The 71,351-nt window shown below is 36.5% G+C and overlaps 5 protein-coding genes across 11 annotated transcripts in view; 4 read left to right on the top strand and 1 right to left on the bottom strand.

Moving 5' to 3' along the window:
- The window catches only part of LOC127810064 (phragmoplastin DRP1C), a 6,473-nt gene extending 998 nt beyond the window's left edge, over window positions 1–5,475 (top strand). The window contains exons 3-16 of one of the 3 annotated variants that reach the window (XM_052349291.1): window positions 1–18; window positions 397–498; window positions 585–635; window positions 748–809; window positions 972–1,062; window positions 1,168–1,232; window positions 1,414–1,608; window positions 1,713–1,832; window positions 1,909–1,979; window positions 2,162–2,387; window positions 3,305–3,355; window positions 3,790–4,024; window positions 4,230–4,369; window positions 4,979–5,475. The exon at window positions 1–18 is cut by the window's left edge and continues 87 nt beyond it. In XM_052349291.1, coding sequence (XP_052205251.1) covers window positions 1–18; window positions 397–498; window positions 585–635; window positions 748–809; window positions 972–1,062; window positions 1,168–1,232; window positions 1,414–1,608; window positions 1,713–1,832; window positions 1,909–1,979; window positions 2,162–2,387; window positions 3,305–3,355; window positions 3,790–4,024; window positions 4,230–4,369; window positions 4,979–5,104 — 1,553 coding nt within the window. In that variant the 3' untranslated portion in view covers window positions 5,105–5,475. Of the gene's footprint in view, window positions 19–396; window positions 499–584; window positions 636–747; window positions 810–971; window positions 1,063–1,167; window positions 1,233–1,413; window positions 1,609–1,712; window positions 1,833–1,908; window positions 1,980–2,161; window positions 2,430–3,304; window positions 3,356–3,789; window positions 4,025–4,229; window positions 4,370–4,978 lie in introns of all 3 variants that reach the window. The other 2 variants (XM_052349293.1, XM_052349292.1) reach the window with 2 other exon arrangements.
- Window positions 5,476–5,650: 175 nt separating this feature from the next.
- LOC127810063 (adagio protein 3) lies at window positions 5,651–9,119 on the bottom strand. The gene is made up of 2 exons (XM_052349289.1): window positions 8,729–9,119; window positions 5,651–7,510 (listed from the first exon to the last, which is right to left on the bottom strand). The coding sequence occupies exons 1-2, from the start codon at window positions 9,025–9,027 to the stop codon at window positions 5,902–5,904; spliced, it is 1,908 nt and encodes a 635-aa protein (XP_052205249.1). The 5' UTR covers window positions 9,028–9,119; the 3' UTR covers window positions 5,651–5,901.
- Window positions 9,120–21,708: 12,589 nt separating this feature from the next.
- On the top strand, window positions 21,709–43,953 carry LOC127809566 (two-component response regulator ORR21). Of its 4 annotated transcripts, none has more exons than XM_052348442.1 (6): window positions 21,711–22,172; window positions 38,076–38,228; window positions 38,333–38,731; window positions 38,979–39,055; window positions 40,231–41,403; window positions 43,576–43,953. In XM_052348442.1, exons 1-5 carry the CDS (start codon window positions 21,995–21,997, stop codon window positions 41,401–41,403), a joined length of 1,980 nt encoding a protein of 659 aa, XP_052204402.1. In that variant the 5' UTR covers window positions 21,711–21,994; the 3' UTR covers window positions 43,576–43,953. The 4 variants fall into 4 exon arrangements, with proteins under 4 accessions (XP_052204403.1, XP_052204402.1, XP_052204400.1 ...); XM_052348440.1 differs by lacking the exon at window positions 21,711–22,172 and adding an exon at window positions 31,218–31,765; XM_052348441.1 differs by lacking the exon at window positions 21,711–22,172 and adding an exon at window positions 31,218–31,765 and having other exon boundaries at window positions 43,573–43,953.
- Window positions 43,954–45,213: 1,260 nt separating this feature from the next.
- On the top strand, window positions 45,214–46,078 carry LOC127810217 (uncharacterized). Its single transcript, XM_052349557.1, has 2 exons — window positions 45,214–45,753; window positions 45,843–46,078. The coding sequence occupies exons 1-2, from the start codon at window positions 45,409–45,411 to the stop codon at window positions 46,020–46,022; spliced, it is 525 nt and encodes a 174-aa protein (XP_052205517.1). The 5' UTR covers window positions 45,214–45,408; the 3' UTR covers window positions 46,023–46,078.
- Window positions 46,079–46,712: 634 nt separating this feature from the next.
- LOC127810492 (uncharacterized) lies at window positions 46,713–66,970 on the top strand. Of its 2 annotated transcripts, XM_052350007.1 has the most exons (7): window positions 46,715–47,402; window positions 54,142–54,228; window positions 54,338–54,382; window positions 54,500–54,595; window positions 54,732–54,833; window positions 66,590–66,744; window positions 66,829–66,970. In XM_052350007.1, the coding sequence occupies exons 1-7, from the start codon at window positions 46,839–46,841 to the stop codon at window positions 66,908–66,910; spliced, it is 1,131 nt and encodes a 376-aa protein (XP_052205967.1). In that variant the 5' UTR covers window positions 46,715–46,838; the 3' UTR covers window positions 66,911–66,970. The 2 variants fall into 2 exon arrangements, with proteins under 2 accessions (XP_052205968.1, XP_052205967.1); XM_052350008.1 differs by lacking the exon at window positions 66,829–66,970 and having other exon boundaries at window positions 46,713–47,402; window positions 66,550–66,690.
- Window positions 66,971–71,351: the final 4,381 nt, after the last annotated feature.

The following is a 71,351-nucleotide window of genomic DNA, read 5'->3' as shown; positions in this document are numbered from 1 at the left end:
AGAGGTTCACTGATTTTGGTAAGTTGAACCTAAGAAAATTTATTTATTTATTTCAAACATTTATTTGTCACCGGCTTTTGAAGTGTCAACGACACTGAATTGTTGGAAATTACTTTGTGTTTCTTTGCATTAATCTTTGCTTTCTTAGTGGGTTTTCTTGGTTGAATTAATTAAGTTGAAGGTTCCGTGTTTCATGTTGGTTGCCAAGATGCATCCAACAGTAGTATTCTTCTCGTCTAATCAAACTCTTTCTATCCTTCTCATCCATCATTCAAAGCTCTTCACACTTGAATCATTTATTCTCCCTGATTGATTGAAATGTGTGAAAAAGCAGAATTGTATTGAATCATTAGAATCTTCCACTAGCAATGAACATTTTGTTTTTGGGCTATGCAGCTGCTGTGAGGAAGGAGATTGCAGATGAAACAGACCGTATTACAGGGAAGACTAAGCAAATCTCCAACGTTCCAATTCAACTGAGCATTTATTCTCCAAATGGTTTGATATCTTACACTTTTTCCCTAACTGTCTGAAGATCTCTTTTGGATTCTTATGGCTATTAAGTACATGAGCTTGTTCTGCAGTTGTAAACTTAACCCTCATAGATCTTCCTGGACTGACAAAGGTTGCTGTGGGTAAGTATCTTAAGAGAAATTCCCAGACTACAGCGCGTAAACAAGCTAATTACATTTACATGTTATGCTCTGCTAAATATATTGAGGAGTAATGGAGGTTTTCACTCTGCAGAGGGACAACCAGACAGTATTGTTCAAGATATTGAAAATATGGTCCGCTCTTATGTTGAGAAGGTCTGCATTCTAATTAATGACAATAATCTTCCAATTTTCTTTATGATAATTAATGAGATCAACTGTTTGATCACAGCCTGCACAATTAATTTAGTATATTTTATGATCATATTTTTATTCCACTTACGCTATGATCAATTAATAGATTACTGTGATTTGCAGCCTAATTGCATTATACTGGCAATCTCTCCTGCTAATCAAGATATTGCCACTTCTGATGCTATAAAGCTTGCAAGAGAAGTTGATCCTACAGGTGCACCTTTAGGCTGGCTACTTATTCTTGCAATGTTGTCTCTTAAGCAGGAACATTGTTGTTGATTTAACCGTGATGACAACGACGATGACTTCTTGTGTTTAGGTGAAAGAACTTTTGGGGTGCTAACGAAACTTGATCTGATGGACAAGGGAACAAATGCTCTGGATGTATGGACTCAATGAATTTCTCAAATCATGGAATGCATTTTTTTTCAGTACTTTATATACATCACAGAATGTTTGTTTCTTCCTCTCATTTGCCGGGCACTCTCTCTGTTGCTTCCTAGTTAGCTCTGTAAGTTAGCAAACCAAAAGGGTGTGATTTATTGCTTGTTCTCAATGTTTAAAGGTTCTTGAAGGAAGACAATACAGGCTTCAACATCCCTGGGTTGGGATTGTGAACAGATCACAAGCAGATATCAACAAAAATGTCGACATGATTAATGCTCGTCGAAAGGAGCAGGAGTATTTCGAGTCTAGCCCAGAATATGGACACTTGGCACATAAGATGGGTTCAGAGTATCTGGCAAAACTTCTATCCAAGGTACCCCTCCTGTCTTACCCATTTACTTTATCTCACTTGTCTTTACCATTCCTGTAATCACCTCCAAGCTGATGTTCTTATTTCTATTTATGCATGTGAACCAGCATTTGGAGACTGTTATCAGGCAGCGTATACCGAGTATAATTGCATTGATAAATAAGACAATTGATGAGCTTAACGCGGAGTTGGACCGAATCGGCAGGCCTATTTCTGTAGATGGAGGGGTAATGAGCTTAATTGTTCAAGAGATTGTTTTAACCCGTTTCTAACTCCCCGGAATCTTCCCTCTATGTAATACAGGCCCAGCTCTTAACGATTTTGGAAATGTGTCGTGCATTTGACCGCGTGTTTAAGGAACACATTGATGGAGGGTAAAAGAAAACTCTTGCCGTCCTTCTATCCTGAAACATTTCTACAACTAAAAGTTTAGATTTAGGCTATGTGATTAACTTCGTTGATAAAGTTTCAACAGCTAAAAGTTTTCCTGTTTTTCAGTTTCTTGCAAGGAACTTTCTTCCTGGATCATTTTATAAATAAATGAGTTGTTTTTTAGGCGACCAGGTGGTGATCGGATATATGGTGTTTTTGACAATCAACTACCAGCTGCCATGAAAAAGCTTCCATTGGATCGGCATCTCTCTCTAAATAATGTCAGGAAAGTTATTTCAGAAGCAGATGGGTACCAGCCCCATTTGGTTGCTCCAGAACAAGGGTACAGAAGACTGATTGATGGATCTCTCGGTTACTTCAAAGGCCCAGCTGAAGCCTCTGTTGATGCTGTAAGGTTCCAAGCTATTCATCCACATTCCATGGAACCTACAGTACCATCACATTCTCTAGTGATTATTCAGAGAACATTTCTATCTGTCACCCAATTCCTTAGAAGACTTGAGCTAATTAACAAGTAGAGGTCTAGTCTAAAATCAGAGTTGCAAAAAAGGAAGCAAGGACATAAATGAGAATATGCAATAAAAAAATATAGGGAAACAGGGGAAAAAATAGGAGTACAAGTCATTCATAATTCATTAAACTTTACTTTAGGTGTAGGAATAAGGATTGTAGGATGTGAACTGATCCAGGAAAGTTAAAAGCATTTTTCCTTGGCTACAAAACCTTCCCTGTGATGTTTAACATTAAAGCATTTTAGGCACTTCAGTCTCCTCACCCAAGGTACGCATTTCTTGTAGTTCTTGGGAGAATGGTATCCCATTTCAACAGTTAAGAAAGGTAAAGAGCACTACTGCTACAATTTGAACTCATTTCATCTGCTAGTTTTTCCAGCAAACCGCGAATTGATTTTCTCCAGGGATTAGTGCTGTCAAATGTGATTTTGCTAGCTAGATAATGTTGTTGATTATCTATTCTAAGATCCCTGGACCAAGGCTGAACACTAAATGCCCCATCTTTCTGTAAGCTTCTTTTTGTGCTTTTCTGGTCCTAAACTGTCTATCATGAATCAAGGTGTCTACCAAATCCCCTGCCTTGTTGGACATGGCACTTCTACCCTAAGGAAAACATGTAAAACCAAATAAGTCTGACAACACAGTTACTTTTAATGTCTCTCAACTTACACCTTCAAACTAGAAATGAATAGTTCTATCTTCTATGCTTTTGAAATTTTTTTCCTGAAATATGATCCTAGTATATTCCAGCTCTCGTGGTTGATTAGTTTCTGTCTGTCCTGTTTCTTCCTCAGGTACACCTCGTTCTGAAAGAACTTGTGAGGAAGTCCCTAGCACAAACACAGGTAAACAATCTCCTCAAACATGAACCAATCTCTCCCACATTCCCTTCATCTAGGCATCTGCCATAACCAAACATATATAGTCTTAACCTTGTTTGTTCTATGCCCTTCAATTCTAGCTATTTTCTGACCTACTATTTATCGGTAGTCTTACAATATGGCCCTCGTTTTCTGGTACAACTTTCTTTTACATCTCATGGACTAAAGAAAAGGAAGACAAACTAGGTCGAGTGTATATGTTTAACCATGAGATCGTTTCTTATAACCCTTTTTCTTCCTTTGTCTATTTATTTCTTTAATATGAATTGGATCTGACGTCTACACACCTCCTCACTTGATATCAAGAAATTTCTGTCCAAAAAACAAATTTTACACCCCAAAAGCAAGTGAAAACAGCATGCTCCTGCATCCTAATAATTTCTTGTGGTGATAAATAGGAATTGAAGCGATTCCCATCGCTTCAATCTGATATAGCAGCTGCTGCAAATGATGCACTGGAGAGATTTCGTGATGAAAGCCGAAAGGCAGTTTTAAGGCTGGTTGAGATGGAATCTACTTATTTGACTGTAGAATTTTTCCGCAAGCTTCATTTTGAATCAGAGAAGAATCCTCCTGCAAATGCCCCAGGTCCAAATGTGGACCGATACTCAGAAAATCACCTCAGGAGGATCGGTAAGCAGCTTGCTGCTAGTTTGACATTGATTCGCTATTTAAGAACCCATGGCATTTGCCAGAGGTTTCCGAGATTGGATCAAACTATCTTCTTGGTACTTTCATGACTGTAACAAATTAAGACAGCCATATACGTAAAAAATTCCAATGCTTATTTAGATCATATCCTTTAGAGGTTGGCTGAAATCCTCTCTATGCTTTTCAGGAACAAATGTCACAGGTTACGTTAATATGGTTTGTGATACACTCAAGAATTCAATCCCCAAGGCAATTGTTTTTTGCCAAGTCCTGCAGGCCAAGAAAAATCTGCTCAGCCAATTTTATGCTCAAGTTGGGAGGAGGGAGGTAAAGTTACTTGCACATTTACTTAGATTAGAAACTATTGAGTTTCTTCTCATATTCTTAGCTATTGTCAATTTCCAACACTTATCACCACCTTTTAATCATCTGTCACTGTCTGACCTCCTCTTAAAGCCAGGCAACATCGATAAGATGTTCAACCTACATTCATCTCCGAATACAGTCCCATCATCTTAGTGATGGAAAGTACAATAATTGAAGCTCAATAGTTGATTCTTGAATGAAACTCTGTTAACCACAGTATGAGTTGTGCTAGGAATCGTTTGTTAACCAAAGTATGAGCTGTGTTAGGAATCGTTTGTAATTAGGAAGTTTCTTATTCAACTTGTGGAATGCTCTCTTTACAATTAAGGGTAAAACTTTGCACAAAAGTAATCTTTGTTAAGCAAAGAGCCTTGCATATTCCGATTCCCTTTTTGCTGTTTTCCGAAGTAAAAGTAAATTAACAAGGTAGAAAACTGGCAATAACTCTTGTACTTTTGACACGTTGTCAGGGCCAAAAATAAATTATTAATAATACAAGGGGGGAAAAAAACATATTTTTTTTCTGCTCGATAAAAAAAAGTACAATGATCTTCCTCCTCAAATGTGCAGAAGGAGCAGCTTGGGAAAATGTTGGATGAGGATCCATCTTTGATGGAAAAGAGAAACCAACTAGCCAAGAGGCTTGAACTGTACAAGTCCGCCAGAGATGAAATCGACTCGGTTGCATGGAAGTGATTGATGCCAGATTGCAGATTACCAGATCACTAGATTAAGAAGCTAATTCATATTCTTTCCCTGCTCAAAATAATGAAAGCCCAGATGCAGCTTGAGGAGCTGGTCTGCCATGTGCTTCACAATTTTGTTCTTTTCTTAAACAGTAATTTTTCTCTCTTCACCATCAAGTTTCAGGTATATATACATTAATTCTTATTCTGCTTCATTCGTTCTCGTTAATGGTAATGGTATTTTTCTAATAGAAATGAGAATGTCTTGCGAACTCTTTCCAGTGTTTCTTGTAGACTTTGGTCAAATTGGTACCATGATGTTTAAAAAGCAGCTCGTAGTTTATGTGTGTAATTAACTCTATAAACCTTGCCACATTTGAAATGCCATGAAACAACCACTTAAGCAAGCAAAATACACTGGCTAGTTATATATACATCAGTATCTTGCCATTTGGTAAAGTTTGATAAGCCAGATGCAAGCATGGATCTTAGAAAGTATGTTTGAATGTTTCCTATGTGTTCCATAGAGAAAAAACCGGGCCAAATGCTAGGAACATAGAGCAACAAGAAGCTCAATCAGCAGCCTACACTTTATTTACAGGATATTACTGTCTTGCACAATGCAACTACATATAGCAGACATGCATCTAAAGCACAAATCATTGTGTCTTCATACAACAGTATAATTATACTCAGTGCATAGCCAACACATATCAGGAAATTGAATGAAATAAACAGCAAAACAAGATGGAACCTCTAGCAGCCTACATTGTTAATAGATCCATTGAGGTTGCAACTTGTGATGGATCATGGATCTGAATCCTGTCTACTCGCCAAACACAACTCGTGCAACTCATTGAGAATCCACTCCTCTCCAGTGTGGCCCCCAAGAACCAAAACCCTTGTTCCTCCAACCACGCAGGTGCTATGACCCCAAGCAAACTTCGGTGATTGCCCAGGGGCATTAAGAACCCTCCACGACAGTTTCTCCTCAGAAGGATCCAACAAGAAAAGCTGAGAAGGAGAGTGTAGCCCAGCAATAGAACCGCCAAATATAATAATTCTCCCACAAGGCATGCTTACAGCAACATGATCAAGCCTAGGAGGAGGAACCACAGCATTCTGACCACCTATGCCAGTGTATGCACCACCACATTCCAGTTGTCTCCATTGTGGCCTTTCATCCTCTAGATCAATCGTGTATGCCTCACCTGATCGTAATCTCAAGTTCCCACTCTTGGCAAGCCCTCCAAACATGAGAATCTTTGTCCTACCATAAACTGAGAGTGAATGGCCCAACCTAGAGGGTGGAGCCCAAGAAGTAGGGATTTCTCTCCATGTTGGGTTGTCTGTTGTGAGATCTAAAAGATACGTGTCACTTAGAAGTACCCCTGCATCAGTGCATCCACCGGAGACGACTAACTTAGAGCCTTCTATGGTGCAAGAGCTATGCCAAGATCTAGGGAGAGGGGGAGTTCCACCAGAAACTTGCTTCCAAGTAGGCTGTTCAGCATCCAAGTCAAGAATAAACACGTCATTGAGCAATCCCTGTCTCCCACATCCACCAAACACCACCAACCAGGAACCATTCAGGCATGAGAGTGTATGGCCCCAACGCCCTGGTGGAGATGATTCTACACTCACCCGACGCCACTCTGGATTTGCAGCATCAAGATTCAGAACAAATGTATCATCCATTGGTTGCATATTAACTCCTTCCCCTCCAAACAATACAAGTCGATTCCCTGCAGCACATGCACTGAAGTTGCAGCGCGAGGGCTCCACCGCGCCTCCAACTTTCAGCTTCCTCCAACAAACAGCCTCAAGAGTGGTTAACTCCCTAGCCAGACGACCCCACCCTAGTTTCTTAGTCATCAGTTCCAATGTACCTGTGACTTCTCTACCCCATGCATTTTGACATACCATCTTCCTGACATGCTCATTCTTGGTTAACAGGCGAATCCTTCTACAAACAGAACCAATGGAAGCAACATCCCTTGGTGTCAAGCGTGACAAGATGTTGTGAGCCAGGACCTCATCAGAGAGCTGAAGAATCCCACATATTTCCTGGTGTTGATTGTATGGAAGTTGTCCACTCTTTTGAGGGTATTTACCAGATTGATCAAATTGCTCCTGGCAAGTTTCTTTAAAAACTGGATAAGATACACTATTCATATCTATTTTTGCTTCAGAAAACACTTGAATTCCTATCACATGTGTCACTGTTCCATCATCACCATGTATGGGGGCAAGTCTTAGCCTGTTCACCAGGGGAGTACCATCTTTTCTGAAGTTCAGAAGCTCACCCTGGAATTCAATGCCTTCCTCGAGACATCTTCTGATCTCTGAAACAACAACAGGATCGACTAAAGGGTGCCTTCTTTGGGCACGAGGGTCTCTGTATTGTAGGAACCGACTGATGCAAAAGAATAACAAGGTGAGACTTATCATAAAAGAAAGGGGAAAAAAAAGACGACAAATAGTGTTTGTGTTCTAGAAGGATAATTAGTGACACAATGGCCCTTACAAAGAACAATATGCAGATTTACTCATCAAGAATTAGTATTTCAGACTGTGCAAGCTATTAAACAAATTACGTTTCTAGGCAAAATTATTTTCATAGGGATTGAACCCCAATCAAATCAAACCACATTGTTGGAGCATATCAACAGAGCATGCTTCAAATAAAACAATTCCACTATTTTAAATATATCCAAAGCAATTAAACATTAATGGTAAATTTGACCGATAATCAATTAAAGAAGTTCAAAAGGATACTAAGATACAAGTTTCAATTTTTTCCTTTCGTAAATCAGCCGGAGTTCCTATCACTCCATTCTCTCTGGTCGCCAAAACAAGAAACACTTTGTTCCATTCTAGTAATTTTCATATTTCTGCCAAAAATGACTAATTGACCTCGACTGAACAAATCGCATAGTTGAAGCCCACAACAGTAGCAGAAACTACCAACAAACTTGAGCTTTTCCATGTTTCAAATCCTGCCCTTTTCCGACATTTTCTGATTAACCAAACAACAAAAAATATAAACCAAAAACAGACCTTCATAACCAAAACAATCGAACATCAAACTCGAATCTAGGGAGTCCCATCATATAGAGAAGTGCTATTTTCATATTCTTCCCTTTTCCCAGTATTTTCCCGGGAACCAAACAGACCACAAGAAAACCAAAAAAAATTCAAAAATCAAATGACTATAGTGTATCCAAAATACTAAAATTTAACAGTTTCCGTGCAGAAATTCATTCAAGTGAGAACGGGGAAAATCTAGAGCACAGTATTGACGCAAATGATCGGAAAATCGGTTCAACAAGAATCAGTTACAAAAGAGAGAGAAAGCTGGAAGAGAAAAGGAAAAGAACAAGGAAATAATGTTGCTGCTAAGTCTAGCAATTCTCCTTTTTTCCCCAAAAAAATTACTAATCGAACTCAACCCAATCCAACTAATAGATGAGAATCGGCAGGTGCAACAAATTTAGACTTCTCACAATTTAAAATCCAACCCTTTCCCCAATACATTCGAGGAAATAAAACAGAGCATGACCCAACCGAATAAAAGAAACTCCAGAACCTACTCAATCAAAAAATTGCAACGAATTCAAGCAAGAAAATTTACCAGTTCCGGCCGAGAACTTCGTCGGCATGATAGCCGGTGAAGATTTCGAACACCTTGTTGACGTAAATGATCGGAAAATCGGGCTCAAGAGCATCGGAAACGACGAAAGCCGACGGCATCATCGGGTAGAAGAAGCCGCTCGGCTTCAGCGGCAGCTCGCTCTTTCCTCCAGCCTCCTCCTCCTCTTCCTCCTCCTCCTCCTGCTGCTGCTGCTCCTCCTCCTCCTCATCTCTGGCGCATTTTAGCCTCTTGCCGGAGCTCCGATAGCCGGCGTCGTCGTCCTTTTCGTCCATCCCCATCCTCTCTATCTCTCTCTCGGTGGAGTGGAAGCGTTCTCTCTCTGGGTGGAAGCGTTTAGAGAGAGAGGAAGAGAGAGAGAGAATGTGTGCTCGCTCGATAATGTATATGGATGGTGCCGATGAAAATGGACCAATTGGAGCCCTAAATTACATAAATATCTTCAACATATGATTTAACCAATTGGCCTTTTCCCTTATTTTAATCATTCTTTGCCGACCAATATGAACCTCCTCAGTCCTCCTCCTCCTCCTCCTCCTTCTAGAGGTTGGAATAATAATAATTTATTAATAATAGCATAATATCTACTTTTATTAAATTTATGGTAATTTTTCAATTATCCCAATACTAAAGATAATAATTTGTGACCTCAAATTGGACAATTTTGTAATTTCCCGTTTGACCTTGTAATCAGGATTTCAACTTGCTTTATGAAATTTAATTTGGCATCAAAGCAGATAATTGATAATATATTTTTGCACAAGTGATGGCTTATAATTATTATTTTACATATGGGCAAAATAGACATTTGCAGGAGTCCACGTAGGCTGCGTGACGGCGACGTGTCGGAATAATATCTTCTGCCAAAAATATCTACGGCCGAACCCTGCACTGTATAGCGTCCACGTCATCCACTCAAGATATTTTCGTCGTCTCAATCCGGCGGGAAGGAATTAATAAACAGCCTGCCCAGTGCAGTGAAGCAACCACCCACCCACCCACCATGCCCTTAAGTAGTCCGCTTGTCACGTGACCCTCCACGTGCGACACCCAAGCATTTTACACAAATTTTAACACCTTTTCTCGAAGATATTTACTTATTAAAAAGCGATTTCTTAAATTGAAAGCAAACAAACGAACCTTAAGGGCAAGAGCATGTTATTAGGTAGGGGCGTACGTAGAAAACAACCCCATTGATGGGACATATTAAGTTGACGGGTTTGGAGCCTTGTTTTGTGCCTTGTTTGGTGGGCCCCAGAGGCATCTCTTTTGGCACCTGTTTGATTCATCTTAACACCATGTCTCAATTTTCTTTTTTATTTTAATTTTGTGGGCGGCAATCATCTATTTTAATAAGTACACTCGATTTTTGGTGGCATCTTAATGAAATTTTATCATTAATTCTAGTTATATAAGAGTTTAAAAGAAATAATTAACAAGTTAAAAGTTGGGACTAATAGAATAGAATTATTTATTCTAAGCCAATAACTGTTATAATTATCCTATATATATGCTCTTGGTTTCTTCCTTCTCAACATATTTCAGTCTGTTTACATAATTTTCTCAATTAAATATGTCAAATTTATTAGCAAATTAATATTTGTTTCAACAAATCTCTAAACATTCAACTTGATGTTGCACTCTAAAACTATCAAAATGTCTTTTTATGGAAGTTAATCAAAACTTATCACGTGTTTAAATCTCAAGTTCTCAAATGAATAATACATATTATCTTTTTTTATTAAAATCGAGAGATAGAGTGAGATACGTGTTAGTATCAAGATAAAAAGCTAGATTCAAATTCTAAAAGATTCAAGACAAATGGAGAAGATCCAATTCTATCCTCATCAAGTATGAAAAATCTTTCCAAAACCCATAAATAAGAGCTTCAAGTGAAGCCAATTCATAGTATCATGCCTTTAGTTACTCTATAAAAGATAGAAACTCCTTTTCAAATATGCGACTCGAACCTTTTCAAATATGCGACTCGAACCGAGTTCAATTTCAATTTTTGCATTTACAAAGCAATATTCATAGTTCATTTAGTAATTGAAGCATCAGAAGTCAAATTAAGAGACCTAATCTTACCTCATTATCTTGCAAGTACAACTCTCAACATTGAAATCTCGATATGATATATATTTCTTTTATAAGTATAGTTTTTAATATACAAATTTCAAAATTAAAATCTAAAAACAACGTACAATAACCAATCCCATAACTATCATCACGACCATTAACAAAAATTCACAAAAACCTTTCTTTAACTTAATTCGTGATAACCATTGTAATCATAAAAAACTAACCATCACATGTACTAATTAGAGCATCAAGTTCACGTTCATCGACTCCAATGAGTGTGCCCCAATGTTGGGACATAGAATTTAGATCCATGCCAGCCAATTCCCACGTCTAGTATCGTTGTGGGTTAAGTTGATTTGGCAACAAGGCAAGCCCGGCCCATATATAAATTGGTCCACGTCTGCTAATTTTGTTCAATATCGGGCCTTAGCTTGTGCCTCTTGGCATGTGGCTCAATATGTTAGCATGCTTTTGCCTAGAAATTCATTCATTTGTTTTTGGATATAAGCCATTTTTAAATAGTCTATTAATATTAGATGACTTTTAAATTAATCTTGATATTTCAATATAAGCATAAAAACGTGAACATAAAATTTTGTAGAATTATGCTATAAGCGCATACATTATCTCTCTTCAAGGTATTTCTTGAAGATTTTACTAAAAAAACGATTTATAGCTTTGGTTTACAAGCCAACAACCTTAATTGCGATCATAGCCTTTGCAAAGAAGATATAAAATCTTGAAATAAAACCCTTACAAGTAAGACAATATCTTGATTTAAATAATATAAATCTTATAGAAAAATCTCAATACTAAAATTTATAGAGTATATAACATAAAGACAATGAGTGATTTCAATCACAATTCTAGTTTCAACACACCTATTTGCTTCAATACTATTGTTGTTTAGATACAATAATAAATTTGTAATCTTGGGAGAGTATATGTCTTGCGCTAAAAGTCTTCAAGAGACCTACTAAACAAAAAATAGTCAAGGGCATAAGATATCTCTTACACGAACCATCTGATACTTAAATAAGTCCCTAATAAAATTTGTAGAAGTAATATAAATATAGTTTGAGTGGAATTTTGGTCGTATCTTTATTGGAGGAATTAGTTCTTATTTATAAAGATTGAGACTATTTAGGCAGAGAGACATCCGAATATTTTAAAATTATATATTATGGATCTTAAGGTGAATATTTTAAAGACTAGTTGACGTATTTTTGCACCTAAGAAAGGTCTTTATTGGTACTTGATAAGGGTCAATATTTCATATATCCTAATGAATTATATCCCTATTTTGGTTTTATATTTATGCTTAAAGTAAATAATTATTTGTATTACGTATTATTTCAGGATGAAGCAAGGAAGTTGGCTTCTACAATTAATTAGGGGCATAATCGAAAACATTGGATTACCCATTTTTTATTACTCAAATTCAAAGGCCAATTATGGAGTCTAGAGGATATTTCAAGTGCACTTAGCCCAACTATCAAATGGAATCCAACCAAAGGCCCAAGACCAATCAAAGGCCCAACAAAGCCCAATTTGTAGAAGACTTTTATTTGTTTTGTATTTTTTTTATAAGTGATTTACCACTTAAAGTCTTTTGTATTCTTATGAGTAGTCCACCACCTAAAGTCTTTGGTATTTTTTGTCTTTTACCTAATTTTCTTTCATTAGTTAGGTGAATATTTTGTGAGTGTCCATTAGATATAATTATGTTTAGTTGAATAATTGTGTAGTTTGTATTACATCTTGTGGGCTATAAATAGCTCACTTGGGTGCATTTGTGAGGAGGGGTTATTACTTGAATCAAAGTTTAGTTTAGTTCTTAAAGTTTCTCTTAGAGAATTGCTCTTATTTTCTCTCGTAATCTTACTTCCTTCATTTCTTCTTTTAAATTCTTATGTCATTTATTGTTATTTTATTATCCAACGTCTAAATGGCCGGTTAATTTATGCCTTTAAATTTCTACAATTTTAATTCTTGTCTTTTAATTATCCACCGCCTAAATGGCCGGTTAGTTTATGCTATCTTAATTCTTGTTAATTAACTTTTAAATGGAAAGGAGTAGCTAAATCTAATCTTGGGTTAAGGCAAGGACAGTGTCCAACGCCAATGATTCCCAAAAGAAAACTGCGCTTTAAATGAGTAACATTAATTTAAATTTCGGTATGAGTGTGTTTTAATTATTGGAAAATCACTAGATTTGGATTGGAGCGTAAGCCTAACTTAGAGCTTTCATGTCACGCATGGAAGTTATTAGAACTGGAAACGCTATCATACCCAAATCCGGATGATTAATTTAATTGTTTTGTATATTAATTGTAATTAGATTTATGGTAGTTGCTTAAATTAGAATATCACATATCACGTATGGGGATTGTTTAAACTAGAACTATCATCATCTCTAATTGCATTTAGTAACAAACCCTCATATCTGAAATTAAATTAATGTTACTAATCTTGTCTACTAAAATTTGGGAATCAACGGGTTAGTATTGAAATTGTCTTAACTCAAGTGCTATCCAATTTTATTCTCACGTCCAGTATTTATTTCTACCTCTGTCTTGCTTTATTTCCTAATATCTGTTGTTTAAAAAAAACCATAAAAAATTCTTGTTACCAATCCATCTAAATGCGTGTGCGTGTGTGTGACATTCTTTTTCTTTTGTCATAAATAAATCTCTCAGTGGACGACCTGAACTCATCCAGAAAATATAAATTTAAATTCGTACTACAACTGCACTCGTACACTGACGAGTATAAACCTCTCACCAAAATAAAGAAAAAAATATAAAAGTTTTAATGTGTTTTAATTGCAGGGTGAGAGTGCAGTCAGTACTTGAGAAAGGCTCCCCGAGAGGGTATACCCGAGGAAAGGGTACCCGAGAATGGTATCCAAGAGAGTCTATCGGGAACTGTTAGTTTCTCAAGCTTGCCTCTTTGGACTTCTTTCTCTTGGACCTATTTTGGAATTGGACCTACTTTATTGGATCCAACAAACACAATAAGTCACTTGTGTAACATTCCTGATTTTGGAAATAATTAATAAATTATTGAATCAACAGCATAAAATGTCTTGGGACTTTGATGTCTAGAGAAGAGGGCATGAGATTGATGAGTATCTCAAGGTGGGGCTAATGATGCTGGAAACAGTCAAACCGAAAATAAATTATGGAATAATTTGTGTATAAGTCCGAATGGATGTTGGTATCGAATGGTCGTAGGGGACATTTGGGAAGCTGACAAGACCCTAGGGGTGATTCGATTTTGCCAGTGAGGCAACCCTGAAATATTTTCGGGTGGAATAAAGATCTTGTGTAGGCGCACAAACGAAATCGACTTTTATTGAGTAAACCTTGAATTATTAATCTTGGAGTTTTAATATTTTAATCTAAATAAAATTGATATTGAGGATGTAATTGTAATGTGAAAGGTTGAAGTGAGAGTAGGAATATAATTTATGAATTTATATGTAATTTTTATTATATAATAAATTATATAAATTATATGTGCACGTGTGCAATGAAGCATATGTTATATGGGCGTGCAAATAAGATTTATAATATGTATATGTACGCATAGCCAAGTCTGTGAGTGAAATCAGTGGGTTCACTTGAGAAGTATTATATAATATACTATATAATACAAATACTCTTGGAATTTGAGAAGAATATGAATGATGTTGTACTCAAAAGTGGACTATCAAATGATGCCCTAGGAAATTGAAGAAATAAAATGATGATGTTTTGTAGAGAATAATTTGAGTGGAATCTGCAATGTAATGAGTGTAAAATTTGGGTATAAATAAGGGAATTTTGACGTGAAGACTGTTATGTCATATTTTTTGGTTTATGAGAAAAGGAATTTTGATGCAAATTCCCTCTTGAAAAAATCATGTTTCGAAATGGGCTTTCATATTTCAAAACAATGCATAAGTAGTTGTTATGGGCATTAGCTTAAATGTTTGAAAGATTCCAAATGCATAAATGATGTTTCGAAACCAAATGTTTATGTTTCGAAACATTGTTCTTATATGTTTTTATATATGTTTCGAAATGGTCTTGGTCTAGATCTCATTGTTTGCAAAATCTGCATATCATATTTCGAAACCTATATTGAATTTAATAAGTATGTTTCGAAACCTACCTTATCATGTTTCGAAACTTATGTTTCTGTATGCAAAGCATTCAAACGTTTGTTTTGAGTTGCATATCTTTTGAAAGAAGTTTTCGAAGTATGTTTCGAAACCTCATATCTATATTTCGAAATCTCTGACTCTGTGTCAGCAGAATATCTTTAAAACCAAGTAGCATGGGAGCTGAATGTTTGTTTAATAAAAAACATTTAAATATTTTTTTTAGGAATCTACCCATACCCTGATGTTCAAATTTCAGATATGTTTTAGTGGAGAATAAAATAAAATTATTTTGTTTTTAAAGTAAAGTCTTCCACTCATTTTGTCTCTTGGTGCATATCTAGCTGTAAAGGTTGTATGTTTCGAAATATACTATGTGTGTTTCGAAACCTCTGTGTAAAAATGAGTTGTTTCGAAACCTGATAAGTATATTTCGAAACATACTTTCTTATCTTGTCTCTGACGGTTATAATTAGCCAAAAGTGTATCCTTTTGATATATATATCAGTCATTTGAAGACAAGAAGACTCTCTCTCTCAAGCATATACAATTCTTACACAACTATAAGAAATTTTTGTCACAAGCACAAGTGAACAAAGCCCTTCTAGTGAACTCTCAAAGAAGTTCCTTTCAATCATTCCTTGACGTGCATTGTGGTAATAATAGGAGAAGCAAGTTAAATCCAAAGCTCTTATTCTTTCAAGCTCTCCTCATTCCATACCAATAGGTTTGCTATAACTATTTGGTAAGATGTTTTAAATTGCATTCAAATTGATGGATTGTATAAGATAAGTGTTATTTATCTTGTTGTAAGGTTTGAGTTGAACCTGTAAAAACTCCGTGTGTAAGGTTTTAGGGTGAACCGTGGTAAAACCCTTAGTGTCATTGCTCGCTAGTAAAAGTGATTGTGGTTTGCAAATCCTTCAAGTGGGTAAGGTTGAAGGTAGTGGAGTAGGCAAGTGTCGAACCACTATAAATCTTGTGTGTACTTGATTTCTCGTTCTTACTTATTGTAATTCCCGTTTATGTTCTTAAAAGAATCATTTTTGAAAATCTAAAGGAGTTTTGTTATTTGCAAATCAGAGAGTAATATTTCGAAACTTACCTGACAGTAAGGTTGATTTTGAAACATACCTTAGTAGGTTTTGAAACATCTCTGTCAGTAAGTTTGATTTCGAAACATACTCATCTATATTTCGAAACATACTTAACAGAAAGGTTAATTTAGAAATATATCTCCTCAAGTTTCAAAACATAATATCCTGCAAGCCAAAGTTTTCAAGTTATCAAAAAAATTTACCCAAATCCCAATTCACCCCCCTCTTGGGATATACTTGCCATTATATAGAACTAACAAAGACTTGAAGCAAATTGAAGGTAAGAAGAAGCAAGGCAGAGAAGAGGTGTAAGGGATTCATCAGCTTGAGGTAAATAATCTGCATAAATTAGTTAATTAGCGATTAGTTAATCTGTAAACTAATTAATTTAGTGGTTGATGTTTAAATTAGCTAATTTAAGAAATTACTCGATGAAAGAATTGACTAATTCAGTAGACTTGCTAGCCAAATGAATTTAATTATGGGTTGCTAAATTAATTATTGACCTTGCTCTGTCAATATTTTATTAAGGATTTAGGTGTGTCAACGGTACAATTTATCAAGCGACACGTATTTCAAGGTAAGGGTTTAATATGCTCTGTGCTTAAATTTCTTTTATCATGGCTTGCATAAGATGTCGAGGGAGTGCCTAGGTATGAGATAGTGGATTTCTGACCTTGAGAGTCTCGAGATAGGGTCTTGGAGGAAACCACTAAGGGCCACCTAGAGCCTGAGATAGGTGCGATGGACAGGCTTGCATGCATGTTACATTTCATATTTATCTATGATGTCGTGCTTAATAATTTACTGCATTGCATATTACCTATAATGAGTCTCAGGACTCACCCCTTTCATTCTCACTAACCATACAGATAGTTCGAGGTCCGGTAAAAGGAATGCGGTGTATGCTAAAGATCAGCTTAATGATGAGAGTGACAACCCATGATGGGAATGCGGCCTAGTAACTTGTGTCTGTCATGTAATTATTTTGTAGTTGTGTTGAATGATGTTTGTATTTCCCAGTTGGACTTGTTACTTCTAATGAGTGCTTTGTGTGAGTAAAATGTGATATACCATAATTGATGCTTATTAATCTGCTCATAAGGCACAAGTCAGATTCAAAACTCGAGTGTCCTTCCACTGCTTATGAATCTTAAACCTCGAGTTTTCGATGGCCGGAGGCGGTGAAGTTTGGACCCTTACCGAGGGTGCCCACCTTATTTTCCTTTCCCATGTTGTTAGGGCATAGTCGGCCTCCGAAGTGAGACCTTTTGATGTAATCTTGGGTTATGGTGACACTCGGTAGTAGGAACGGGGCGTCACAACTTGCATTCTCATATTTTCTATGTTTTTCATTTGAAAATGAGAAGACTTCTTGTACATAACTTCCTTAACTAAATAATAGAGACAATGGAGATAAGGGTTAAATGTTGTCAATATGTACCTTTCTTTTTATAAGAAAACTATCAAATGTAAATAAGAAAACTATCAGATGTAAATCATAAAGAGAAGAAAAAACATGTAAAACTAATATCTAAGTATGATAATATATTTAGAGAATATAAACTATCAAGTCAATACAAATTAAAATAAGAATTGATACACGAAACAATAAGAAACGACACAAAAGTTTATTTAACCAAAATAAGAAATTTCTTTAGCTTTTTGAATTTTTCTAAAATGAAATAGATAATAATGGCAAAATCACAAGTATAAGTGAGTGTTTTAAACATATGAAAATCAAATGAAAATTTTGGGTTCAAGTTCCTAAGAAATATGTGTCCTTAGATTAAGTGTGTTTCTTATGATAGTATTCAGATGCCTAAAAGAAACCAGTCAGAAGTTTGAACGAGAAACATTCAAATGTTTGTACAGACTTCTAGTAACTAGAACACTCCTTGAACATCATTCAGATGTTTGTAGACTGAGGTTCAAACATCTGTATATACATATGATAATTAAGTTGCATTCTAACAATGATTTAGATATATGTGTTGACAATACGACAATGTCAATATTTGGGTTGTGTCTACCTTGACCCAATCCATAAGAAGGGTGCTGGGTTGATCCAACGTTTAGGCCTTTTTGGGCCCTAAGGGCTTGGCCCAAATGGAAGAAAGTCTATTATCTTATCCAAGATAGTCATACTCATAATTGAATCCCGAAATCTCAATTGTTTAATATCGAAAATCTTAAAATAGTCTTTATCTCCTACATATGGTTTAGTATTTTATTAAATATGGTTTTTCTTAGTTTTGCTATTTGAAAAAAAAAAATGATTTTTTGTTCAACTATTTCTTTTACAAATATATCCTTAAAAAAAACTTACAGGTCATAATTTATGTAATATATACTTTTTCTTTATATAATATTTAGCATCCTTAAAAAAATCATCAATCAACACTAAATAAAAATATTATTAAAATGCTTGTTGTGATAATATTCTTATATGAAAAATATTATACTCTTAAATTTAAGGAGTAACAGGATATGTATGTAAGTTTATAGAGAATTGAGTTGAGGAGACAGAGGCAAGGCTTAGGCTAACTTCAACAATGTTTCTTATCTCGTTTCCTATTATATTATAAATAATTTACTCTCTATTTTAATTTTACCTCGAAACCTATATTTGCTCCAATAACATTATGTATTTTTGTTATCTATTTTACTCTCTATTTCATTTATTTATTAATAAATTTTAATTCTATTTATTTTAACATACATATAATCATTAATTAAATACACAAATAAAAAAAAACTCAAAAAAAGCTCACAAACACAATAGAGAGTTCCGTGTAGTCGTTCTGCAAGTTGCTAGTAGTCACCGCAACCGTCAAATTTGGCTAATCCTTCTCTTATCTTATCTGTTGATGGCTATTTGGGGAGGGGGGGGAGTAGCGATGGTTCACCTTGAAGAAGTTGTTTGCCAAGGTTGGTGACCTATTTCAACTTTACCAAAATTTGGCGATTGGAGATGGCAATGGCGAGCATTGTTGGAGGAGAAAAATCGGCATTTCATTTGCCAAATTTGAATATGGTGATTGGGATAGAGAATTGTTGGAGTCAGTCTTAGATTTTAGGGATGAAGTGAGAAATATTGATATTGTGCACGAGAGAATCCTATTGATTTAACTATTTTACTTTTTTTTTAAATTTAAAGATTTTAATAAATGTGTGGATTATTAAATATGTGCATTATTCCTCTTTACCTCATGTTATCCTTCCATTTTCTTACTCATTTCGCTTTTCTTATTCCACTTCCAAACCCCCTCTTACCCCGAGTGTCCTCAATCATCAAAACTACTAAGAATCTAATATGATTCTTAGTGTATATTTTTTTACTTATTGTTTTTACTCTATTACTTAGGTTGGGCTACTAAACAGGTAGATTATATATGTATACTTTTTTATCTTTTCTTCTATGTATAAATCTTGCTAATGTACATTAAAATGAAATATACAAAATTACTCTTGAGAGTAAGATTTTTACATGATATCAAAGCAATTTGTAATGTCCTAAAGCCCTCATCTCTTTCGCACATTAGCCACCGCCTCTTACATCTTCCAATTGCTGGCCAAATCCGACCACTTTGTCTTCTGGTCGAACCAACGTCACCATCGTTGTGTAACTTCTTTGCTGATGTCCAGACTGCCCCACTCCAATCTATCATCAAACACATCATCGGCTAGATCTAGCGCCCACATCCCACACAGTCTCTTCATCTTTCCAAATCCATCATCCGCTACTCATCGTCAACGACCAAGGCCAAGGCTGACCACTACCGCAACCATCAACGCTTTAGCCACTACTACTACTATCGTCCAAGGCCAACCACCATCTGTCGCCAAATCTATCGACCTAGACTCACCTGTGACCATCGCCAAATCTCGCCACCGGACATACCAGGTCTTGTTGTTGCCCACCGTCGCATGCCAAATCTCACCACATTGTAGAGTCCTTACCCTTCCAGATCTAACAAATCTACTTGCGACCTCTTCCCAATCTCATTTGTAACCATCTCATTATTGGATCTGCAGCTTCCGTTGTTGTTGCCTGCACCAATGGCTCCCTTAGCCTCGCTATTGCCCAATGCCTCAATCGCCCCAAATCTGACTACCATTGTTTGGATTTGTCACTTCGTTCATTGAATTCGACTGCCGACCAACAGATCTTATGGTGGTCGCCACCATCCTTAGATCGGATTCGTTCACAGTCATTTCAAATCTCGCTGTTTCAAATCTCGCCGCTTTTATATCTAATGCATCAATTATTTTCCACTTTAGAGCTGTGAAATCTCCCTAGCTCACTCAACTCCAAGCACCCAATCATTTCAACTTCCATGGCAAAGAATGATGAAATTTCACAAGCAACTACGTCCTTTTCCAACATGTATGATGATCCAAGCTACCCCTTTTTTCTACATCACTTTGACCAGCTAGGCTTGGTTCTTGTGCCTCACCAATTGACACAGAACAATTATCCATTCTAAAGCCATGTCATTCTCATGGCTCTCACCACCAAGAGCAAAGATGGTTTTGTAGACAGATCCATCACGGAGCCTTTAATGACACCAAAGAATGTAAACAATGGATTTGCTCCAATCTCCTCATCAAAGATTAGATCCTTAACATTCTTTCACCCAATATTGCCAAGCTGACATACATGAAGATAGAGGTGTAAATCACAAAGAAAATATGCATTTGAAATATTATGAGACATAGGATACTTGGTAGCGAAGCCTGCCAATTCTCCAATGGAGCAGAATTTATCTTTTAGTAAGGAAGAAGATGATTGTATTGAAGATCCCTACTCTTTTTGAAGACTTATTGGGCGATTGATTTACTTAACCATCACAAGGCTAGACTTAGTCTATTCCATTCACATTCTCAGTTAGTTTATGGACAAGCTATGAGTTCCATACAACACAACGAGTTCTATGTTACATCAAGAAAACACTTGGACAAGGTATTTTTCTCTCATCCACAAGTTCATTACAGTTGAATGTTTTTTGTGATGTGGATTGGGCTTGATGTCGAGACATATGAAAATTAACCACATGTTACAATATTTTTATTAAGAGTTCACTTATTTCTTAAAAAACCAAAAAGCAAGCTATTGTATCCCGTTCAAGTGTAGAAACAAAATGTCGTTCCATGACATATGTTTGTTGTGAAGTCACTTGGCTTTAAAATATTTTATATGATCTTAGAATAAAGTATTCACAACTGGTTAAGCTATTATGCGATAATCAAGTTGCTTTATATACAGTTTCCAATCTGATATTTCATGAACAAATAAAACATATAAAAATTAATTTTCATTTTGTTCGAGAAAAATGTTCAAGCTAAGATAGTCAGAACTTACCATATATCGACATCAGATCAGCCAGTCGATATTTTCACTAAATTATTGAATGTGTCATAATTTTCAAATCTTATCAGTAAATTATGAATAATTAACATCTATTTTAATTTGAGGAAGAGTGTTGAGAATTATCTGATTCTCGATATATATTTTTTGACTTATTATTTTTACTCTTAGATTGGGCTCAAGATAAGTAGATTGTATTTTGTTTTTTATCTTTTTTTGTATATATAAATCTTCCAATTGTACACTAGAATGACATATAGAAATTTACTCTTGAGAGATAGATTTTTACAAAAACCCCCCATCACTATCTGTAAACCCTAAAATACACTCTCCAATTCGTCCATTCACTGAACGATTCCTCGATCTTCCCGCAGATCTGGCCCCAGACGGTGGACAAAAGCTCCTCCTCCGGTGTGAACTACTCGTTCGTTGTTGAATTCCGGAACCAGTGGTTCTCGGAGGGTTGATTCGCCGTGGAATTAAGGTGGTTCGGAGTTTTGGGAAAGAGGAACCTTTCTGTTGAACGGTTTGGCGGGGGAGTTGTGTTGGATATGGCTGTTCTGCAGAAGCTGCCGCATTCGAGCGCGGCGGCTAACGGGCCGTCGGTTTGCAAAGCAGAGGTGGTGGTACCGGATCAGTTTCCGGCGGGTTTGAGAGTTCTTGTTGTGGATGACGATATTACCTGCTTGAGGATTTTGGAGCAAATGCTTCGCAGGTGCATGTATAACGGTGAGTTCTTCGTTTCTTGTCCGTTTCCTTGCTTTATTTGGTACCCAATCCTGGGGTTTCCATTGATATTGAAGCTCAGTAAAGAAGGTTGAGGTGAAGACAAGGGGCGGACAAATTTGTTTTGTTGGGGTGGGGACTTTTGCTAACAAAATTTGAATAACAAAATGATTATTTAAAAATATTAGTTTTATTTTATTTAAATTACTCTATGCTCTTTCTGAGAAACAAAATCACCTATTATTGAATCTATACTAAAGTTTTGCAATTTCTTTCTCTATATATACCACCGAATAATTCCTAAATCCTCAGGAAAGTATAAAACTTTTATTTTAGATTCAATCATAGGTGATTTTATTTCTAAATAATTATTTATACTTTATTAATTATTTTGTTATCCAAGTTTTGTTAGTACAAGTCCCCCACCTCTCACGAACAACTTTTTCTGGTTTTGCCCCTAAGTTGCAAGGCTATTTAGCCCAGAACCCCATTCAAATGTTACCAAACTTCTGCAAAACTTAATTGTAATGTTAGGACACAATTTGAACTCTATTTTGGGATGGTTTTGAAACTCCGAACAACCCCAAAACATTGAGCATTTAATCTCACATGAAGATAGAGGTGTAAATGGGGTTGTGCCAGGCTGACACAGGGCCAGACTGGTTGACCCGTTTTGTCCCCTCTTTTTAAGGTTAAAAAACAACTTTTTTGAAATACAATGGGAGAAACATGAAATGTTTTCACTTAAAAGTTACACAAATATAACAATGAGTAATACCTCAATTTATGTTACATTCTCCAAATGGACCAAATGTATAATGTTGAATCGTTCTTGGGATGCTTCCTTGCTAGCACGTGGTCTGAATTTTTATATTTCTAGTCTTGTCAATTGCCTAACGGTTATCAGTTTGAACTTCATCTAATTGGGAAACAATTGTTATGACTAGAAAAATAAAAATGCTGCAGCTGTAAGAGAGAATTTTTTTTTTTTAAAAAAAAAAGAGTTTGAGAGAGAGAGAGGGGGGGGGGGGGGGGGCAGGGGAATCAGATTTCCTCTAATTTCCCCTAATTTCCCTATGATTTAGAAAACCTCTAGTTTTCTTTTTTTATAGAAAATTTGAAAAAGGCGATCAAATGTTAGAAGTTCAAACTAATTTTCAATCTACAAAACTAGCACATATGTTCAAAAAAGAGAAAGAGGTCTTTCTTTTGTATAACTTGTGCTAGAGAAGGAGATGGAGATCGTTTGGGGGAAATTTTGTAGAGCTTTCCAAATCTCCAAATTAGTAAGGAAATTTGAGGCCAGAAAATTTTTCCACAGAAAATGAAAAACTAGAAAACATGTTGAAATACAAAATTTTTTAAATAGAAAATAGAGATTCGGAAAACACAATTTTCCAAAATTGAAGTGAACTTGGAAAACTCGCAAAGTGAGTTTTTCAAAATTTCCTTACTAATTTGGAGACGTGATTCTCCATAAAATTTTCCCTCTATCATCTCTATCTCCTTCTCTAAAACATGTTACACAAAGACAAACCTCTCTCTCTCTCTCTCTCTCTCTGGAACATATGCCCCATTTTTTTATATTGAACATTAGTTTTCTGTACTTATAACAATTGAGTGTGTTTTCCAAATTTTCTATGAAAAATGAAATCTATATATTTTTAGGAAATTGTTGTAGAAAACTAGACAATATTTTCCACAACAAAACAGCCCCTGGAAAACTCCTAAAGTTCAGTTCAATTTTGGAGAATTAGAAAATTTGTTTTTCCGTTTCCTATTTCTAAAATTTTTGTATTTGATCGAATTTCCTAATTTTCCATTTTTGTATCAATTAATATTTTGGAAAATTGGGGTTATTTTCCACAACTAAACAATCCCTTACAGATTTAACACTACATCGAAGCTCCAATCCTGTGGCCCTAGCTCATTTTTCTTTGCATTCAGGCAATACAACATGTGCTAAGAGGGCTATGCCTCAACAATTTTCACATATGTTTAGAATTAATGATTCTTGATTTGACGATTTTTACATTCTCATTTAGGTTATTATATCTCTCTTTTTGGCAGGTGTAAGTTATAGGTTCTACAGTAGCTGTCATGAAACTTGGAATGCTTACTTTTTGTTGTTTACTTTATGTGATGTGCAAAGGCACAGTGTAAGGATAAGATTTCCTTGGTATTGTGATTGTTCATATGCAAAGTTTATGATTCTTCCCATATTTTGATTCACATCTTCTTGTAGGTTTAGGATTTACTTTGATTGATCGAAGCTCCTTTGCTCCCCTTTGCTCCTATGCCAACTCAGTTTCATTTCTAGATTATTGCTTTGGTGCTAAATGGGCCTTTTTAACTGTTGGGTACTGGATCAAATGCCAAAAATCATACAATAATGACCTATCAAAAATAAAATAAAACCATAGAAGCATGATATTTGTTGAACATTTCAAAGCAGTTGATTTGGTGTAAAAATTGTTAAACCAAGGCTATTTTTTATGGAATTTTTTTCTAATCTTTAGTTGTTTGCAGTCACTACTTGCTCACAGGCTACTGTCGCTTTGAGCATGTTACGTGAGAGGAAAGGTTTCTTTGATCTGGTTCTTAGTGATGTTCATATGCCTGATATCGATGGCTTTAAACTCCTTGAGCTTGTTGGGTTGGAGATGGACCTTCCTGTCATTTGTAAGTACTAAGTAGTGCTTGTGAAGGCCTAAGATGTTCTTTAGAGTTATCTTTTTTCCTTTCTTTTAATTAACATTTTTTTTTTGGTTTTGCAGTGATGTCAGCTGATGGAAGAACCAGTGCAGTTATGAGGGGAGTCAGACACGGGGCATGTGATTATTTAATTAAGCCTATACGTGAAGAATTGTTGAAGAATATATGGCAGCATGTTGTAAGGAAAAAGTGGAACGAAAATAAAGAACATGAGCATTCTGGTAGTTTTGATGATAATGACCTGCATAAACGAGGAGCTGATGATGGCGAATACGCTTCTTCTGTTAATGAAGGAGCAGAAGGAATATTAAAAACACAACAAAAGAGGAAAGATACAAAAGATGAAGATGATGGTGAAATGGAAAATGATGACCCAGCTACAGCTAAGAAGCCACGTGTTGTGTGGTCTGTTGAGCTCCATCAGCAATTTGTTAGTGCTGTAAATCATCTCGGGATTGATAGTATGAGCTTTGGCACTCTTTATCTTTTTACATTTTCTTTGTTCCATGACTTCAGGTTCTTCATTTTCTTTATTTATGGAATATGATCTTGGGATAAGACTTGCAATCTCGATTCATATTAAAAAAGGGAGAATAGTCTGTTAAGAAAAACAGATCTGCAAGATTTTTCTTCTCTTCCAATTTCTGAACGTCGAGATGGGATAAGGAGCTGCAAAATTTTGTTGTTTGTAACAAATTGATAGTTTTATGCCCGTTCCTTTCATTTCCTAACGGTGAATTTTTCTTTTCCACTTCAGAGGCTGTACCGAAGAGAATTCTTGAATTGATGAGTGTTCCTGGTTTAACAAGAGAAGATGTTGCAAGCCATTTACAGGTTTTGTTCAATCCTCCATATGAGTTGATTGCATGTCTTCAATGAACTGTATTTCTCTCTCTATTTTTTTTTAATCTTCTTTTGAGTTGTCTACATGCCTTTAATGAACTGAAATTTCTTTTAAGTTCCTGTTCTTCTTCTTTTATTTTCCCTCTATAAGTACCAAAAATAAAAAGACAAGAAAAAAATCATCTGGAAGCAAACAGGAATCAAGATATGGATCATTCTCATTGATCACATAAATAAAAGGAACGTGGAAGAGTAGAAAAATCCAAATTCTTTTTGGGGCTGTTGTGCCTAGGTGAAGCCCTTTTTTCCTATGCATGTCCACATTTATGGAGCCTTAAGATGTGATTGCTTCTCTTAGCTGTGTTGTTTGATGGTCAGATGATATTGGAGGCAGTAAAACTTTAGTTCTTACATGATTCTAGACTCTTTACTGTTAAGAAGTTTTGTGTCCTGGATAATTTTCTAGTGTATGCTTCAATTGATTTACCATGAGTGCTGTTCACACAATCTGGGTGATATAGCTGATAGGTCAGAAGTTTCCGGGATAGGGTCAGAGGTTTTTCTGATATGTGCATTGGTTTTGTGTCTGAAGATCTCTGTCCTTTCAAGTTTCAAGAGGAGTGTTGGCCATTTTAGTAACCATGGTAAGCATCTAAACTGTTGTATGTTTCTAATAGATTGATTTTGGTTGTTTATTGGTTGGCCTCCATAATTATTTTGTTCATGAAGCTTATATGAAGGCACTGTGATATTTTCTTTGGGAGAACTCGTGACCAGAGTCATTAGACATCTAGTGAAGCAACTAATGATAAACTAAAAGCACGTGCTGGTTCCCTACTAAACAATTTGCAGTGCCAAAGCTTTTTGATATAATTTGTTAAAAGCTTAAAGCATTATGTCCAAAAAATGTGTCATATATATTTAAGTGGAGATCTTATATGGTTCAGTGTGAAAAAGTGATTATTTGCAGTCAGCCACCTGAGATATGCCTGACAGTTACGTTGTATGTGCCTTGATATTACCAATGAAATGCGGGTTGTATTGTCTGCAGTAAAGACTATTTTTCTAACTATTACCTTGTATAATGGGGACGCCTCCTTTTTTTTTCATTTGTCAGTTCTAAATTTCTGTAATTTCAATATGCAGAAATTCAGACTGTATCTTAAGAGGGTAAGTGGAGTAACTCAACAAACTGGAATTCCTACTTCATATTGTGGGCATGTTGACCAGAATGCAAAACTGGGTACACTAGGAAGATTTGATATTCAAGCTTTGGCTGCTTCTAGCCAAATTCCAACGCAAACCTTAGCTGCTTTGCATGCTGAGCTTTTGGGTCGACCCACTGGTAACTTATTGCTGCCTGGAATGGACCAGTCACTACCGCAAGCATCTCTACGGGGACCCAAAGGCATCCCTGTTGATCCTGGTGTGGCATATGGCCAGCCTTTGATGAGATGTCCATCCAACATTTCCAAACAGTCTCCACAAACAATCTTTACTGCTGATGATGTCCATTCAGGACTTGGAGTGTGGCCAACTAATGGCCTTGGTACTGCGGTGCCCAACCGCAATCTTGGTGGCTTGGGTGCCCAAAGTGGTAATTTCTTAATGGGTATGTTGCAACATCAGCAACAACAGACACGCCAGCAGCAGCAGCAACAGCAGTCTATATTACCAGAACCCAGCCGTTCAATTAATGTGCAGCCTTCTTGCCTGGTGGTTCCCTCTTATTCATCAGCCAGCTTTCAAGCAGGAAAGAGTCCCACTTCGGTCAATCATAACTGTAGCTTTAACAGGAATTTTGCTACGGATTACAGCTATGTAGCTCAGGCAAATAGCTCCTCATTTGGTGTTGGACAATTCTCGGATGGAGATCTGAAGACAGATGTGCTTAATGGGTACTCAGGCCCTGGTGCCATTTCTCCGTCTGTGTTATCTTGCTCGACAAATGCTGATAATGGTGCTAGTAGGCAACTTCAGAGCACAATACTGGCATCCAATGCTGCCAGACAGTTCCCAGGGCTTGCTTCTAATGTATGTGATATCGAAGGTTCTTATTGCACTGAGGCAGGTCAAGTACTTGATCAGGACACACTAAGAAATAGTGGATTTGTTGGTAAAGGTACTTCCATCCCTAGCAGGTTTGCAGTGGATGAACCTGAGTCACCAATGTGCAGTTGTGGAAAGATGTATGGAGAGAACCATGGGGACAAAGTGAAGCAAGAACCTACTGTGGAATCCAGCTTCCTCTTCCCCCTCCTCCTCGTCCTGCTGCTGGTCCTCCTCATCTCTGGCGCATTTTAGCCGCTTGCTGGAGCTCCGAAAACTGGCGTCGTCATCTCTTTGTCGATTGTAAATAATAGACAATATCACCCAGCTGCTGCTGGAGGTGATCCTCTCTCGTTTGCCGCCGCCTGCACCATCTTCATCCCAGTCGCCGTCCGAGCCCTAGTTGCTTTTCTCTCATGTTCACACGTCTATATTTTTGATGTTATGCGTTTTATGTTTTGAAAATTTTCTCTTGTGTTTTGGTTCTTTGTATTATCGTTTGTATGGCTATTTGTATGAATGCCAATGTCTACTTTTGGATCTTATGTTTTGATCCCTTGTATGGAAAATGACTCTTATGCTTGGTTCTTGTGCTTCATGGATCAATTATCTTGTCTTTTTTATGTTTTTATAAACCCCTTGTTTGCTTGGATATTTTATGTTTTCATGGATCAATATATTGCCTTTTGATGGATTAATCTCCCTTGTATTCTTTGATTAGAACCAAGTTCACTTTCAGTTTTCGGATTTATAAAGTAATATCTTTATTTTATTTACTAATTGGAGCTTTAGAAGTAAAATTGGGTGACTTAATCTCACTTCATTATTTTGCTAGTACAACTTTTGACGTTAATATTTTGAGATGATATATTTTTCTCTGCAAGTATAATTCTTGATATATAAATTTCAAAATTAAAATTTAAAAACGACATATAATAATCGGCCCCCACAACTATTATCACAACCTTTAACTAGAACCTACAAAAACCTTTCTTTAAAATAATTCGTGATAATTATAATTATAAAAAACTAACCATCACATGTAGGGGTGGTAATTGGTGATAATTATAATTATAAAAAACTAACCAACACATGGAGGGGTGGCAATTCGTGTTAGCGGGTCATAATCGTGTCGTTCGAGATACACGTATAACACGTATCAGGCTAAGCTGAACACGACCCGTTTAATAATTGTGTCAAATTCTTTAAATCCGAACACAACACGTTTATTAAACGTGTAACACGACACGACCCTTTTAACTAAACGTGTCGTGTCGTGTCACATGTTAACCTATTTAACCCGTTTAATTTAAACGGGTCGTGTTGTGTCACCTGTTAAACGTGTTATTTAGTTTTAAACGTGTTATTTCGTGTATAATCATGTTAACGTGTTCAGATTAACTCATTAACCCTTTTAATTAAACATATCATTTCGTATATAATCGTATTAACGTGTTCGGGTCAATCCGTTAACACGTTTAATTAAACTTGTTATTTCGTGTCTAAACAGGTTGACCCGTCTAAGACACGAAAATAATCGTGTCATAAACGGGTTGACCCGTTTATGACCCGAACCCGATTAACTCTAACCCTAACCCGCTTAACTCTGTATCGTGTCGTATAATCGGGTTGTGTCTAAAATTGCCAACCCTAATCACATGTACTGATTAGAGCGTCAAAGTTCACGTTCATCTGTCCCGGTGAGTGTGCTCCAATGTTGGGAGATAGAATTTGGATTCATGCCAGCCAATTCCCACGTCTAGCATTGGTGTGGGTTAAGTTGATTCGGGGCAGCCTGGACTTGACCTAAATGGACTGGACAAGCCCAGCTCACATATAAATTGGTCCACCACATGTTTGTTCAATGCTGGGCCTTAGCTTGGGCCTCTTGGCATGGGGCTCAATATGTTAGCATGCTTTTGCCTAGAAACTCATTCATTTTTTGTTGTTGTTGATATAAGTCATTTTTAAATAGCCCATTATAATTGACTTTCAGTATTAGATGACTTTGTTCTTGACTTGCTATTTTTTTTTTCAAATTATATTTATAATACTAATAAAATAATATTGATAAATATATATAATTTTGTCTATGTTGGCCAGAAAATGTTTCAAAACTGGGGGTGAATGACTTGTAAAAAATTGATTTTTCCTTATAAAACTTTTGGTGTCAATTGGCTTGAGATATTTAAATTAATCTTGATATTTCAATATAAGTATAAAACAAGCATAATCACAAAAACATAAAATTTTATGGAGATTTTGCTATAAGCGCAAATATTTTTTTCTCTTCAAGGTATTTCTTGAAGGTTTTACTAAGAAACGAAGGTTGGTTTAAATGTCTATTAGAACTCTTTTGGAAGTCTCAAATGTTTTAAAATTTGTAATTCAATCTTAAGTATATATCTTTTATTCTAATGTTAGAAAATGTTTTTATTATCATCAAGATTAAAATATTCAACACGAACAATCTATTGTAAAACAAAAATGGATAGTTATGATAATTGTATATGGTAATTCATCTTTTACGTCTAAGATAATATATAACTTATATCGCTTTTATATTATTAACAATATTTTTTTTTTTTTTGGGGGGGGGGGGCGGGGTTGTAGGATAAGGGTGAATATTATTTTTAGTTCAAACCTAATTTTTAAACAAAAATGATCAATTTATATTAATTCAACTTATTTTTGTTTTAATAAAAATCTACTCTAGTTTGAAATAAAAAATTTGGTTTTCATTTTTCAAATGGGTTTTTATATACCAAACAACCCCTTTATAGAAAAATAAAAATATTTCTTTATTGTTGAGTAAGCAACATTACTCAGTTAAAATGAATTTTCTAATTAAGTTTTCAAATCAAAGAGGGTTCTTTAGCTTTTTGTTAATTTGGTTTAGTATTTTATTAAATATGATTTTTCTTAATTTTGCTATTTGAAAAAATAATTGATTTTCTATTTAATTATTTATTTTATGAATATATCCTTAAAAAAAATTAGAGGTCATAATTTATGTAATATATACTTTTTGTTGCAATCATAAATACATACAGTGACGTAGATTTAAATTGTTTTATATTAAGATATATAATATAATGTATTGAGTCTTCAATTCTGGAAAAAAATAAATAATTAAAAGATTCAAGGGCTGGTTGGTAATTTTATAGTATAAAATAAAAAAAAATATATTTTAAAAATATTGATATTTTCTTCTTATTATTATACTCTTAAATTTAAAGAATAACCGGAGGAGATGTAAGTTTATGGAGGGTTGAGTTGGGAGAACAGAGTCGAGGTTTACGCTGTAGGGATGAAGTGAGAGATAGTTACATTGGGGGGTGGGTCCCACTGATTTAACTATTTTTCTTTTTTAATAATTTAAAGATATTAATAAATGTGTGGATTATTAAATACGCGTTATCCTTCCATTTTCTTACTCATTTAGCTTTACTCATTCCACTGCCAAACCCCCTCTACCCCGCCTTTCCTCAATCATCAAACCCCCCCTTCTCAATCCGTAAACCCTAAAATACACTCTCCAATTCGTCGATTCACTGAACGATTCCTCGATCTTCCCGCAGATCTGGTCCCAAACGGTGGACAAAAGCTCCTCCTCCGGCGTGAACGACTCGTTCGTTCTTGAATTCCGGAACCGATTGTGGTAGATCTGGTCTGTAGAGGCAGCGATGTGGATTTGGTACGGTAGCGGTGGTTCTCGGAGGGTTGATCCGCCGTGGAATTGAGGTGGTTCGGAGTTTTGGGAAAGAGCAACCTTTCTGTTGAATTGTTTGGCGGGGGAGTCGTGTTGGTTATGGCTGCTCTGCAGAAGCTGCCGCATTCGAGCGCGGCGGCTAACGGGCCGCCGGTTTGCAAAGCAGAAGTGGTGGTACCGGATCAGTTTCCGGCGGGTCTGAGAGTTCTTGTTGTGGATGACGATATTATCTGCTTGAGGATTTTGGAGCAAATGCTTCGCAGGTGCATGTATAACGGTGAGTTCTTCGTTTTCTTATCAGTTTCCTTACTTTATTTGGTACCCAATCTTGGGGAGTCCATTGATATTGAAGCTCAGTAAAGAACGTTGACGTGAAGACAAGAGGCGGACAAATTTGTTTTGTCGGGGTGGGGACTTCTGCTAACAAAATTTGAATAATAAAATAATTAATAATAAATTTAAAAATATTAGTTTTATTCTATTTAAATCACTCTATCCTCTTTCTGAGAAACAAAATCACCAATTATTGAATCTATACTAAAAGTTTTGCAATTTCTTTCTCTACAGATACCATCGAATCAGGGCGGATCTAGGAATTTAGAAGGGAGGGGCTGGAAATTAAGAAAGTCAATGTAATAAATTTATATATAACAAAAATCGTTGTTATTTAATTTGAAGTTATTCCCGATGAGGTTTTGAAACATAAAATTCATCTACAATAGAATCAAGATCTATTTTCTCAATAAGTTTCCCGTTCGATGTTGAGTATCATATAATCAGAAAGAAAGTCATCATACATTTTGCTATGATGTTCCGTCTTCACATGTTTCATTGCTGAAAGTGCTTGCTTAGTAGTCGCAATAGAAACAGGTAAAGTCAATATAAGACGAATCAACTTAGTCACCACTCACCATAATATAAGTCTTTGACCCTCCAGTCTCAGCCAAAATTCGACATAACTTAACAAGTGTAGATACTTGAAAACGAGGATCACTCTTCATTTTTAGCTCAGAATGCTGCAGCTCGTATTCCAAAGCACAAATGTATTGTCGTGAAAAATCTTCAGGATAGAATTTTTCTGCAAGTATACAAATATCACGACTGTTAATTAACAGTCGTGATATTTGTACACTTGCAGAAAAATTAAATCTTGTATGTAACTCCATCTGTATAAAATCTATTGTTTAATTGAAATTATCAAAGTGATAATGATGCTCCACTGTAATTTGATCACGAGAACGATAAGGACCAACCTTATAGAAGCTATCTAGATCTGGTATGTCAACATCATACTTGGAGCAAAAGCTTTTCACTTTCTGTAGAAGTTCTTCCCAATCATCATCTCTCAATTTTTGAAGAAGTGTTTTTGTTGTAGAAACAAATTTTATAGCAGCCAAGATATCTTAAAGATTTCTTTTGAAGTGTTTTACAAAGAATATTAGTGATTCTCATAACGCTATGCATTAAATGCAAGTTGAACACAAAATCAAAACTTTTCAATTGTTTGTAAGCACCAATAGTTTCAACCCAAGATCTTTCCTTTGGAAAATGAACACTAAGATACTGAACACCTTGCAAGTTGCATTGTACATGTCTATCATGCTCTTTGTAGAGTCATAATGAGAACTCCAACGAATAGCTCCAGATTATTGCAAATTACCCACTTGATTAGCCCCACTTTTTGACTCGCGCTCTCTAATAGCCAATATATGCTCAACTTCTTCTCTTTGAACAGCTTGCAACTTAGTAATGCACTTTGGAGAAGAAGTGATAATATTGATAATATTGTCCAAATGAGAAAATAATTTCCAAATAACATCAACATCTCTAGTTGCAAAAATCAATGTCAACTATAATCGATGGGCAAACCAATGAACATAATATGCATAGGGACAATCTAAGAAATAATGCCTGAAGTCCATTCCAAGCGCCATTCATGTTACTAGCACCATCATACCCTTGCCCTCTCATTTTTTTCACCTGAAGCTCGCGTTGAGCAAGAATATCGGATGTCTCATTTTTTAGATTTGCTGATTTGGTATTACTGACGCTTTTGATATGAAATAAGTGTTCTGTCAAAATATCTCGACAATTCACAAACCTCAAGATTATTGTCATTTACTCTCGGTTAGATGGATCTTGCACTTTATCAACAAGAATACAAAAGCATTCATCCCCAACTTCTTCCCAAATCATCCTTCATACTCTACTGGCCACAATGTGCAACATCTCTTTTTGAATACTTGGAGCAATGTATTTAGCATTTTGTGGAGCATTCTGCAATACAACTTTATCAATTTCTAGATTTGATTTTGCTGCAAACTATACCATCTCAATAAAATTCCCATGATTCAATGAAAATAGAGATTCATTATGACCTCTAAAGGCACAACCTTATAATGCTAGCTATCGAACACTTTGAAATGAAGTCTTCACATGCAATCGACGTCTCTCAACTTCTCCCCTTGTCATGGTATGCATCACCTTGTCAATATGTTGGGACGGTTTCATCAAATCTTTTGCTCTTCTCTCACACATTATGATTTGATGAACCATCATGAGTGAGAAAAACATATTTTCATCCATCACTACCCTCTTCCATTTGTTATATCCAGTAGTGACCAATGCCGAACTGTTGGACGGATTACCATCAATTTGAAAAAGAAAGCGATAGAAATAGTAGGACTTATCCGTTGTAGGCGAATACTCTAACAAAGGAAACTGACTGAACCATTTTTTCTGAAAATGACGAGCTTGAGATTTTCCTTCTGCTCTCGGATACTTAACAAGTTTTGGTTGATAAGGCCCAATTTTTAGATATACCACTCTAATCTCATCTCATAGATTAACAGGATGTTCATATAATTGTTTTTTTTTTTTTGTTTGGATCTCGTTCAATGGCTGTAGATGGTTGCAATTCAGGTTTTGAGGATGAAGGATGTTTAATTTCTAGAGATGGAATTGGTGGAATTTGCTCAGTAGGAATTGCAGGTTGACTGTCGGTCAATCCATCAACACCTGCAGTTTCACTAGATTGATCTATCTTTGAAAAAAACAAATACAAGTTCCTACTTTTCTTGGGAGGGGGTTGACCTTTCATCTGTAAATTCTAAAAACCGAAAACAAAAAGTAACAATCCATCAATAACACAAGAAGTAAAAGACAATCCAAAAATCCAAAAACATTTTAGAAATAGTTCATTAATTTGTTGACAAGGCAAAAACAATTCATTAACTTGCCGACAAAGCAACAACAATACTTTAATTTGTTGACAAGGAACAACAATCTAAAAGCAAGCACATAAAGCCGACAAGGCCACAAAAATACATTAATTTGCCGACAGGGCAACTACAAGTGTCAAGTAGTGAGGTGAGCGCGCATGCCTTACTATTAAAATGAGGGAAGGATATTGTACTTTGGTCTTTGCCTCTTTGCTGCTACTTCTAGAGTTGAGAATCACCACACAATTTTCCTAAAGGCAAAATATATATAAAGAAAAGAATAATTAAATCCATATACTATATTAATTTATCAAAACAAGAAAAAGGAACAATCTCCATTACTTAATATAAATTCATAGAAAGTAAAAAACACTAAGAAAAATCATCTAACTTCTAACTTTCTAAGAAATAAGAATGTAAATAGTAAACTCTTTGGAAAATTAATTCAAAAAATCAGCTATAAATATTAAAAACTTAAGGCACATATTATAATGACCAGTTTATTTATAGTTTTATCCATTTGAAGATACAACTCACAGAAACTAGCAATTCTATCCAACACCACTCATGCACATCACATATATAATAAACTAGTCATCATTCAATAGATTAAAGTTGGAACATAATTAGTCACGGTTTACATATATATAAATATATACACACAACAAGAAGAATGATTAAACAACATAAAAAACTGATGAATTCGTACCGAAAGAGCCCAATATTGGAACTGGTTTTGACGATTGATCATTTGGGGAAGCTTGACTTGGATTCACCAGTGGAGGGGCTTCACGAACTTCCAGTGAAAGGTGGGAGATTTGGTATTCGAGAACTGCACTGGGTTTGGGAAGTGAAATTTGGACGATTGGTTTGTTGGGAGAATCATTAACTGGCGGCTTTACGTGATGAAGACGGTAACTGTGTAAAGAAATGGACCAACAGTCTCTAGGTTGAAGAGATGTAATCATGTAGTTAGATGAAAAGAGAGCTCTGGCAGTTTCTTGGAGAAGCCAATTTGAAAAAGGATTGAAGGGACAATTGAGGGAGCAGGTGGGCAGTGGCCTGTGTGGGCTTATATATATATATTGATGTCCGGGTGAGGTTGGCACGGGCTGAAGCCCAGTCCAGCCCACTCCTGGATCTGCCCCTGCACTGAATAATTCCTAATTCCTGAGAAAAGTATAAAACCTTTATTATAGATTCAATCATAGGTGATTTTGTTTCTAAATAATTATTTATACTTTATTAATTATTTTGTTATCCAAATTTTGTTAGTACAAGTACCCCACCTCTCACAAACAACTTTTTTCTGGTTTTGCCCCTAAGTTGCAAGGCTATTTAGCCCATAACCCCATTCAAATGTTACCAAACTTTGCAAAACTTAATTGTAATGTTAAGACACAATTTGAACTCTATTTTAGGATGGTTTTGAAACTCCAAACAATCCCAAAACATTGAGCATTTAAGTTCACATGAAGATAGAGGTGTAAATCGGGTTGTGCCAGGCTGACATAGGGCCAGACTGGTTGACCTGTTTTGTCCCCCCTTTTTAAAGTTAAAAAACAACTTTTTTGAAATACAATTGGAGAAAATACATGAAATGTTGTCACTTAAAAGTTACAAAAATATAAGAATGAGTAATACCTCAATTTATCTTACATTCTCCAAATGGACCAAATGTATAATGTTGAATTGTTCCTGGGATGCTTCCTTGCTAGGACGTGGTCTGAATTTTTATTTTTCTAGTCCTTTCAATTGCCTAACAGTTATCAGTTTGAACTTCAACTAATTAGGAAACAATTGTCATGACTAGAAAAATAAAAATGCTGTAGCTGTAAGAGAGAAAATTAAAAAAAAAAAAAAAGAGTTTGAGCGAGAGAAGAGGGGGAGGGAGCGAGGATGGCGGGTGAATCAGATGATTTGGAAAACCTCTAGTTTTCTTTTTTATAGAAAATTTGAAAAAGGCTATCAAATGTTAGAAGTTCAAACTAATTTTCAATCTACAAGACTAGAACATATGTTCAAAAAAGAGAAAGAGGTATTTCTTTTGTATAACTTGTGCTAGAGAAGGAGGTGGAGATAAATTGGGGGGAATTTTGTGGAGAATCATCTTTTCCAAATCTCCAAATTAGTAGGGAAATTTGAGGCCAGAAAATTATTCCACAGAAAATGAAAAACTAGAAAACATGTTCAAATACAAAAATTTTTAAATAGAAAATGTAGATTTGAAAAACGCAATTTTCCAAAATTGAAGTGGACTTGGAAAACTAGCAAAGTGAGTTTTTCAAAATTTCCTTACTAATTTGGAGACGTGATTCTCATAAAATTTCCCCTCAATCATCTCTATCTCCTTCTCTAAAACATGTTACACAAGACAAACCTCTCTCTCTCTCTCTCTGGAACATATGTCCCAAAATTTTATATTGAACATTAGTTTTCTGAACTTATAACAATTCAATGCGTTTTCCAAATTTCTTATGAAAAATGAAATCTAGATATTTTTAGAAAATTGTTGTAGAAAACTAGACAATATTTTCAACAACAAAACAGCCCTCAAGTTCGGTTCAATTTTGGAAAATTAGAAAATTTGTTTTTCCATTTCCTATTTAGAATTTTTTTGTATTTGATCGAATTTCCTAATTTTCCATTTTTTTATCAATTAACATTTTGGAAAACTGGGGTTGTTTTCCATGACTAAACAATCCCTTAAAGATTTAAGACTACATCTAGGCACCAATCCTGTGGCCCTAGCTCATTTTTCTTTGCATTCGGGCACTACAACATGTGCTAAGAGGGATATGCCTCAACAATTTTCACATTTGTTTGGAATTAATGATTCTTGATTTGACGATTTTCCCATTCTCATTTAGGTTATTATATCTCTCTTTTTTGCAGGGGTAAGTAAGTTATAGGTTCTACAGTAGCTGTAATGAAACTTGGAATGCTTTCTTTTTGTTGTTTACTTTATGTGATGTGCAAAGGCAGAGTGTAAGGGCAAGATTTCCTTGATATAGTGATTGTTCATATGCGAAGTTTATGATTCTATCCATATTTTGATTCACATCTTCTTCTAGGTTTAGGATTTACTTTGATTGATCTAAGCTCGTTTGCTCCTATGCCAACTCAGTTTCATTTCTAGATTATTGCTTTGGTGCTAAATTTATTTAATCAATGCTAAATGGGACTTTTTAACTGTTGGGTACTGGATCAAACGTCAAAAATCATACAATAATGATCTATCAAAAATAAAATAACATTGAAGCATGATATTGGTTCAACATTTCAAAGCAATTGATTTGGTGTAAAAATTGTTAACCAAGGCTATTTTTTTTATGGAATTTTTTTCTAATCTTTAGTTGTTTGCAGTCACTACTTGCTCGCAGGCTACTGTAGCTTTGAGCATGTTACGCGAGAGGAAAGGTTTCTTTGATCTGGTTCTAAGTGATGTTCATATGCCCGATATGGATGGCTTTAAACTCCTGGAGCTTGTTGGGTTGGAGATGGACCTTCCTGTCATTAGTAAGTACTAAGTAGTGCTTGTGTGAAGGCCTAAGATGTTCTTTAGAGTTTTTTTTTCCTTCCTTTTAGTAAACAACTCTTAACATTTTTTTTTGGTTTTGCAGTGATGTCAGCTGATGGAAGAACCAGTGCAGTTATGAGGGGAGTCAGACACGGGGCATGTGATTATTTAATTAAGCCTATTCGTGAAGAAGAGTTGAAGAATATATGGCAGCATGTTGTAAGGAAAAAGTGGAACGAAAATAAAGAGCAAGAGCATTCTGGTAGTTTTGATGATAGTGACCGGCATAAACGAGGAGCTGATGATGGTGAACATGCTTCTTCTGTTAATGAAGGAGCAGAAGGAATATTAAAAACACAAAAAAAGAGGAAAGATACAAAAGATGAAGATGATGGTGAAATGGAAAATGATGACCCAGCTACAGCTAAGAAGCCACGTGTTGTGTGGTCAGTTGAGCTCCATCAGCAATTTGTTAGTGCTGTAAATCAACTCGGGATTGATAGTATGAGCTTTGGCACTCTTTATCTTTTACATTTTCTTTGTTCCATGACTTCAGGTTCTTCATTTTCTTTATTTATAGAATATTATCTTGGGATAAAACTTGCAATCTTGATTCGATTTTTCTTCTCTTCCAATTTCTGAATGTCGAGATGGGACAAGCAGCTGCAAAATTTTGTTGTATGTAACAAATTGATAGTTTTATGCCTGTTCCTTTCATTTGCTAACATGAATTTTCTTTTCCACTTCAGAGGCTGTACCTAAGAGAATTCTTGAATTGATGAATGTTCCTGGTTTAACAAGAGAAAATGTTGCAAGCCATTTGCAGGTTTTGTTCTACCCTCCATATGAGTTGATTACATGTCTTCAATGAACTGTATCTCTCCCTTTTTTTTTTTAAATCTTCTTTTGAGTTGTCTACATGTCTTTAATGAACTGAAATTTCTTTTAAGTTCCTGTTCTTCATTTATTTTCCCTCTATAAGTACCAAAAATACAAAGACAAAAAAAGACATCATCTGGAAGCAAGCAGGAATCAAGATATGGATCATTCTCATTGATCACATAAAGAAAAGGAACTTGGAAGAGTAGAAAAATCCCATTTCTTTCTGGGGCTGTTGTGCCTAGGGAAAGCCCTTTTTTCCTATGCATGTCCACATTTATGGAGCTTTAAGATGTGATTGCTTCTCTTAGCTGTGTTGTTTGATAGTCAGATGATATTGGAGTCAGTAACACTTTAGTTCTTACATGATTCTAGACCGTTCACTGTTAAGAAGTTTTGTGCCCTGGCTATTTTTCTGGTGTATGGCTCAATTGATTTATCATGAGTGCTGTTCACAATCGGGGTGATATAGCCTGATAGTCAGAAGTTTCCGGGATAGGGTCAGAGGTTTTTCTGATACGTGCATTGGTTTTGTGTCTGAAGATCTCTTTTCTTTCAAGTTTCAAGAGGAGTGTTGGCCATTTTAGTAACCATGCTAAGCATCTAAACTGCTGTATGTTTGTAATAGATTGATTATTTTTGTTTATTGGTTGGCCTCTATAATTATTTTGTTCATGAAGCTTATATGAAGGCACTGTGCTATTTTCTTTGGGAGAACTCGTGACCAGAGTCATCAGACATCTCGTGAAGCAACTAATGATAAATAAAAAGCACATGCTGGTTTCCTACTAAACAATTTGCAGTGCCAAAGCTTTTTGATATAATTTGTTAAAAGCTTAAAGTACCATGTCCCAAAAATGTGCCATATATATTTGTTGTGTTTGTGTCTATATTTAAGTGGAGATCTTATATGGTTCAGTGTGAAAAAGTGATTATTTGCAGTCAGCCACCTGACATATGGTGTGCCTGACAGTTCGTTGTATGTGCCTTGATATTACCAACGAAGTGTGGGTTGCATTGTCTGCAGTAAATACTATTTTTCTAACTATTATCTTGTATAATGCGGACACCTCCTTATTTTTTCATTTGTCAGTTCTAAATTTCTGTAATTTCAATATGCAGAAATTCAGACTGTATCTGAAGAGGGTAAGTGGAGTAACTCAACAAGCTGGAATTCCTACTTCATATTGTGGGACTGTTGACCAGAATGCAAAACTGGCTACACTAGGAAGATTTGATATTCAAGCGTTGGCTGCTTCTAGCCAAATTCCAACACAAACATTAGCTGCTTTGCATGCTGAGCTTTTGGGTCGACCCACTGGTAACTTATTGTTACCTGGAATGGACCAGTCACTACTGCAAGCATCTCTACGGGGACCCAAAGGCATCCCTGTTGACCCTGAGGTGGCATATGGCCAGCCTTTGATGAGATGTCCATCCAACATTTCCAAACAGTTTCCACAAACAATCTTAACTGCTGATGATGTCCATTCAGGACTTGGAGTGTGGCCAACTAATGGCCTTGGTACTGTGGTGCCCAGCAGCAATCTTGGTGGCTTGGGTGCTCAAAGTGGTAATATCTTAATTGGTATGTTGCAACATCAACAACAACAGAATCCCCAGCAGCAGCAGCAACAGCAGTCTATATTACCAGAACCCAGCCGTTCAATTAATGTGCAGCCTTCTTGCCTGGTGGTTCCCTCTCATTCATCAACCAGCTTTCAAGCAGGAAAGAGTCCCACTTCGGTTAATCATAACTGTAGCTTTAACAGGAATTCTGCTACGGATTACAACTTTGTATCTCAGTCAAATAGCTCTTCATTTGGTGTTGGACAATTCTCGGATGGAGATCTGAAGACTGGTGTGCTTAATGGGTACTCAGGTCCTGGTGCCATTTCTCCGTCTGTGTCATCTTGCTCGACAAATGCTGACAATTGTGCTAGTAGGCAACTTCAGAACACAATACTGGCATCCAATGCTGCCAGACTGTTCCCAGGGCTTGCTCCTAATGTATGTGATATCCAAGGTTCTTATTGCACTGAGGCAGGTCAAGGACTTGATCAGGACACACTAAGAAATAGTGGATTTGTTGGTAAAGGTACTTCCATCCCTAGCAGGTTTGCAGTGGATGAACCTGAGTCACCAATGAGCAGTTGTGGAAAGATGTATGGAGAGAACCATGGGAACAAGGTGAAGCAAGAACCTAGTGTGGACTTCCGTGAGAATACCAAAGTGGGAATCCCGATATTGCAAAATTTTTCACCAAATGATCTCATGAGCGTTTTCTCTGAATAGGTAATCTGATTTGATTTCTTAGTACAACCTTTTTTGCTTCTTGGATACATCTTCAATAAACTATTTTGTATTCCTTCTGGTCTGCTTTTTAACTGGATAGCTCTAGTTACTAAACTACCAGCTTATTTCTTTGGTGCAACATGTAAATCTGTGCGGTTTTGACTTTCCTCTAGTTGTAACTGTTTTGGGTGGATAGCTATGTCACATGGATTGAAAATTGATTGTTGGATGTGAGTTTGTGTTTAGGTTCACACTTCTTTATACCCAAAAGTTCCATGTTTGGATTTATAAAGAAATTTGATGTAGGTACTTGAGTGCATCATGAGCATTTCAATATAAAGAAAATTATTCAATATTCTCAATGAGATGACATTATTTGGGAGAAATAAATGACATAGTGGGAAGAGGATAATTCTATTTCACACATATATGAAAAGGATAGGGGTGTGTACATATTTCAATTATCAAACGTGAGCTTGTTCTTCAAATATTTGTTAACTGTTAATGGGTGAGTGCTTAATGCATACCCATCACACTTATCCTTGTTGTATCTGGTACACTCTGTTACACAAGAGTATATGGAGCCAATTAAAGGGTTATAGAAAGCTGGTCGTTGGAGAAGTGCATCCATTTCAACATTGTGTAAACTGAGAACTGTTAAAAGTATCTGGTGGTCAGTCATTGAGTGGTTCAGGTTTTGCTCAAATGAGCACCATTATGTTGTTTTAGTTGGAATCTAAAATTTGTTTTCAGTCCATGGGGCAAGTTAAAATTTTTATGGCTTTATGTCTTGTGTGTGTTGTAGTACTGCAGTTACTCCACTTACCCTTGCTGTTCAAGTTGCATACACTCTGCTAACTGAATAATCACCATTAAATTCTTAGGTCCATTTCTCATGTTATTGATATTAAAGTTAGCTAACTGAATAACCACCATTACATAGTCATTTCACCACAAACTTCTTGCAAGTTCATAAATTGATTGTGGCGCTAAAACATGACTAAGTGCTAAGGTGCTTTTGAAGTCATTGATTCATTTTTTCCAGTTTGCATGTTTTCTTGGCTGCATGCCTTTTTTCACATGATTTTTTTCTAAGCTGATTTATTATTATTTTTTCATCTAAATCTGGTGGCAGGAGCTGAAATTCCTTAATTAATTATTCCCTCTTTTCTATTCATTGAAGTGTTACCTGATCCAACCTGGCCTGCATCTCTGTTATGTTTATGATAGTTCTTTTATGGCTTGTTTAACTTGGGTTACGCAAAAATCTAAAGAATTAAAATATAGAAAACTGTGAGTTAAACTTTTAATATTTACTTTTATTTTGGTTTCTTCTGTGAAGAAAAAGAAGGAAATGTCCTTTTAGACCTTTTGTTACCTGGTAAGTGGAATAAGAATAGGAGGTTGGCACACTGTATTTTAGCTTGTGGTATCATAGGGGTAGACTTGTATATGTCAGCTCTTTTTTCTTGGACTTATATATCCACTAAATAATACAGTCTAATCTATTGTTTCTTGAAATTAATTATACAAGAACATTTTTTTGTTGTTGTATAATAGATGGAGATGGTTGATAAGCTAGGCTCAATGTAGCCGCTCCCACCTAGTGGTTGTACTTGTAGGGCTTGGTGTGTTGTTGCTGTTCTATTTTTTCGAAACATTGCTGTCAATTTTCTTCTTTTCTTATTTTTCAAGCTAAATTTAGCCCTAACATGGATCTTTGTTTATTATGTGTGTTTATACCCTCCTAAGAAACCATTTAGGAGAACAATTATGAAAAAAATATTGGGATAACTAGGATAACCAAATTCACTACTACAATAACAATAACAATCACAAGCCTTAATCCCACTAGGTGGGAAGGATAGCTAAATTCACTGTTTTGATTAAAAAAAATGCTTTGAAGATATGTGCCAATTTGCAATCCACTAGGATATTAGTGTTTTTTGTTAACATGGTTTTAGACCAAATTTCGTATGGCTATCAATTCTACATGTGTGCTTGGCTGATCTCATACTGTTTGCAGGATGACTTGACAAATATTGTGTTAATATACCTGTAATTTAGTTAGGGACTCTAATGGGGAATTCACCTGTACCTTCGAGTTGAATGTGTGTAGATTTGGTTCATTTCTATACTATCATTTGAATGGTCTGATTTCACTTGCAGCAGGTCGTGACCTTGTTGAGCAGAAGTTCTTATTTCGGTGGTTGACATGTAATCAGTATTACCAAGAGTGTGGAAGAAATTGCAGCTAGGTTATATTCATTGTACTGTATACCTAAAGTGCATTGGTACTTCCATCAGACACAGATTTCAAATGGAGGTAAAAAAAAAAAATTAGAATAGCCTCATGAAGATAGTTATCTTAAATTGCTCAGGTAGGTTTTTTGACTAGCCTTAGTGAATAATCTGTGGCAAAAACTCCAACAGGTTGAGCTGGCCTTCAACATGAAGGCATCTCGCCAGCATAAATGTGTAGTTGCTTAGTTGCCAAAATTCTCATTTTTATTGACACCCATTAAATCTAGAGTCTGGAAGATTGAAGTAGCTCGTAAATTGTTAGTGCCATTATGTTGTTCTGAATGCTTCAGAAATGTGATAAACTGTAGATCGTGACGCTTGTCTTCCATGTGTTCCTTCCATGCCTAGTTCCGAACCACCAAAGATCAGGCAAAGTACAATCTGTATGCAATGTCCCGTGCAGCTACAATCAGCATGCCTTCGTTGATTTCCCCCCTATCTAGTCTTGATGATAAGTTGATAACCTAGTTTATACTTTCTATTTTGCAGGGGATAGCTTATTCTACTAACTTTCAGTATTGTCCAAGTTGTTTTGGATGTTATAGAAAGTCTGATAGTTCTGTTGATTACCGGATTCTCAATTCGAAGCTAGTCGTCTGATGGTTGTTCTATTGATTACCGGGTCTTATAGCAAGTCTAAGTTGTTTGGGGTCTTATAATTCTAGCTTTCATAAGCTGTGTGTTTATCTGACTGCCAGGTCAAGATTGTCGGTTGAGGACAATTTTTGGCGGTTATTCACTGCAATTACCCGTTAGAATTTGGTGGAGTTGGGGTGTTACTTTGGCCAACAAGCCCAGCTTCATTTTCTCTGCTTCTCACATATCAAAAATTGATGTTTTGCTCTCAAGGTGACCGTTTTGTTTTCTTGTAAATCTGAAAAGAAAATAGTATTTGGGAAGAGTTTTTGGTTGAAAAGATAGGCAAGCTTTGGTAGCCCTTAATCGATTGAAAGGGTCTGAAAATAGTTTTCTTCTAAAACCAAGAATAAAATTGTGTATAAAGACAATCGATCCCCACCTCAATTGTGTTTCAAGTCATAATTTTATTTAAAAAAAGGGATGGAGAATGAACGTTCATTCGAATTTACTATTTTATGTTTATAGATATCATTTGAACCACTTTGTAATGCCCTCGATGTAAAGAAGAAGAGCTACCACCGGCAGCAATTGATGTGAGGGGTCCAATTTTATTTTATTTTTTTTTGGGAAAATATTATTGGTATATCTTTGTGTATATCTTGGACTATATAATGGTGTGTTAATGATAAAAAGGTTCTTCATGAGGCGCAGAGTATTTTGGTCATAATACTTCTTATGTAGTCTAAGATGTATAAAATGATTTAACATTTAGTGTATAAAATGATTTAACATTTAGCATGAGTCTTTTCCTTTAATAATTTGGTGCCAAATTTTTTTATATAAAATTATTTTCCTTGTGGGAAACTCTAAATAACCACTATAAGATTATCCTTTTTTTATGGTTAGAATATTAATTGTCGGAGTTATAAGAATAATTTTACAAAAAAGAAAAAAATTGTGCACGAAAATAAACATCCTCCTATTCCTGGCTTGGCTTTAGCATTATTATGATTATTTTTTGTTAAAATTGGTGGTGTGGACATAAGTCACATTTGTCCGCCTTATCCTTTACGAGCACCCGCCCAATCTGAGACTCTCTCTCTCTCTGAAACATACTTACCAATGTCCATATACCATTTTGGATGGACTAAGCTGCCACCTACTCCCCCCTCCCCTCTTCCTCGTTCGAATTGCACCCATTTAGTCCACACTACTCCCAGAACTTCCCCTACCATTGGAGCTCTGAAACTCTGCCCCAGGCAGAGGCAGGTTCCCACCACTCGCTGCCGGGCGCGGCGTAGAGCCCGATCCGGTTATCGAGACGAGGAGGAGGAGGAGGAGGAAGAATACGGGCACAATGCAGAGATAGCAATGCTGGAATTGTACACTCAATCTGCAAAGGATGAGGCACTTGTTGTGAGAGCAATGGTGGATGAGGAGGAAGAAGCTGAGGTTCTCATCTTTAAGGTTGGGTGTTTTATTTCTCCGAATTGGGACACCTTGTAGTATAATAGATAAATCCTGGCTTCATATATATAGTTTTACAAAAATGGCAGGGATTTTCGTCATGCTTGAGCTATGGCACTTCTCCAGACCCATCAAAAAGTGTTGTTCCAGCAAGAGCAGTGATAAAGTCCATTGACAGAATTAAGGGGCCTTTTGACCCTTCCAATATCCAATACATTGAAGAAGGATTGAGTTGGGAAACTTTCAAAATCCGCCTCCAATCCGTTTAGTGTTCCATTCCATTGGTATTGTTGTGATGTTTTTATCGATATTACCTTTTGTTTCACACGATGTAAATTTGTATATTTACCTTTGATTAAGGACTCGTCCAAATATCAATTATTAAAAATTATCCCTAATTAATATTTAAAAAAAAATTAAATATGTTATTGTTGTGACAGCAAAGTTATTAGCTTATTGGTATTTATTTATTTCATTATAAATTATGAGTAAATTTGCACCAACATTTATTTTTTTTCAACTTAACCATGTTTGTAAAGAAATTTTTTATCTATATTATTTACCATTTTCAAGACTAAAATTAACAAATTTTCTGAATAATTGTAAATATAATTCATAGTTAGTGATTGAATGATAACAAGAATCAAAATTGAAAAGAAAATATTTTTTATGGAGGATGAATAATGAAAAGTATGAGATAAAACTAAAATAAAGAATTGATGGGGGTGGGAATGAAAATTGAAAAAAGTATTTTGCTCCTAAAATATTGAGCCGCTTTTCTTTTTTTTGGGGCGGGGGGCCGGAATTAAGAGTAATTTTGAGTAAATAAAGTTTAGGAGTTAAATAGACCAAAATTGAAAAGTTTAAGGACCAAATTGTCAATTTGTTTTCTCAAAAATAATTTAAAAAAGACTTTTATAATAAAAAAAAGGGTTTTTTCCATTCCATGGTCGCCTTTATGCCCACAGCATCGCTAAAACAGTGGCGCCATCAGCCGCCGTCTCTCTCTGGACAAATCCTCGAAACCAAACCAAAACCTTCTCTCCCCAACGTTCCTCTGACTCTTGACTTCCATTTTTTCCACAATGAAGGCTTCAACCATTCCCAACAGCCACCGCTTCCTCCCCGGCGCTGCCGCCGCCTTCCGCCGCCTCCCCCTTCCCACCTTCACCACCGTCCGCATGTCTCTCCGCGAAGACGCTCCGTCCCTCGCCGTCGTCGGCGTCACAGGCGCCGTCGGCCAGGAGTTCCTCTCCGTCCTCTCCGATCGCTCCTTCCCTTACCGCTCCATCAAAATGCTCGCGTCCAAGCGCTCCGCCGGCAAACGCATCACCTTCGAGGACCAAGACTACGTCGTAGAAGAGTTGACGGCGGAGAGCTTCCGCGGCGTCGACATTGCGCTGTTCAGCGCGGGCGGCTCGATCAGCAAGCAGTTCGGGCCGCTTGCGGTGGAGTCCGGAGCCATTGTTGTGGATAACAGCTCGGCTTTTCGGATGGACCAGAAGGTGCCGCTAGTGATTCCGGAGGTGAATCCCGAGGCAATGGCGCATATTAAGCTTGGTTCTGTAAAGGGGGCTTTGATTGCGAACCCTAATTGTTCGACTATTATTTGCTTGATGGCTGCAACGCCTCTTCATCGGCGTGCAAAGGTATGGATTTAAAGCTGCTAGCTCTATCTGAATTTGGATTGCATTGTGCCGTGAATGTGGTGATTTCAGGATTTTGAAAATGCAACCAACTTGGGGACCTTAAAGCTTTTTAACTTTTTGTTATGTTTAGGAGCTATTAGAAACCGATTCAAGACTTATATTTGTCAATCTCTCTAATCTCTTCACCCGGAAATCAAACCACAACAGAATAGATTTAACAGCAATTGAAAACAGCAAAGAAATGAGAGAAAAGAACAATCAAACCATCCAAGAAGCACAGAATTATCTTGGTTCAGACTGCAAAGAGCAATCCTACATCTAGCCTTCTCTCCGAGACAAATCCACTAGAAACCAAGAGTGATTACAGCAGTACAAAGTCCCCTACTCCCTCTTGTTACAGTGCTCCCAAGTACAATGAAAATAACCAAAGAGATTTTCACCAGATCGCTCCAAGAATCACTTTTCTCACAATCTTGATCTCTTCTTCCCACCGCACTCAGCACATAAGAGGATGGCCAGTAGTCTTACAAACAAGAAAAACTGAGAATTCTCTCTCTCTCTCTCTCTACCCCTTGCCCTCTATTTATAATAGAGGGTGGATATCCTTATGAAGATATAAATATTTACTGTTTCACCTCATAACTTTTACTAATTACAGTTTTGGGATACAACTTCTATTTAATACTTCATTTGCCTATACTCTAGACAACTTTAACAATTCTCTACCATTGTCTTGAGTATACTTCAACCTTCATCCATCAAAACCTTGGCCTTCCAATAGATGAACTTGACCTGCTCTCACATGGATCTTCCTGCTGCACCTGATCACTCAAAAACACAAACACATCAAAGAAAACATATCAATGCTATAAAACATAACAATGGATTACCTTTGGATAAATTTTAGCTGCAATAACTAAACCTGCAACTCTCATTAGATATTATCCTCCTCAAGGGATTTCCTAATGAATAACTTTTCCTAACATCAATATGATTGATATACTCCATGGTGGGACTAAGAAACTAAGCCAACTGGACTGCCCATTGGCTGATTTCAACTCCTCCTGCCTAGACTATATTCTAGGGATCCTGCTACATACAAAATGCAACATATACACCCTAAATGCATAATTTCCAGCTAGACACGCTCCATCATAAACCAAATCCATATATGATGTTATTACTTAATCCCAAAGGGTCCAAACTTTTACACAGCATCACATCAACAGTGCACCTTACCCGGATTGGCCTTAAACACTGCTAGACTTCCTCCTAGCTCCCAAAATCGGCCTTTAGGCTTTACCACTGTCTTCCCTTCTTATGTTTGCTTCAATAGACAAAGGACTGCTCTATCTACCTACCAGTCTACCAAGATATGCTTAAGACTAGGGTAACCTAGGCTGCCATAAGCTGTCCAAAACCCTATTCCAATCTCTATGCCTCATCATTCCAGCTTCTCCTCCTTCCAACAATCTCAAACACTGACTTAACACCTCAGCTACACCTTGAGATTCCCATTGGATAACTATCAGTGAAGCTGCCTCACTCTTCCTAGGCATACCATTGCAATTGACACAGCTACTCCTATGCACTCAATTTTAACCCCTTGGACCATCATAAGAGACTCCAATTCTTATAATATTTTGGCTTAGGAATTACTTAACTCATAGAGAGACCTTCTAAGCAATAAACCTTGCTTACCTTTCCCTCTAACCTCTAATTCCTTAGGCTACTCTTATAAGACCAATTTCTCTCTTAATTTTCCATGAATACTAGCTGATTAGTGACACCTATTTGACCCAAATTAAGCCTTCATGTGCTGCTATAACCAATGGCCATGTCTAGCCATTTCCCTAGACTTTTCCCATTTCCCAGCACTTCCTTAATTTACAAATAGACACTACAACAGCACTCCACCCCTTTAACCTAAGGGATATACCATTTAAGTCCAAGATTCTCCCCAAATTTACATGGCTCCATGCCATTCATTAGGACAAGAGTGCATCACCTCTTCTTATAAAGAGATTCTATTTTCAGCCTGCTCCTTAGCACTCAAACCTGAGCCTAAGCATTCTTCAAACCCAACATTCCATACCTCACTGGAAACTAACTTAAGACCTATCACTACCCATCCTAGGCAGCACTAGACCTTCTATTCCCTTGCTCATTACCTACAAGATGACTCTCCTTTCCTTTCATTGCTTAATCCAGATTTCGATCAACCAAGGGCTTCACCATACAAGACAACCCTTGCACACGCCCTTTTCCCCCTCACTGATTACAAGGACCCTCACTGCAAGAGCCAAAGCTATCTTAAACACTAGCTTCCTCCCTCTCACAATTCAGCCCGAGCTTACACAATGAATCTGATCAAAAAACATTTTCCAGATTTCCCTATTGCTATACCCTGGTTCATAGGTTAGATTTAGGACATCCCAAAGGATTCTCCTTGCTGGCCAGCATTCCAAATTCCATCCCTTGGCCTTGGAATCAACTAATTCCATGTCCTATTATTAGAGTTTTCTCTCATAGGTAAGAACCCTAGCTTTAGGAGACCTAGGTATACCTATTACACAACTCCACACACCTAACCCTTCACACCAGAAGTAATTTCCAGCAAACTTCCTAAATTCCAGCAAGCTCATATACGCTTGGGAATTCCTTAGGAACACATCATCTTCACTAGGTACACTTCACCTAGCTCCACCATGAGACAAAGCCTAGATAGGTCACCCTAGATCCTAGAAACTGATTTCTAATGGGATTTACTGAGTTTGGAGACTTCTACATCTGGAGACCTAGACAAACTACCTGGTTTCTATTCCTATACACCTGCAAATTTCCCTTCCCCTAATATCGCTAGCCTTCGATACCTTTCCTAGACCTTGCTCACCATTGTGAGCCATCCTCAACAAATGACACAGCCTAACCTTATCATAGGCTATCCTTTAGTGGCTACAGCTTATCCACATATAAATGCAAGCATGCACCACATAACCTCCATTCTTGAGGGTTGCTACCATCTCTCTAAGAGATCCTTGCAACTTCTTAGGACTCCAATTCTCACTATCTAATTATTTTTAAGGACATTAGGCTTTCTATTAAAACAGGGACATATTTTACAGCTTCTAATATTCTGGAACAGCTCCACCATGCTTCCTAATTTCTCCCATCTCCAAATCCCTTAACCTTACTTTGATGCCTAGACAAACCATTTCCCCCTCCACCATGTCTCTATGGGTAAATACCCTTTTCCTATGAGAAGAACACCCTAACCCTATGCTATTTTTACTGCATACCTAGAAAAAACTATAGGACATCCGCACTCTCATAGCCAAAGCCACACATGGTGCTTGAGTATTCGGGGTTGGTTTCCTCCTGGGTTTCTTTCTTCCTATTTGGGCAGAATTTCTTAATATGCCCCTCTTCATGGCAATGATAACACTTAAACTGTTTCTTGCCATTTTTAGACTTGCTTCTTGATGTCCCCTTTGATTTAAACTCTCTCTTTTCAGTCCTACTTCTAGCAGTAAGGACATCTCCAGCAGATTTTCCTTCTACTTTCTGTTGCAACTCCTTAGAGTTTAATGCTCCAAAAACATCTTCTAGGGATAACTTTTCCCTACCATGTTTTAATATATCAACAAAGGTTTCATATGTTTTTGGCAAAGAATGCAGTAATACAAGGGCTTTATCTTCCTCATCATAGTTAATATCTATGTTCTCTAAATCAAGACATATTTTATTGAATTCATCTATGTGATTATTCAGTTTCTGCCCTTCTTGCATTTTGAATGTGAAAAACTTTGCCTTTAGATACAGCCTATTTGACAGGGTTTTTGTCATATACAAACTCTCTAATTTAGACCATAAAGCCTCAGCCGTTTCCATCCTTGAAACTTCCCTAAGAACTTTATCTCCTAAACTTAGAATTAGAGTATTATAGGCCCTCTTGTTGATTTCTTCCGATGCTTACTGTAATCTTTCTTCTGTTCTTCAGAGGCATTCTCGGGCAGTTTCTGATCTGTCTCTAAAGCCTCTTCTAATCCCAAATTTCCCAACAACACCCTCATTTTAATTTTCCATAGACCGAAATCATTTGATCCATCAAATTTCTCTCTGTCATACCTAGCGGAAGAAGGTGCGGAAGCCATAACAGGGATTAAAACTAAAGATTTCTAGGGTTCTTGGCAATTCTTGAAAGGGTTCTTGGCTCTGATACCAATCTGTTATGTTTAGGAGCTCTTAGAAACCGATTCAAGACTTAGATTTGCCAATCTCTCTAATCTCCTCACCCGGAAATCAAACCACAACAGAATAGATTTAACAGCAATTGAAAACAGCAAAGAAATGAGAGAAAAGAACAATCAAACCATCCAAGAAGCACAGAATTATCTTGGTTCGGACTGCAAAGAGCAATCCTACATCTAGCCTTCTCTCCGAGACAAATCCACTAGAAACCAAGAGTGATTACAGCAGTACAAAGTCCCCTACTTCCTCCTGTTACAGTGCTCCCAAGTACAATGAAAATAACCAAAGAGATTTCCACCAGATCGCTCCAAGAATCACTTTTCTCACAATCTTGATCTCTTCTTCCCATCGCACTCAGCACATAAGAGGATGGCCAGTAGTCTTACAAACAGGAAAAACTGAGAATTCTCTCTCTCTCTCTACCCCTTGCCCTCTATTTATAATAGAGGGTGGATATCCCTATGAAGATATAAATATTTACAGTTTCACCCCATAACTTTTACTAATTACAGTTTTGGGATATAACTTCTATTTAATACTTCATTTGCCTATACTCTAGACAACTTTAACACTTTTGTTTTACTTATATGCTAAACCCCTCAATTTTGAAATATTACCTGCATCAGAGGTGCCAAGACTGCTCTTGGATTTGTCATCCTTTTAAATTCTCATCATGCAGATTGTTTTGGTAGGAAAGCGTCGTGTTTGTGGTGAATGGACTGTTAGCGCGTTTTGGATATTTAGGAATGGGGCTTTCCTATGTTTGTTTGTAGTTATCAATGTGGATTACGTCAATTACTCAAAATGATTAGGATTTTATGCTCCAAAGGAGCTCAATTTCTTGGACTTTATCATACTGTTGACTAGTGAGAGCAATTCTCAGTTGAGAATTGATAGTTATGTCTACATTTTTCATTCAAATTATATCCAAGAAAAACAAGAAGTTGTAAATCCTGATCTTCCTTAAGATCTCCAAAATGCGAACTACTGATTCATTTGTAATTCATGCTTTGTCCAAATATTGGAGATTGCTTACGAGAATGCAGGAATTTGTTTCTCTAAACCGTTTTATGTAGCTGGTAACTGGAGAATCTTACTGAATTAGTGAAGTCATGATTGTTAATTGTTTACTTTCACTCTGTAGCATCAAAGAATAGTTAGTGTTGTATCATGATATCCACTTTAAAAACAATTTAATTAATCTGATTACAACAAGAACATGCCAAACTTTTGTCCCATTATGTGGGGTTGGCTACATGAACTTTTAGCCTGCTCGACATTTTATCTATGGCCTTATTTCTGTAAGGAATTTATAACTCATATCATATCTAAGTGTCTCCCATTAAGTTTTTCTCAGTCTTGCTCTACATCTTTTTACTATTTATCTAAAATTACTATAAGTGGTTAAATATCATAATCTTCAAAATTCCCCCCCCCCCTCCGGATATGGGGTCTTCTATTTCTTCTTCACTGGATAAAATAAGAGTCAGGGAATTAGATATGTGATTGATACCCATAACCAAATTGGACACTTGAATCTTTTTTATAGCTATATTTGAGGAAAAAGAAGCCCACATCTGTGAATAGTGAACAAGTGGAAGAATATTAGATGAAAAAATAAAATTGACCAATGCTAAGGCTAGAAAGAATTTGTTTGTTCATAGTTTAGAAACATACTTTGGAGCCTCATTTCTCACAAAACAGAGATGCAATCCATGAATGTGGCATACAGTTGAGAAGATCTTGTAACACACTACAAATACATGCCAATACTTAACCAGAAGTGTCATCAAAAGCTGACATTTCAAAGGCCTGAAGTATCATTTGGGGTTTGATTATTCAAAGTCATGAGATAAATCTCTAATCTAGGTTGATAGGCTTAGAATTCTCAACAAATATGTACCTCCCCCTTAGGTTTCAAATTGATCCCACCATGAATAAAATTTCAAGGACTATTATTGTTGAACTCTTAGCTTTCTAGAGTTCTTTTAAACTTTTGGCCTTCCAAGGCACTTACTAGAGCAAATCTAGCTTTTGGTTCTCTTTATATATATATATATATATATATTTATAGGCATTTGCTAGAATGATTGTAGCCAACTTCACTTTTATCCTCTTCAATTTGACTACAGAAAATATTTAATAAGGGATAGAAATATCATCCTTTTCCTGTTTGATTTAATTTGTAATATATTTCTAAGGACAATATTGTTTTACTTTACAGTATTGTATAATGCATATTATATTCAACTGTTTACTATGAGTCCATGTATCCACATATAACTTCCAGATGCATATCTCAATATTCTAAGATTAAAGATTTGAGAAGGTTTGATATATGGACACACACCCATACCTGGTACATATACCCTATGTAACACAGCCTGACGAAGCAAGAGTATGTCATAACCATTGTTTTTCAAGGCCTAACCAACTACTGGTGAGGTTAATGTTTCTTCTACACCTTACTGCGTACATTATGATGCAGGTGTTGCGGATGGTTGTTAGTACATACCAGGCAGCTAGTGGTGCTGGTGCTGCTGCAATGGAGGAGCTTGAACTGCAGACTCGTGAGGTCTTTCAATGTTTCCAATCTTTATATCTTTTCTACTAGTTTTGTATTTTTCTTATACTAAATATGTTTCCCTTTGAATTTGTTTCTTTTTTACTTGATTTGAATAAAGGTCCTTGATGGAAAGCAGCCAACTTGCAAAATCTTTAAGCAACAGGTTTGACAATTGGTTTCTTCAATCTTCATGTTTCTTTTAATTCACAAGTGAGAAAAATGATGGATCATTTTGGCTTACATACTTCTAATTACCTTCTAATACTTCCACTCTATGTAGTACGCTTTTAATCTCTTCTCACATAATGCACCTGTCATGTCAAATGGCTACAATGAAGAAGAGATGAAATTAATAAAAGAGACAAGAAAAATCTGGGTAAGTTTATATCATAACCTTTTACATCTGTTCTCGTATCTAATTAAGTATTGGAGTGCTGTGTTGATTGGTTATTTTTTAAGCCTTCTGTTTTTTATTTAATTTTTTGATAATTTACATATATTGGTTAATGTAGAATGACATGAACGTCAAAGTAACTGCCACATGCATAAGAGTTCCAGTTATGCGTGCGCATGCAGAGAGTGTAAATCTCCAATTTGAGAATCCCCTTGGCGAGGTAATCTTGCATTTAAACTCAAATTGTGTCCTGTACTTAAATCTAACAATTTTGTCACCATAGTTAAGCAAGGCTATTTTGGTTGGTGAGACATTAATTTCACTTCATATTTAGATTCATTCTGTGTTAATTTGAATCATTCTTTTATATCCATCTAGTTGTCATTGGATTTCACTAGTGCTTTTGATTATTTTCTTAAAAGGATTCCACTATGGATTTATGACATGTTCACAGCACCCTCTTTTAAAATTCTATTGCAGTTGAAATTACTCTATTTATTGTAAAATATGTTCTCCAATAATACAACCCATAGCTATGAGAACAATATATAGGCCAAAGAAAGAACAAATTAAGAAAGCTATTAACTACTAAATCTCTAATCTAGGAAATAATTTGACATAGGAATCAACTATGAAAAGGAAACAACGCAAAAAGAAATATTGGTAATCTTTCTGATCTGTTTTTAATCCTGTCAATCTTCCAACACTTTCCCTCAACCTGGTGAATAGATTATATCATTCCCAGTTTGCTTACATTTGCTATAAAGTCTGGCTTTGGCAGGGCTTTTGTAGGGAGGTTAGCTTCCTACTACTTTGTTAGAACGCAATTTAAAGTGAATGTCCCATTGTTGATCTTTGATTTGATGAAGTTTTTGTCAATCTTCACATGCTTCATCTTGTCGTGTTAAATAGAATTACGAATTATGCTGATGGCAGATTTACTATTATTGTATAGTTTCATTGGCTCTTCCATTAGAATAGATAGGTCTTCCAGCAACCTACTAATCTAGATTAATTCACACACCCCTTGAGTAACCCTATATTCAACCTTAGCACTAGTTCTTGCAACCACTGTTTGTTTCTTGCTTCTCCAAGTTATCACATTTTCCCATACTCTTGTGCAATACTTAGTTGGATTTTGTGTTTTCAATTGAACCTGCCCAGTTTGCATTTGCATAGCACTCAACACCTTGAATTGTCATGCCCCAATTCTGGATGCCGGGACGGGCACTACCCCCTAAGAAGTCGTAGACTCCAATAGGTAATAGTAAGCCTTACAATATACATTATCATCTATCATTTAGACATCTCAAATAATTTATGAAAATTGCCATTACCTTTATTCTGAAATTGAAGTGCCACCGTCCCCAAGTTCATCATATGATTACAATATTCATAATTTACTAATTCACAAAAGAAATAAACATAAGCCTCCCTATGCATAAGTCTAGTGAAGTGAGGTGTTCGTGTTGCAGCACGGAGTGTGTCTAGGGTATATGCAGTTAGAATCGCCTACCACGATCCTTACCATCAAAGTCGATGCCAACCTATAAACCTGGAAATGTTAAGGGGTAAGTCAACCATTGACTTAGTGAGGGGTAAAGAGCATATAATGGGGGAAGTATAGAATCAATGCATCGAAAATAAATCATCTTGCCATGTCATGCCAAGTAATAATTAAGATAATGCAGGAGATGATGAATAAACATGCACATTTAGGAGTAAACAAGTTAGAACCAAAATTCACATATTCAATTAACTTAGGGGTAGAACGACTCTCACCCACAAATTATACTTCGGTGGAACCCCTCACGTTTGATTTGAACATACTGGCGGAACCTCTCACACCTGAGTTGAACATGATGGTGAAACATCTCACGCTAACAAGGGTAGACCAACTCACACCCTAATGTACACGTGGTGCACCAATGGCTAACTTTTACTGTAGTTAGCAATACAAGGTTTTAACTAGTTGCTCTCTTTAAGACACATTTTATGCTACCATTCAGTGTTAGAAGTGTACATGCGGTGTATCAAATATAATATCAACATGCACAAATCAAGGCAACATGAATTATATTTTTCCCAAATGCAAATTAAAGGAAATGAAATCAGCTATAAGTTTTAATATGCGTAGATTAGACAATATGAATTCTATTTTCCCAAATGCAATTAAAAAAATGTCATTGTGATAGTATATAAATAATACCAAGATGATTAGAAATATGAATGCAACAATTGCCACTATAATACAATTTACCCATTCATAGTGTTATATAAGATTTGGGATTCCCTAAGTCGCCTCTTGGCTGGGTCGCGTCAAAGTCACTTAACAAAATTATTAAATTATATGAGAATTAAGTAAATACAAGATCTAAAACGTCTATTCTAACTAACTAATGGACCACGGATGGGACGAGTGCGAAAAATAGAGTGAGGTGAATATAATTCTAACGTTGGGCTTTTAAGAAAACTAGTTGGGCTTTAATTGAATATGAGGATTAAGCTTTACCAATTAAATTTGGATTTTTTAAAATAAACTTGGGCCTTCGTTGCAATAAAATTGGGCTTGGCTCAAATTGGGTTTGTTTTAGTTACTAAATTAAAATAGGAATTGGTTAAACATTGGATTGGCTAACCAAGATTAATATACATCTATTTAAGAAGCAAATAATTCAGTGATATCATAAGCTAATTTAAATAAATAAAAAATTTGACAAAAAGGAATATCATATGCTAATTTCAATAATATGTATTAAATTAGGTATTGGATAGCCATTGGAATTGGCTATCCCAATTATCCTTTATTAATTTGGGTATTAAATAAATCTGGATTGAATTAAATCATGAATTGGATAGCCATTGGAATTGGCTATCCTAATTATCCTTTGTCAATTTGGGATTTCAATAGATCTAGAATAACCTGGAGCAAATTAGGTGCAGCCTATCCATGGATTCCATTAGGCTTGCACCCACCAACCAAACACCCTAAATCAGCTTTTTGGGTTTGGAAGATTTCAGCCCAAGGTGTGTGCATGTGTGAGGGTTGGGGGAGGGAGTGTCGATTGGCGGTAGTGGCTTTCGACCATTGTCGTCGGAGGCCGCCAAGCCATGGCCATTGTTGTCTGGGGTTCAAGTTCTTCATGAAGAAGAAGAAGAAGAAAAAGAAGAATGGAAGGAAAGTTCCAAGTGTGAGGCGGCCATTGCAGAGAGGAGAGACGGAGCTTGGAGCCCTAGGGCTCTCTCTTTGCCTCATGGGCTCGACTCCTCTTGGTTCTTTAGAAAGTAAGGCCCAGAAATCGGGCCTTACAATTTTCCTGAATAGTAAACCATTTGCTGGAGTACTCTTTAGGTAGTGAAGAATCTGACTCACTATTTCTAAATGTCTCTTTATAGGAGCATGCATGAATTGACTTATCACATTGACGCTATAAGCAATATTGGGCCTAGTGAGAGAAAAGTAAATCAATTTCCCCAAAAGGTGTTAAAATCTCTCTCTTTCAACTAATGGATCCTTTTTGATAATTTTATGCTTCCAATTTCGGTCTAAGGGGGTCCCTGTGGGTTTGCATCCTAGTTTCCTGTGGACATCTTGAGAATATTATCGTAAAGATGGCAGATTGAATGTTTAAGTTTAAAAAAGAAAAGATAGGGTGGTTGAAAGAATTCAAGATTTGAATGAGGCAGCTTAGAAGATAAGATGAGCTCCAAAATTCTAGGAAATGATAAAGCTTGAAAAAAAGAAGATAATTCAGCATTTCAAATATTAGTTACAACAGTTCAAATATCGGTTATGATTATCTAAATTTGAATTTATTCCTATTTTCTAAGAGATAGTATAGATATCTTGTACTTGTATAAATACCCTTACTCGACAACAACAATAACAACATATCCAGCCTTTATCCCACTATGTGGGGTCGGCTACATGAATTCTAGACTTCCATGTATTTTTGTCTTTTGTCATATCTTCATTTAGGCCCATACATTTAATATCAAACTTTAATATCTTTCTCAAAGTCTTATTGGGTCTGTCTCTACCTATTTTTTGGACTAATTGTTCCATTTTATCAACTCTCCTCACATGAGCATCTCTTGGTCTTCTTTTTACATGAGCAAACCATCTTAGTCGAGTCTCTCTCATCTTAGTCTACTCGAATTCAATAAATTTAAAATTTAGTTCTTCTCTGCATGGTATCAGTGCAGAAAAAATCCTTCTCTTTTGTTAAACCCTAGGTAGCGACTACCACACCATCCGCTTTTCAATTCTTCACTTTTGCAACCTTCAGATTTGCTAATCACAACATGGCTGGGAAAAGCAATCAGTCTTCGGAGATTATCCCCTATCTAGTCAACAGCACGGGAGTGTCGTTGACAACAATATGTTGCTAATCACAACATGGTTGAGAAAGGAGTAAGGTCTTGTACCTAGTACCCTAGAGCATTCACTTCAAAACTAAACCATGTAAAGATTCCTAACAATGTGCATTAAGCTCTTTAGGATAAAAAATGGAAGGCAACTGTGATGGAGGAAATGACAGCACTAAATGAAAACAAGCCTTGGGATATTGCTCCTCTACTCGAAGAGAAGAAGGTTCGAGTAGAAGGTCGTGGGGGTGTAAGTGGATCTTTTCCACACAACTGAATACTGATGGGAATATAAACAGATACAAGGCAAGACTGGTTGCTTAGGGATATACTCAAACTATGGTTTAGATTACGAGGAAACATTTGCTCTTGTTGCCAAGTTGAATTCTATTAGAGTGCTTTGTTAAATTTTGGAAAAAAATAACCTTACTATCTCACACTTTTATTCACTAGAAAAGCTTGATTTATACAAGCTTCTTTACAAAAATAGGAAACAACTAACTTTAGGAAAGGATCCTAGGATTTATACTATTTAGGATACAACCAAGATAGGAAACATAATCTAATCTAGAAGACACAATTTTACTTTTAGAAAATAATATATACAGTCAATCAATCTAGGAAATATATATAATCAATCACCAATCAATCATCAATCACCAATCACCAATCAATAATCAATCACCAATCAATGATTGAATCATCAATCAATGACCAATCAATAATCAATTAATCAATCACCAATCAATGATTGAATCATTCCATATCAGCTGCCATCTTTCCTAATACAGAAATATTACTCTTGCTATTGTTTCTTGTTACTTAGGGAAACCCTAGCTGCTGACATGCTTATCTCTCTTGTTGCCAATTTGGATTGAGATTTACACCAGATGGATATAAAGAATGCATTTTTGAATGGATACTTGGAAGAAGAGGTATATATAAGACTCCTTCCTGGATTTGAAGGGGACACAACAGGCATGGTGTGTAAACTAAGAAAGTCCTTGTATGGATTGAAGCAATCTCCCAAAGTGTGGTTTACTCGATTCAGTACAGTGATGAAGCAGTTCGATTACACTCAAAGTCATGTTGTCCATACTCTCTTCATAAAAAGGTCTAAGGATGAGAAAAAGGACCATACTTATTGTTTATGTAGATGATACGCTGATTACTAAGGATGACACACAAAAAATCATTAGACTTAAAGATCAATTGCAGGCAAAATTCAAAGTAAAAGGCCTTGGGCACCTACAATACTTTATTGGGATGGAAATTGCTATAATTAAAAAGGGCATCTTTATTTCCCAAAAGAAGTACACCCTGGATGTACTGAAAGAGATAGGGAAACTAGGATGCAAACTTGCAGGGACCCCCCAAATCGAAATTGGAAGCATAAAATTACCAAAGAGCAGTTGAAAGAGAGAGATATCAACACCTTGTGGGGAAATTGATTTACTTATCTCTCACTAGGCTTGATATTGTTTATAGTGTCAATGTGGTAAGTCAATTCATGCATGCTTTTGCAAAGAGGCATTTGGAAGCAATGATTTAGATTCTTCGCTGCCTAAAGAGTACTCCAGGAAAGGGTTTGCTATTCAGAAAAAATGAGCAATGAGGTGTTGAGTGCTATGCAGACATAGTTGTTAAAGGCGCGTCTAGGTGCATGACGCCTTAAGGCGCTAGTTCTGCGCCTCGCCTGGACCGAGGCGAGGCGATTTCAATGAGGCTCTTGCCTTGCACAGTAAGGTTCAGAGGAGAGAGGTGCGCCTAGGCGCGCCTCATGAAACTGCTTTTAATTTAAAACTTGGGCAGCCCAATTCCTCCCCTCTTCTTGGTTCCAACATGTATACATTACAACATACAACTTATTTATATTTCTTTAGTTTAAGTAAATGTCCACATTTTTTTTATTTATATTTTACCTTCCATTTACTTTAATACATAAATGTAAATAAGAAAGTAACCCCCCATTTGGATTGTAGGCGCCCCTAGCCAGGGACCCACAACCAAATGACATAAATGCCAAAACCCATTAAAACAATATACACCCTCCTTGACTTTGACAACGGAAGCCATGCTCATACATTTTTACTCCTAAACAAATACATTTGGGTAACTTCATATTACACACCACATCGGGGTCTATAATCCCACCATACAATCTAAAACATAAACGAGCATAATTTAATATTACACAACACAAACACCCCAGGGACCTTTGGCTGAGACGGCTCTGTACACATTGCTACCCCATGGATCCTGACTCACTTGTCTTGCCCTCTACTTTAGCCTTACTTTTACCTGGAATGATGCAAACAAACATGAGCCACAAGACCCATCAAGTATAACTGGAAGAAAGCGAGCATAAGAGTCATGGTATCAAGAAACAAAAGAGACATGAATGCCATTTAGGGTACTTTCACATGATAAAATGATGATACATGCATCCATGCTCATATGCAGTGTTTTTTAGAACTATAAATATGGGATCGAAGTCCGAAACATTGGGACCAAAGTCCATAACATAAACTTAGGACCGAAGTCCAACTTTGAGCTCAACACTTTCTCTGCGGATATATCCTGCGGACTTGTCCGCTGCGCGCATCATGAGGCCTTTACACATTTATTTAAAAACCATCTTTCATGCACATGCTTCATGCATTCTCATAACATGCATAATTGCAATAACTTCCCATATATAACTCGCATGCAATTAACGAAGTAATAGGGCAACATTCATGCAAGACAACATCAAACCCTTGCATGTCCACAATAAAACATCATTCCCAAGAAAGATAGGGTGATACAAAACCCTATTTGAGATTCAATAAGTGTAAACGTAGATCATGGGATAATTTACTAATAAAGAGGAAGTAACTTGTAAAATAGGAAATAACTTGCAATTTTTGAAAATCAAGAAGTAAGATCTTGCAATAACAAGAGATAACTATGGATCTTGCAATTTAAAACATAAACATGAGGGAAGATGAATTTAACTTGTAAAACAGGAGAAGAACTTGTAGAATAGTAATAGGAACTTGCAAAAATTAGGAAGAGAACTTGTCTTAATTATTGTTCTTCAACTCTGGCAAGAACAGACTCGCCACTCAAGCCCATGCCACCAAAATCTCCTTTATCTCTCCAAAATCTCCTCTTTTCCTCAAGTATTCATCCCATAAATATAGGCTAAGGAGAAAGAAGGTTGGTGAGCATTATGGAGGCAAAATAATCCTTAATTCCCTCTCCGAACCCCCTTTCCTTAAGCATTTATTGTCTATTTATAGCCTAAAAAGAACTGAACTTCGTGGAAGCATCACAGCAGCCATTCAACATCATTTATGGTGATAAAAAAGTGGGCTGGACGCATGGAAGGCAGGTGGCAGGGCTGCTGGGCACGTGGCAGTGGCTGAAAGCCACTTGGCAGCGGCTGCCAGCCGCTGGGCGCGCGGCAGGGCCATGTAGGGCCCTGCGTGGCGCGGCACGGCCGTGCGCATGTCGCGCACTTGGCATGCGCGCGGACCCGGCCCCAAAATGACGCCGTTTTGGGGCCCTTCTTTGCTGAAAAATTAGCATTTTCTCCTTGCTGCACCCGTGATTCGAACCCCCGACCGCGCCTATCCTCTTCTCGTGCGCGTGCCACCTGCGCCGGCCCTCACCCTCAAACATTTAGTGCCCCTCATTAAATTTAACGAGCCCATAGCCCATTTTCTAGAAATCGCACAACAGCTCCCACACTTTTGAAATTTACACTCATACTCCCACTTAATAATTACACTAACACCCTAAAACTTCTGAAATTTCCAATTACACCCCAATTTATTGATTTCATAAACATTCTAAAATAAGTAATTATTTTCCTTAAATCCTCAAATATTCAATAATAATCTCACATACCGAATTAATTATCCCCAAAATTTTGGGATGTTACATGGATTCAATAAAAATATCTAAAAAATCAAAATCCATAACAATAAGAAAATAGAATTTTGATTTTAGTACAAACTCGGGATTTAGTGATTTTACCACCTCCAAAATACATACCTATTATTTCTTGAAAAATTTATTAAAAATTATTTTAACAACAATGAATATTAGCTATCAAAATACCGGGAGATAGTTTTTCAAAATGAAAACATTTTTTGATATGTCTCCTTATAATGCGCTAATCTTTCAGACTTAGAAAAATAACATTTTTTAAAATGAAAACATTTTCTTGATTGTGGACTTGTAGTGTTTATATGTTTATTTAGAACTTTGCATGATGATTGGTGCTTGTTTGAGTTTGAGATTTTAAGTTTGAACTTTGATGATATTTCTAGTTTAGAATTTACGTGATGATGAATGAATTAACTTTGATGATGTTAGTTTAGAATTTGAAGATAATGAATCATTAATGATATGCATGTGTTATTATTGATAATTTGATAGTTTTTTATGATTTTACAAGATTTTGAGTTTTTTTCTAAAAAGTGCGCCTCGTGCCTCAGGCTCCAGGACCCTTTGTGCCTTGCGTCTCTCAGAACTATGTATGCAGATGTAGACTAGGTAAGTTCAGTTGAAGACACAAAATCAATTACTGGGTATTGCACAAGAGTATGGGGAATGTGGTGACTTGGAGAAGCAAGAAACAAACACTGGTTGCAAGAAGTAGTGTTGAGGTTGAATACGGGGCAATCACTCAAGGGGTGTGTGAATTAATCTAGATTAGTGGGTTGCTGCAAGACCTAGCTATTCCAATGGAAGAGCCAATGAAACTATACAGTAATAGTAAATCTTCTATCAGTATAGCTCATAATCCTATTTAACACGACAAGATGAAGCATATGAGGATTCATAAAAACTTCATCAAGTCAGAGATCGATAGTGGGACATTCACTTTGCATTACGTTCCAACCAAGCATTAGGAAGCTGACCTCCTTGCAAAAGCCTTGTCAAAGCCAGACTTTGAAGCAAATGTTAGCAAACTGGGAATGATAGATATCTATTCACCAGATTGAGGGATAATGTTGAAAGATTGGTAGGATTAAAATCAAATTGGAAAGATTACCAATATTTCCTTTTGCTTTGTTTCCTTTTCATAGTTGATTCCTCTTTCAAATTATTTCCTAGATTAGAGATTTTGTAGTTAGTAGCTTTCTTAATTTGTTCTTTCTTTGGCTTATATATTGTTCTCATAGCTAAGGGTTGTATTATTGGAGAAAATATTTGCAATAAACAGAGTAATTTCACATATTAAGTGTGATTCCTTCCTCCATGGGAGTGAAAAATATTGCCAATATGCCTGCTGGGCGGATGGTGTTTATGGGGCACAGTTTAATGTTGATAGCACCTGATTTATTATTATTATTGTTTTCCGTTTTGGGCATGCTAAATATTGCCGGACAAAATGTTGATGACTTTTCTCAATATCAAATTGTCATTTGATTTATTTTTTAGAATAACATAATTGAATGAATCCTTGGCTGTCATTGTGTTAAATTCCTCACTATCCTAATTAAATCAAAACAACAACAACAACAACATATCTAGCCTTTATCCCACTATGTGGGGTCGACTACATGAATTCTAGACTTCCATATATTTCTGTCTTTTGTCATATCTTCATTTAGATCCATACACTTCATATCAAACTTTAATGTCTCTCCCAAAGTCTTTTTGAGTCTGCCTCTACCTTTTTTTTTTGATTAATTGTTCCATTTCATCAACTCTCCTCACAGGGGCGTCTCTTGGTCTCCTTCTCACATGACCAAACCATCTTAGTCTAGTCTCTCTCATCTTCTCCTCGATTGGCACTACTTCTATCTTATTACGAATAACTTCATTTCTAATTTTATCTTTTATTGTATGGTCGCATATCCATCTTAACATCCTCATCTCCGCTACACTCGTCTTTTGCTCATGTTGGTATTTGACTGCCCAACATTTTAAGCCATACAACAAGACTGGTCTTATAGCTGTCCTATAGAATTTTCCTTTCAGTTTTAATGGGATTTTACCATCACATAATATCCTCGATGCATTTCTCCATTTTAGCCAACCTACCTTAATTCTATGTGCGACATCCTCGTGAATTTCTCCATCTTTTTGAATCACTGATCCCAAATATCGAAAATGGTCTTTTCTTTGTAAGATTTGGTCTTTCAATTTTATTATAACATCATCCACTCTTGCATTCTTACTAAATTTACATTGCATATATTCTGTTTTCTTTCTACTTAATTTAAATCCTTTAGATTCTAAATTGTTTCTCCACAACTCAAGATTAGTGTTCACTTCTTCTTTTGTTTCATCCACTAACACTATGTCGTCTGCAAATATCATACACCATGGCACCTCTGTCTGAATACCTTTAGTGAGTTCATCCATTACTAGAGCAAATAAGTATGGACTTGGTGCAGAACCTTGATGCAGTCCTATTGTAGTTGTAAACGGTTCAGTATCCCCTCCGCATGTTTTGACCCTTGTCTTTGCACCGTGATACATGTCCTTAAGGGCTTGTATGTAGGCTATTCTGACTCATTTCTTCTCTAAAACTCTCCATAATACTTCTTTAGGGACCCTATCGGCTATCATAGGCCTTTTCTAGATCTATAAACATCATATGTAAGTCCTTCTAATGATCCCGATACCTTTCCATTAGGTGCCTCAGTAGGTATATAGCGTCCATTGTTGACCTACCAGGCATGAAACCAAATTGATTTTTCGAGACATTTGTTTCTTTTTTGAGCCTCTGCTCCATTACTCTCTCTTAGATTTTCATGGTATGGCTCATTAACTTAATTTCTCTGTAATTTTCACAGTTTTGAACATCTCATTTGTTCTTGTATATAGGAACCAAAGTACTCGTCCTCCACTTATCTGGTATCTTTTTTGATTAAAGTATCGTGTTAAATAATTGCATTAGCCAGGAGATGCCCTCTTCTCCCATGCATTTCCATCCTAATTAAATCCTTTCAACAAAATTCTATATGTTGAAGTTTGCCTCAAGTTTTGTCCTAGAAGATAGCAGAACCGGAAGGAGTATAAAAGAGTAGTTTTGGCTGAAGAAATTAGGCAGCTAGGGGTTAAGTGTAATTAGTACATTTTGTTGGGGTTAATATGTAATTTCCCTAAGTTAGTTAGTTGCCTAAGTGTGTCTGCCTCCTCTATAAATAAGAGGGCAAGGCAGCAGTCTAATAACTCCTCTCTCTTGTCAAATTCTCTATTTCTATTGTGAGTATTCTTTGTTCTAGAGAAAGTGAGGCATGTTTATTGTGTTCTTGAATTTTCTTGGAGTGAACAAGGGTTGTACTTGAGCGATAGGATTGAGAGAGAGCTTGAGTTTTGTACTGATCTTCTGTCTGGAAATAAAGACTGCTTCAAGGGTGTTTGAAGGCTGGATGTAGGTTTGCCAAAGGCATTCCGAACCAGGATAACTTCTGTCTCCGTTTGGTTTGTTGTTTATCTTTCTATATTTCTTGTTTACATTCTGATTTTGTTTGGTTTATGAGAGGGTTTTCTCGCCTAAGGTTGTAATCTAAGAGTCCTAAGGTTAACACTATACATATTCTTAAATCAACTTGTCTCAGGTGGACTGGCTCTTGATTCAATTATATGTTATTTAACCAGGACACAGCAAGGGATATTCTGAAGAATGCTCCTGGTGTATTGGTCATTGATGACCGGGCGGCTAATCACTTCCCTACCCCCTTGGAAGTGTCAAACAAAGATGATGTTGCAGTCGGCAGAATACGCCGTGATGTGTCCCAAGAAGGGAACTATGGGTAAATATTGGTTTAACGCCCATTGGCTTCTTTATCTTTTCTATCATTTTCAGTCCTTCACCTGAAAATGGAACAATTGAACAGGCTGGACATCTTTGTTTGTGGTGATCAAATAAGGAAGGGAGCTGCTCTCAATGCTGTTCAGATTGCAGAGATGTTGCTGTAGAATTCGGTATGAGGTTTGATTCCCCCAGCATGTTGTGTGAAAAAGAAACAATTTATTTGGCATGAAGAAGCAGTTTTGGTTAGATATAATATCTTCTCTAGCATATGCTTTTGAGGAGTTGCAGTTTTGTATCATATGGAATTTTTGTTGATCTGGAAAATTATGTTGCAAATTAGCATTATGTCTTGAACACTGAAGTTCTAGATAGATTAAACAATTGTAGTGCCTTCATAAATTTTATTGGTCATGCAATGACTATTGCAGTTCCAAACCACTTAGAGCTGTTTGTCTCACCGCTTCATAGATTTAAACTGTGCTATCACATTATTTGGGTTAATTACAAAAAAAAAAAAAAAAAAAAACTGAATTTTACCTGAGTTTTTTTATTTCAGATTGAACTCTTATTTTTCTAACTGTAGCATTATACTATATTTAGATTCAGTTATGCACTGCTGCTTGTCTCCATTAAATGCTGCTGTTAAAATATGAGGTGGTAAGCTAATGTGATGATGAGAGGGGAAACTTATCCACCTCGATATAAAGAATACCAAAAAAATTGATTAAAAGCTGAATGAAACACATAAAAACCTGAATAACAAAAAAATCCCAAGTCTAACAGGGATTGTTGGAAGATTCATATCAGATCTGGAGGATTTTCTATGTAGTACTTCCTTTCATAGTTTGATTCCTTTTTCAATTTTTTTCCTAGTTTAGGGGTTGTGTAGTTATTAGCTTCCTTAATTTGTGCTTTCCTCTGCCTATATATTGTTCAACACCCCAATGGTTGTATTGGTGCAAAAATCATTATTTTCAATATACATACTGCTTTCATGGTATCAGAGCACCGCAGCAAACCCTAGCTGTCCAGGTTTCGATCCTTTATCGCTGCCGCCCAGGTTCCAATTCTGGACCAGCTGTCACGACCAGCCCCAGCCTCACCTTGGCCGGCCATCACCATCAACCCTAGCAGTCGTAGTAATGAGCAGGGCCACTGCAGTCAACCTAGTCACTGTCTCTGCGACCACTGCCGACCAAGCCAACCGACCATCATCGTTGACCCCAGACGTTGTCGCCAGCCACCGTTGCTGCGAGTAATGCAGCAGCAACCGCCGCCGTCACTGTGAGAAACGCAGCTGCAACCAAAGACAGCAGGCCAGCTATCCACCATCACCATCCATTGCTGAACAAAAATCCAATTTGGTCTCATGGCAGACATCCCTCCATCGCTGACCAATCTGGAGTTTGCAGATACCTCCTCCAATTGCTTCTCCGACCCCAATCCGACCATCCCAATGAGGTTTATTCAATCTGCCCTCCGTTCCACCTTTGCTGCAAATGTTGTGCAAAAAGGTAATACTCAGTCATCCTTTTTGTCAAAACAAGAAAATAGCAGTGAATTAGTCGATTCAAGAGCATCCGACCACATGACTAGGTCATCCACCTTCTTCTCTTCATATAGACAGTGTGATAGAGAGGTAAAAATCATTGTGGTTGACGGGAGCTCTTCAATTGTTGTTGGAATTGAAAATCTATACTTATTCAGGTTACAATTAAAATATGTCCTTCATGTCTCAAGCTTACAGTATAATCTCATATTTGCCAATGACATTTGGGGACCGGCTCGAGTGCCAAATTTTACTAGAGCTCGATGGTTTATTACCTTCATAGATGACTACACCCATGTGTGCTGGATTTACCTTCTGAAAGAAAAATTTGAAACCGACATCATTTTCTAGCAATTTCATAAACTAGTCACCAATTTATTTCAGTCATCTATTCAAATTCATTGTTTCGAGAATGTCAAGGAGTACTTTTCCCATGAATTCAATAACTATCTTGTCGAACATGGTATTCTTCATTAGAGCTTCTGTCCCCATACTCCTAAAGAGAATGGTTTTGCTGAGCGAAAAAATCGTCATATCCTTGAAGTTGCACGCTCTCTCATGTTCACTACCAATGCTCCAAATCATTTTTGGGGAGAAGCGATTCTCATTGTTACCTATCTTATCAACCATCTACCTTCCAAAACCCTTCAATTTCAAACCCCCTTCCATTGTTTACGCCAAGAGTTTCCATCTGCACGGCCTCTTGATTCTCTTTCGCATAGAATTTTTGGGTGCACGGTCTTTGTTCATTATTCCAATCCTACTCGGGGAAAACTTGATTCCAAGGCTTATAAATGCATCTTTCTTGGCTACTTTCCTACTCAAAAAGGGTAAAAGTGCTACTGCCCAAGTTCCAAACATTTCTATATTTTCTATGATACCATCTTTTTGGAAAATCAACCCCTCTTTCCCAATGCTTCTCTTTAGTTGGGGGAGGGAAGGGGGGATATCAATCGAAAACTATCATTGGGATCCATCTATTTCCCTTCCAATCACTTTTCCACTTCCTAATCCACCACCCTAAGACCTTCCTGTCCAACACTTTGAACTTGAACCCATACTAGTGATTGGTCAAGGGGGAGAAGCCTATAAAATATCTTAAGAGGAGCTTATAGTCTACACTAGAAGACCATGAGTTCTCCAGCAAAGCAAACCATTTGACTTAGAGCCAAATCCAGTGGAAGGCACACAATTTAGGGAAGGTAGGTGTACAGTTGATGATCTTGACATGCGTATTGCCCTAATGAAGGAGTAAGGTCTTGACCATGTGAAGATTCCTAACAATGTGTATAAAGATTTACAGAATCAAAAGTGGAAGGCAGTTGTAATGGATGAAATGATAGCATTGAATGAGAACAAGACTTGGGATATTGTTCCTTTACGTGAAGAAAAGAAGGTTGTTGGGTGTAAGTAGATATTTACCACAAAACTGAATGTTGATGGAAGCATGGACAGATACAAGACAAGATTGGTTGCTCAAGGGTACACTTAGACCTACGATATAGATTATGAGGAAACATTTGCTCCTGTTACCAAGTTGAATTCCCATTAAAGTGCTTATTTCTCTTGGACTAGGATTTACATCAAATGGATGTAAAGAATGCATTCCTAAATGGAAACTTGAAAGAAGAGGTGTATATGAAACTTCCTCCCGAGTTCGAGGAAGACAGCGCATGTATGGCATGTAAACTAAGAAAGTCTTTGTATGGACTGAAGCAATCCCCTAGAGTGTGGTTTACTCGATTTAATACAGCTATGAAGTAGTTCAATTACTCTCAAAGTCAGGCTGACCATATATTCTTTATGAAAAAGTCTAATGATAGGAAAAGGACTATACTTATAGTCTATGTAGATGATATGGTGATTATTGGGGATGACACACAAAAAATTATTAGACTAAAAAGTCAATTGTAGTAGAATTTAAAGTAAAAGACCTTGGGCACCTACAATATTTTCTCGGGATGAAAAATACTAGGAGTAATAAGGGCATCTTTATGTCCCAAAGGAAGTACACTCTTGATTTATTAAAGGAGATGAGGAAACTAGGATGCAAACTTGCAGGGACTCTCCTAGACCAAAATTGGAAGCACAAAATTACTAAGATGATCCACCAATTGAGAAAGAGAGATGTCAACACCTTGTGGGGAAACCGATCTACCCATTTTTCACTAGACCTGATATTGTTTATAATGTCAATGTGGTAAGTCAATTAATGCATGCCCTTGAAAAGAGACGTTTAGAAGCAGTGGTTCAAATTCTTCGCTATCTGAAGAGTACTCCTGAGAAGGGCCTCCTATTCAGGAAAAATGACCAATAGAGTGTTGACTGCGATGCAGATGTAGATTAGGCAAATTCAATTCAAGACACAAAATCCACTACTGGATATTGCACAAAAGTTTAGGGAAATGTGGTGGCTTGGAGAAGCAAGAAACAAACAGTGGTTGCAAGAAATAATGCTGAGACTAAATACATAGCAATCGGTCAAGGTGTGTGCAAATTAATTTGGATTAATAGGTTATTGCAAGACCTATCTATTCCAATGGAAGAATCAATGAGTTATATAACGATGGTAAATATGCTATTAGTATAGTTCATAATCTTATTTAACATAATAGGATGAAACATGTGAGGATTGACAAAAACTTTATCAAGTCAGAAATTGACAATGGGACATTCACTATGTACCAACAAGGCTGCAGGAAGCTGATCTTACAAAAGCTCTTCTGAAGTTACATTTTGAGTCAAATGTTAGCAAGCTAGGAATGTTGGAAGATTCATATCAGATCTGGAGGATTTTCAGTGTAGTATTTCCTTTCATAGTTCGATTCCTTTTTCAAATTTTTCCTAGTTTAGGGATTGTATAGTTATTAGGTTCCTTAATTTGTGCTTCCTCTGCCTATATATTCTTCAAAACCCCAATGGTTGAATTGGGGCAGAAATCATTATTTTCAAGATACATACTGCTTTCAGGGATAATTTTGTCACAGTATTATTTAGCTTACTGCACATTAGCTTGTCACATGATGTTTTAGTTGTAATTTTAGTTGTAATATCTA

This window comes from Diospyros lotus, chromosome 9, assembly GCF_014633365.1.
Source record: "Diospyros lotus cultivar Yz01 chromosome 9, ASM1463336v1, whole genome shotgun sequence".
NCBI classification, from domain to species: domain Eukaryota; kingdom Viridiplantae; phylum Streptophyta; class Magnoliopsida; order Ericales; family Ebenaceae; genus Diospyros; species Diospyros lotus.
This window is presented reverse-complemented; position numbering and strand designations above follow the sequence as displayed.

Bases quoted from the DNA above. Each gene is read 5' to 3' on its own strand.
- LOC127810063 (XM_052349289.1), bottom strand. From the start codon at position 9,027: ATGGGGATGGACGAAAAGGACGACGACGCCGGCTATCGGAGCTCCGGC. The intron at 7,511-8,728 runs GTAAATTTTCTT...CTTTTGCATCAG, and splicing joins GAAGTTCTCGGCCGGAACTG to TCGGTTCCTACAATACAGAG.
- LOC127809566 (XM_052348442.1), top strand. From the start codon at position 21,995: ATGGCTGTTCTGCAGAAGCTGCCGCATTCGAGCGCGGCGGCTAACGGG. The intron at 22,173-38,075 runs GTGAGTTCTTCG...AGTTGTTTGCAG, and splicing joins TCGCAGGTGCATGTATAACG to TCACTACTTGCTCGCAGGCT. The intron at 38,732-38,978 runs GTATGAGCTTTG...TTTCCACTTCAG, and splicing joins AAATCAACTCGGGATTGATA to AGGCTGTACCTAAGAGAATT.
- LOC127810217 (XM_052349557.1), top strand. From the start codon at position 45,409: ATGTCCATATACCATTTTGGATGGACTAAGCTGCCACCTACTCCCCCC. The intron at 45,754-45,842 runs GTTGGGTGTTTT...CAAAAATGGCAG, and splicing joins CTGAGGTTCTCATCTTTAAG to GGATTTTCGTCATGCTTGAG.
- LOC127810492 (XM_052350007.1), top strand. From the start codon at position 46,839: ATGAAGGCTTCAACCATTCCCAACAGCCACCGCTTCCTCCCCGGCGCT. The intron at 47,403-54,141 runs GTATGGATTTAA...ATTATGATGCAG, and splicing joins CTCTTCATCGGCGTGCAAAG to GTGTTGCGGATGGTTGTTAG. The intron at 54,834-66,589 runs GTAATCTTGCAT...TTATTTAACCAG, and splicing joins TTGAGAATCCCCTTGGCGAG to GACACAGCAAGGGATATTCT.